Raw genomic sequence first — 72,089 nt, 5'->3', positions numbered from 1 at the left:
CGCGTGTGTAGTCTGGAAAAATTATGCATGCGCTGTTAAAATAAAGATAAAATTAAAAGATGACGTATGCGTAGAGGAATGGGAAATATTGGGGATATTGGGGAACAAGTAAGTATGCTGCTGCAGCATTGTAATTTTTGAATTGATTATATCAAAACCTTAGGCCTCCAGAATTGATCCATAAACTCACAATGCATATCCAAAATTGTTACACAGCAAAGTTGGTCTGGAGTAAGAAATGGTTGTGTCAGTAAAAATTAAAGTATATGTAGAGTGTGCAGGATCTAAGGGTAAAAATATTAGAGATGAGCGGGTTCGGTTTCTCTGAATCCGAACCCGCCAGAACTTCATGTTTTTTTTCACGGGTCCGAGCGACTCGGATCTTCCCGCCTTGCTCGGTTAACCCGAGCGCGCCCGAACGTCATCATGACGCTGTCGGATTCTCGCGAGGCTCGGATTCTATCGCGAGACTCGGATTCTATATAAGGAGCCGCGCGTCGCCGCCATTTTCACACGTGCATTGAGATTGATAGGGAGAGGACGTGGCTGGCGTCCTCTCCATTTAGATTATAAGAGACTGAGAGAGATTTACTGGAGCTGACTAGGAGGAGTACTGTTACTGTAGAAGTGTAGAGACTGAGTGGAGAGAGTTTACTAGTGAGGACAGTGCAGTTTACTTTATAATCCGTTCTCTGCCTGAAAAAAGCGATACACAGCACACAGTGACTCAGTCACATACCATATCTGTGTGCACTGCTCAGGCTCAGGCCAGTGTGCTGCATCATCTATTATCTATATATAATATTATATATATCTGTCTGACTGCTCAGCTCACACAGCTTATAATTGTGGGGGAGACTGGGGAGCACTACTGCAGTGCCAGTTATAGGTTATAGCAGGAGCCAGGAGTACATAATATATTATATAGTGAGTGACCACCAGACACACAGTGCAGTTTATTTAATATATCCGTTCTCTGCCTGAAAAAAGCGATACACACAGTGACTCAGTCAGTCACATACCATATCTGTGTGCACTGCTCAGGCTCAGGCCAGTGTGCTGCATCATCTATTATCTATATATAATATTATATATATCTGTCTGACTGCTCAGCTCACACAGCTTATAATTGTGGGGGAGACTGGGGAGCACTACTGCAGTGCCAGTTATAGGTTATAGCAGGAGCCAGGAGTACATAATATATTATATAGTGAGTGACCACCAGACACACAGTGCAGTTTATTTAATATATCCGTTCTCTGCCTGAAAAAAGCGATACACACAGTGACTCAGTCAGTCACATACCATATCTGTGTGCACTGCTCAGGCTCAGGCCAGTGTGCTGCATCATCTATTATCTATATATAATATTATATATATCTGTCTGACTGCTCAGCTCACACAGCTTATAATTGTGGGGGAGACTGGGGAGCACTACTGCAGTGCCAGTTATAGGTTATAGCAGGAGCCAGGAGTACATAATATATTATATAGTGAGTGACCACCAGACACACAGTGCAGTTTATTTAATATATCCGTTCTCTGCCTGAAAAAAGCGATACACACAGTGACTCAGTCAGTCACATACCATATCTGTGTGCACTGCTCAGGCTCAGGCCAGTGTGCTGCATCATCTATTATCTATATATAATATTATATATATCTGTCTGACTGCTCAGCTCACACAGCTTATAATTGTGGGGGAGACTGGGGAGCACTACTGCAGTGCCAGTTATAGGTTATAGCAGGAGCCAGGAGTACATAATATATTATATAGTGAGTGACCACCAGACACACAGTGCAGTTTATTTAATATATCCGTTCTCTGCCTGAAAAAAGCGATACACACAGTGACTCAGTCAGTCACATACCATATCTGTGTGCACTGCTCAGGCTCAGGCCAGTGTGCTGCATCATCTATATATATTATATATCTGTCTGACTGCTCAGCTCACACAGCTTATAATTGTGGGGGAGACTGGGGAGCACTACTGCAGTGCCAGTTATAGGTTATAGCAGGAGCCAGGAGTACATATTATATTAAAATTAAACAGTGCACACTTTTGCTGCAGGAGTGCCACTGCCAGTGTGACTGACCAGTGACCTGACCACACTGACCACCAGTATAGTTAGTAGTATACTTATATTGTGATTGCCTGAAAAAGTTAAACACTCGTCGTGTGACTTCACTTGTGTGTTTTTTTTTTTTTTATTCTATAAAAATAAAACTCATTCTGCTGACAGACAGTGTCCAGCAGGTCCGTCATTATATAATATATAATATATACCTGTCCGGCTGCAGTAGTGATATATATATATATTTTTTATATCATTTATCATCCAGTCGCAGCAGACACAGTACGGTAGTTCACGGCTGTGGCTACCTCTGTGTCTCTGCACTCGGCAGGCAGTCCGTCCATAATTGTAATACCACCTAACCGTGGATTTTTTTCATTCTTCTTTATACATACATAGTTACATAGACATCTTCTCTTTATCAACCAGTCTATATTAGCTGCAGACACAGTACAGTACGGTAGTTCACGGCTGTGGCTACCTCTGTGTCTGCACTCGGCAGGCAGTCCGTCCATAATTGTATACCACCTAACCGTGGTTTTTTTTCATTCTTCTTTATACATACATAGTTACATAGACATCTTCTCTTTATCAACCAGTCTATATTAGCTGCAGACACAGTACAGTACGGTAGTTCACGGCTGTGGCTACCTCTGTGTCTGCACTCGGCAGGCAGTCCGTCCATAATTGTATACCACCTAACCGTGGTTTTTTTTCATTCTTCTTTATACATACATAGTTACATAGACATCTTCTCTTTATCAACCAGTCTATATTAGCTGCAGACACAGTACAGTACGGTAGTTCACGGCTGTGGCTACCTCTGTGTCTGCACTCGGCAGGCAGTCCGTCCATAATTGTATACCACCTAACCGTGGATTTTTTTCAGTCTTCTTTATACATACATAGTTACATAGACATCTTCTCTTTATCAACCAGTCTATATTAGCTGCAGACACAGTACAGTACGGTAGTTCACGGCTGTGGCTACCTCTGTGTCTGCACTCGGCAGGCAGTCCGTCCATAATTGTATACCACCTAACCGTGGATTTTTTTCAGTCTTCTTTATACATACATAGTTACATAGACATCTTCTCTTTATCAACCAGTCTATATTAGCTGCAGACACAGTACAGTACGGTAGTTCACGGCTGTGGCTACCTCTGTGTCTGCAGTCGGCAGGCAGTCCATAATTGTATACTAGTATCCATCTCCATTGTTTACCTGAGGTGCCTTTTAGTTGTGCCTATTAAAATATGGAGAACAAAAATGTTGAGGTTCCAAAATTAGGGAAAGATCAAGATCCACTTCCACCTCGTGCTGAAGCTGCTGCCACTAGTCATGGCCGAGACGATGAAATGCCAGCAACGTCGTCTGCCAAGGCCGATGCCCAATGGCATAGTACAGAGCATGTCAAATCCAAAACACCAAATATCAGAAAAAAAAGGACTCCAAAACCTAAAATAAAATTGTCGGAGGAGAAGCGTAAACTTGCCAATATGCCATTTACCACACGGAGTGGCAAGGAACGGCTGAGGCCCTGGCCTATGTTCATGGCTAGTGGTTCAGCTTCACATGAGGATGGAAGCACTCAGCCTCTCGCTAGAAAAATGAAAAGACTCAAGCTGGCAAAAGCAGCACAGCAAAGAACTGTGCATTCTTCGAAATCCCAAATCCACAAGGAGAGTCCAATTGTGTCGGTTGCGATGCCTGACCTTCCCAACACTGGACGTGAAGAGCATGCGCCTTCCACCATTTGCACGCCCCCTGCAAGTGCTGGAAGGAGCACCCGCAGTCCAGTTCCTGATAGTCAGATTGAAGATGTCAGTGTTGAAGTACACCAGGATGAGGAGGATATGGGTGTTGCTGGCGCTGGGGAGGAAATTGACCAGGAGGATTCTGATGGTGAGGTGGTTTGTTTAAGTCAGGCACCCGGGGAGACACCTGTTGTCCGTGGGAGGAATATGGCCGTTGACATGCCAGGTGAAAATACCAAAAAAATCAGCTCTTCGGTGTGGAGGTATTTCACCAGAAATGCGGACAACAGGTGTCAAGCCGTGTGTTCCCTTTGTCAAGCTGTAATAAGTAGGGGTAAGGACGTTAACCACCTCAGAACATCCTCCCTTATACGTCACCTGCAGCGCATTCATAATAAGTCAGTGACAAGTTCAAAAACTTTGGGTGACAGCGGAAGCAGTCCACTGACCAGTAAATCCCTTCCTCTTGTAACCAAGCTCACGCAAACCACCCCACCAACTCCCTCAGTGTCAATTTCCTCCTTCCCCAGGAATGCCAATAGTCCTGCAGGCCATGTCACTGGCAATTCTGACGAGTCCTCTCCTGCCTGGGATTCCTCCGATGCATCCTTGCGTGTAACGCCTACTGCTGCTGGCGCTGCTGTTGTTGCCGCTGGGAGTCGATGGTCATCCCAGAGGGGAAGTCGTAAGCCCACTTGTACTACTTCCAGTAAGCAATTGACTGTTCAACAGTCCTTTGCGAGGAAGATGAAATATCACAGCAGTCATCCTACTGCAAAGCGGATAACTGAGGCCTTGACAACTATGTTGGTGTTAGACGTGTGTCCGGTATCCGCCGTTAGTTCACAGGGAACTAGACAATTTATTGAGGCAGTGTGCCCCCGTTACCAAATACCATCTAGGTTCCACTTCTCTAGGCAGGCGATACCGAGAATGTACACGGACGTCAGAAAAAGACTCACCAGTGTCCTAAAAAATGCAGTTGTACCCAATGTCCACTTAACCACGGACATGTGGACAAGTGGAGCAGGGCAGGGTCAGGACTATATGACTGTGACAGCCCACTGGGTAGATGTATGGACTCCCGCCGCAAGAACAGCAGCGGCGGCACCAGTAGCAGCATCTCGCAAACGCCAACTCTTTCCTAGGCAGGCTACGCTTTGTATCACCGCTTTCCAGAATACGCACACAGCTGAAAACCTCTTACGGCAACTGAGGAAGATCATCGCGGAATGGCTTACCCCAATTGGACTCTCCTGTGGATTTGTGGCATCGGACAACGCCAGCAATATTGTGTGTGCATTAAATATGGGCAAATTCCAGCACGTCCCATGTTTTGCACATACCTTGAATTTGGTGGTGCAGAATTTTTTAAAAAACGACAGGGGCGTGCAAGAGATGCTGTCGGTGGCCAGAAGAATTGCGGGACACTTTCGGCGTACAGGCACCACGTACAGAAGACTGGAGCACCACCAAAAACTACTGAACCTGCCCTGCCATCATCTGAAGCAAAAAGTGGTAACGAGGTGGAATTCAACCCTCTATATGCTTCAGAGGTTGGAGGAGCAGCAAAAGGCCATTCAAGCCTATACAATTGAGCACGATATAGGAGGTGGAATGCACCTGTCTCAAGTGCAGTGGAGAATGATTTCAACGTTGTGCAAGGTTCTGATGCCCTTTGAACTTGCCACACGTGAAGTCAGTTCAGACACTGCCAGCCTGAGTCAGGTCATTCCCCTCATCAGGCTTTTGCAGAAGAAGCTGGAGGCATTGAAGAAGGAGCTAAAAGGGAGCGATTCCGCTAGGCATGTGGGACTTGTGGATGCAGCCCTTAATTCGCTTAACAAGGATTCACGGGTGGTCAATCTGTTGAAATCAGAGCACTACATTTTGGCCACCGTGCTCGATCCTAGATTTAAAGCCTACCTTGGATCTCTCTTTCCGGCAGACACAAGTCTGCTGGGGTTGAAAGACCTGCTGGTGAGAAAATTGTCAAGTCAGGCGGAACGCGACCTGTCAACATCTCCTCCTTCACATTCTCCCGCAACTGGGGGTGCGAGGAAAAGGCTCAGAATTCCGAGCCCACCCGCTGGCGGTGATGCAGGGCAGTCTGGAGCGACTGCTGATGCTGACATCTGGTCCGGACTGAAGGACCTGACAACGATTACGGACATGTCGTCTACTGTCACTGCATATGATTCTCTCAACATTGATAGAATGGTGGAGGATTATATGAGTGACCGCATCCAAGTAGGCACGTCACACAGTCCGTACTTATACTGGCAGGAAAAAGAGGCAATTTGGAGGCCCTTGCACAAACTGGCTTTATTCTACCTAAGTTGCCCTCCCACAAGTGTGTACTCCGAAAGAGTGTTTAGTGCCGCCGCTCACCTTGTCAGCAATCGGCGTACGAGGTTACATCCAGAAAATGTGGAGAAGATGATGTTCATTAAAATGAATTATAATCAATTCCTCCGCGGAGACATTGACCAGCAGCAATTGCCTCCACAAAGTACACAGGGAGCTGAGATGGTGGATTCCAGTGGGGACGAATTGATAATCTGTGAGGAGGGGGATGTACACGGTGATATATCGGAGGGTGAAGATGAGGTGGACATCTTGCCTCTGTAGAGCCAGTTTGTGCAAGGAGAGATTAATTGCTTCTTTTTTGGGGGGGGGTCCAAACCAACCCGTCATATCAGTCACAGTCGTGTGGCAGACCCTGTCACTGAAATGATGGGTTGGTTAAAGTGTGCATGTCCTGTTTTGTTTATACAACATAAGGGTGGGTGGGAGGGCCCAAGGACAATTCCATCTTGCACCTCTTTTTTCTTTTCTTTTTCTTTGCATCATGTGCTGATTGGGGAGGGTTTTTTGGAAGGGACATCCTGCGTGACACTGCAGTGCCACTCCTAGATGGGCCCGGTGTTTGTGTCGGCCACTAGGGTCGCTAATCTTACTCACACAGTCAGCTACCTCATTGCGCCTCTTTTTTTCTTTGCGTCATGTGCTGTTTGGGGAGGGTTTTTTGGAAGGGACATCCTGCGTGACACTGCAGTGCCACTCCTAGATGGGCCCGGTGTTTGTGTCGGCCACTAGGGTCGCTAATCTTACTCACACAGCTACCTCATTGCGCCTCTTTTTTTCTTTGCGTCATGTGCTGTTTGGGGAGGGTTTTTTGGAAGGGACATCCTGCGTGACACTGCAGTGCCACTCCTAGATGGGCCCGGTGTTTGTGTCGGCCACTAGGGTCGCTAATCTTACTCACACAGCTACCTCATTGCGCCTCTTTTTTTCTTTGCGTCATGTGCTGTTTGGGGAGGGTTTTTTGGAAGGGACATCCTGCGTGACACTGCAGTGCCACTCCTAGATGGGCCCGGTGTTTGTGTCGGCCACTAGGGTCGCTTATCTTACTCACACAGCGACCTCGGTGCAAATTTTAGGACTAAAAATAATATTGTGAGGTGTGAGGTATTCAGAATAGACTGAAAATGAGTGTAAATTATGGTTTTTGAGGTTAATAATACTTTGGGATCAAAATGACCCCCAAATTCTATGATTTAAGCTGTTTTTTAGTGTTTTTTGAAAAAAACACCCGAATCCAAAACACACCCGAATCCGACAAAAAAAATTCGGTGAGGTTTTGCCAAAACGCGTTCGAACCCAAAACACGGCCGCGGAACCGAACCCAAAACCAAAACACAAAACCCGAAAAATTTCAGGCGCTCATCTCTAAAAAATAAGAATTTACTTACCGATAATTCTATTTCTCATAGTCAGTAGTGGATGCTGGGACTCCGTCAGGACCATGGGGAATAGCGGGCTCCGCAGGAGACAGGGCACATCTAAAAAAGCTTTTAGGTCACATGGTGCATACTGGCTCCTCCCCCTATGACCCTCCTCCAAGCCTCAGTTAGGTACTGTGCCCGGACGAGCGTACACAATGAGGAAGGATCTTGAATCCCGGGTAAGACTCATACCAGCCACACCAATCACACCGTACAACTTGTGATCTGAACCCAGTTAACAGTATGATAACACAAACGAAGTAGCCTCTGAACAGATGGCTCACAACAACAGTAATAACCCGATTTTTGTAACAATAACTATGTACAAGCATTGCAGACAATCCGCACTTGGGATGGGCGCCCAGCATCCACTACGGACTATGAGAAATAGAATTATCGGTAAGTAAATTCTTATTTTCTCTAACGTCCTAGTGGATGCTGGGACTCCGTCAGGACCATGGGGATTATACCAAAGCTCCCAAACGGGCGGGAGAGTGCGGATGACTCTGCAGCACCGAATGAGAGAACTCCAGGTCCTCTTTAGCCAGAGTATCAAATTTGTAAAATTTTACAAACGTGTTCTCCCCTGACCACGTAGCTGCTCGGCAAAGTTGTAATGCCGAGACTCCTCGGGCAGCCGCCCAGGATGAGCCCACTTTCCTTGTGGAATGGGCCTTTACAGATTTAGGCTGTGGCAGGCCTGCCACAGAATGTGCAAGTTGGATTGTACTACATATCCAACGTGCAACCGTCTGTTTAGACGCAGGAGCACCCAACTTGTTGGGTGCATACAATGTAAACAACGAGTCAGATTTTCTGACTCCAGCTGTCCTTGAAATATATATTTTTAATGCTCTGACAACGTCCAGTAACTTGGAGTCCTCCAAGTCGCTAGTAGCCGCAGGCACCACAATAGGCTGGTTCAAGTGAAATGCCGAAACCACCTTAGGGAGAAATTGAGGACGTGTCCTCAATTCTGCCCTGTCCGAATGGAATATCAGATATGGGCTTTTGTATGACAAAGCTGCCAACTCCGAAACTCTCCTGGCTGAAGCCAGGGCCAACAGCATGGTTACCTTCCATGTAAGGTATTTTAAATCTACCGATTTTAAAGGCTCAAACCAATGAGATTTGAGAAAATTTAGAACCACGTTCAAATCCCACGGTGCCACTGGAGGCACTATTGGGGGTTGTATATGTAGTACACCTTTGACAAAAGTTTGTACTTCAGGCACTGACGCCAATTCCTTCTGGAAGAAAATTGATAAGGCCGAAATTTGAACTTTAATGGACCCCAATTTGAGGCCCATAGACAATCCTGCTTGCAGGAAATGTAAGAATCGACCCAATTGAAATTCTTCCGTTGGAGCCTTCTTGGCCTCACACCACGCAACATATTTTCTCCAAATGCGGTGATAATGTTGTGCGGTCACTTCTTTCCTGGCTTTAATTAAAGTAGGAATAACTTCCTCAGGAATGCCCTTCTCTTTTAGAATCCGGCGTTCAACCGCCATGCCGTCAAACGCAGCCGCGGTAAGTCTTGGAACATACAAGGTCCCTGCTGAAGCAGATCCCTTCTTAGAGGTAGAGGCCACGGATCCTCCGTGAGCATCTCTTGAAGTTCCGGATACCAAGTTCTTCTTGGCCAGTCCGGAGCTACCAGTATTGTTCTTACTCCTCTTTTCCGTATAATTCTCAGTACCTTTGGTATGAGAGGCAGAGGAGGGAACACATACACTGACTGGCACACCCACGGTGTTACCAGAGCGTCCACAGCTATTGCCTGAGGGTCTCTTGACCTGGCGCAATACCTGTCCAATTTTTTGTTGAGGCGAGACGCCATCATGTCCACCTTTGGTTTTTCCCAACGGTTCACAATCATGTGGAAAACTTCTGGATGAAGTCCCCACTCTCCCGGGTGAAGGTCGTGTCTGCTGAGGAAATCTGCTTCCCAGTTGTCCACTCCCGGGATGAACACTGCTGACAGTGCTACGACATGATTCTCCGCCCAGCGCAGAATCCTTGCAGCTTCTGCCATTGCACTCCTGCTTCTCGTGCCGCCTTGTCGGTTTACGTGGGCGACTGCCGTGATGTTGTCGGACTGGATCAACACCGGCTGACCCTGAAGCAGCGATTTTGCCAGGCTTAGAGCATTGTAGATCGCTCTTAGCTCCAGTATATTTATGTGAAGAGACGTCTCCAGGTTTGACCACACGCCCTGGAAGTTTCTTCCCTTTGTGACTGCTCCCCAACCTCGTAGGCTGGCATCCGTAGTCACCAGGACCCAGTCCTGTATGCCGAATCTGCGGCCCACTAACAGATGGGCAGTCTGCAACCACCACAGGAGAGACAACCTTGTTCTCGGTGACAGTGTTATCCGCTGATGCATGTGCAGATGCGATCCGGACCATTTGTCCAGCAGATCCCACTGAAATGTTCGTGCATGGAATCTGCCGAATGGAATCGCTTCGTACGAAGCCACCATCTTTCCCAGGACTCTTGTGCATTGATGTACTGACACAGTTCCTGGTTTTAGGAGGTTCTTGACAAGTTCGGATAACTCCCTTGCTTTCTCTTCCGGGAGAAATACCTTTTTCTGAACCGTGTCCAGAATCATGCCCAGGAACAGCAGATGTGTTGTCGGGGTCAATTGAGATTTTGGAAGATTTAGAATCCACCCGTGTTGCTGAAGCACTACTTGTGTTAGCGCTACACCGACTTCCAGCTGTTCTCTGGACTTTGCCCTTATCAGGAGATCGTCCAAGTAAGGGATAATTAATACGCCTTTTCTTCGTAGAAGAACCATCATTTCGGTCATTACCTTGGTAAAGACCCGAGGGGCCGTGGACAACCCAAACGGCAGCGTTTGAAACTGATAATGACAGTCTTGTATCACGAACCTGAGATACCCTTGGTGTGAGGGGTAAATCGGGACATGTAGATAAGCATCTTTTATGTCCAAGGACACCATGAAGTCTCCTTCTTCCAGATTCGCTATCACTGCTCTGAGTGACTCCATCTTGAACTTGAATTTCTTTATGTACAGGTTCAAGGATTTCAGATTTAGAATAGGCCTTACCGAACCGTCCGGTTTCGGTACCACAAATAGTGTGGAATAATACCCCTTTCCCTGTTGTAGGAGGGGTACCTTGACTATCACCTGCTGAGAATACAGCTTGTGAATGGCTTCCAAAACCGACGTCCTTTCTGAGGGAGACGTTGGTAAAGCAGACTTTAGGAACCGGCGAGGGGGAGACCTTTCGAACTCCAGCATGTAACCCTGAGATACTATCTACAGGACCCACGGGTCCACTTGTGAGTGAACCCATTGATTGCTGAAAATCTTGAGTCGACCCCCCACCGTTCCTGAGTCCGCTTGTAAAGCCCCAGCGTCATGCTGATGGCTTTGTAGAAGCCGGGGCGGGCTTCTGTTCCTGGGCAGGGGCTGCTTGCTGCCCTTTCTTACCCTTTCCTCTGCCTCGCGGCAGATAAGACTGTCCTTTTGGTCGCTTTTTATAGGAGCGAAAGGACTGCGGCTGAAAAGACGGTGTCTTTTTCTGTTGGGAGGGGGTCTGAGGTAAAAAAGTGGATTTGCCGGCAGTTGCCGTGGCCACCAGGTCCGAAAGACCGACCCCAAACAATTCCTCTCCTTTATATGGCAATACTTCCATATGCCTCTTGGAATCCGCATCACCTGACCACTGTCGCGTCCATAAACTTCTTCTGGCAGATATGGACATTGCGCTTACTCTTGATGCTAGAGTACAAACATCCCTCTGAGCATCTCGCATATAAAGGAAAGCATCCTTTAATTGCTCTAGAGTCAATAAAATACTGTCCCTATCCAGGGTATCAATATTTTCAGTCAGAGAATCCAACCACACTACCCCAGCACTGCACATCCAGGCTGAGGCTATTGCCGGTCGCAGTATAACACCAGTATGTGTGTATATACTCTTCAGTGTAGTTTTCAGCCTCCTATCTGCTGGATCCTTGAGGGCGGCCGTATCAGGAGACGGCAACGCCACTTGCTTTGATAAACGTGTGAGCGCCTTATCCACCCTAGGGGGTGTTTCCCAGCGCGCCCTAACCTCTGGTGGGAAAGGGTATAATGCCAATAACTTCTTGGAAATTAGCAGTTTTCTATCGGGGTTAACCCACGCTTCATCACACACGTCATTCAATTCCTCTGATTCTGGAAAAAATACAGGTAGTTTTTTCACCCCCCACATAATACCCCTTTTTGAGGTACCAGCAGTATCAGAGATCTGCAAAGCCTCCTTCATTGCCGTGATCATATAACGTGTGGCCCTATTGGAAAATACGTTTGTTTCTTCACCGTCGACACTAGATTCATCTGTGTCGGTACCCGTGTCGACTGACTGAGGTAAAGGACGTTTTACAGCCCCTGACGGTGTCTGAGACGCCTGAACCGGTACTAACTGGTTTGCCGGGCGTCTTATTTCGTCAACTGACTTTTGTAATGTGCTGACATTATCACGTAATTCCATAACTAAAGCCATCCATTCCGGTGTCGACTCCCTAGGGGGTGACATTACCATCATCGGCAATTGCTCTGCCTCCACACCAACATCGTCCTCATACATGTCGACACACACGTACCGACACACAGCAGCCACACAGGGAATGCTCTAATCGAAGACAGGACCCCCTAGCCCTTTGGGGAGACAGAGGGAGAGTTTGCCAGCACACACCAAAAGCGCTATAAATGTATATAAACAACCCTAGAAGGTGTTGTTTACTATATATGCGCTCTTAATATATAAATATCGCCAATTTATGCCCCCCTTCTCTTTGTTACCCTGTTTCTGTAGTGCAGTGCAGGGGAGAGACCTGGGAGCCTTCCTCACCAGCGGAGCTGAGCAGGAAAATGGCGCTGAGTGCTGAGGAGAATAAGCTCCGCACCTTTTTCGGCGGGCTTTTCCCCGGTTTTTAAGAAACTGGCCTGGGTTAAAATACATACATATAGCCTTAATGGCTATATGTGATGTATTTATTTTGCCACTAAAGGTAATTATATTGCTGCCCAGGGCGCCCCCAGCAGCGCCCTGCACCCTCCGTGACTGAGTCAGTGAGCCGTGTGACAACAATGGCGCACAGCTGCCGTGCTGTGCGCTACCTTCAAGAAGACTGAGGAGTCTTCTGCCGCCTGCTTTCCGGACCTCCGTTCTGCCGTCTCTTCAGCGTCTGTAAGGGGGATCGGCGGCGCGGCTCCGGGACGAACCCCAGGCTGACCTGTGTTCCGACTCCCTCTGGAGCTAAGTGTCCAGTAGCCTAAGACTCCAATCCATCCTGCACGCAGGTGAGTTGGAAATCTCTCCCCTAAGTCCCTCGATGCAGTGATCCTGTTGCCAGCAGGAATCACTGAGATTGAAACCTAAAAAAAAACTTTTCTAAACAGCTCTTTAGGAGAGCCACCTAGATTGCACCCTCTCGGACGGGCACAAAAACCTAACTGAGGCTTGGAGGAGGGTCATAGGGGGAGGAGCCAGTACGCACCATGTGACCTAAAAGCTTTTTTAGATGTGCCCTGTCTCCTGCGGAGCCCGCTATTCCCCATGGTCCTGACGGAGTCCCAGCATCCACTAGGACGTTAGAGAAAATATGTGATTAGAGCGGAGGTTCTCACACTCGGTCCTCAAGACAGATATAATAGATCTACAATGACTAGGTAGACAGTCAGTAGGTCGACAACATATGGTCGGCATGCATTAGGTTGACAGGTCAACATGACAATGGCATATCTCCCAACATGACCCTCTCCAGGAGGGACAGAATGCTCTGCTCCTGGACTTCCTATTAATTTATCATTCACATCCAGAGTCGGACTGGGGCATGTAGGGCCCACCGGGGGAATACAGTGGTAGAGGTCCATGTTTAGGGGTGTGGCCAGTGTCTCGAGGGGGTGTGCCCTGCCGCCACATTGGTTTGCTTAACCATTGTGCAAGTGTTTGTCCCCTAGATAAATATATACAGTAAATACTGTAGTGCATGCATGATTAGTAACAGCACAGTCTGGAACCTGATCCCTAGAGGAGGGGTTAGGCCCCCAGGCATTAGGGCCCACCAGTGGTTTCCCCTGTACCCCTGTGGGCCAGTCCAACCCTGTTCACATCACCTGTGCGAACACAGCTTTCTTATCCAGTAACCTGTTCAAAACAGGTGCTGGCACTCATACACTAAGAGGAAAGTCCAGGAGCAGAGCATTATGTCCCTCCTGGAGAGATTCATGTTGGGAGTTATGCAATGGTCGACACAAAAATGGTGAACACAAGTTTTTTTTTTTTTTTTAGGCCACATCTATGTTATGTGACCGCCATCATTTCAAACGTGTACCCTCGCAGGCCCGCTTCACCTGCCAAGCTACGGACAAGGTGACTCGCTCTGCTCGCCACAGGTTACTATTCCCAATAGATGTCCACGTGGATAGTAAATCAAGCCAATGTTGGTAAAACATGTGAAAAACCCCAAAACATGTGTTGCCCATTATCATGTTGACCTCTTGTACCTGTCGACCTTATGCATGTCAACCATATGTGGTCAACCTATTACTTGTCTATATAGACATTGTAGGTCTATCATCCAGCCACCCCTCAGGACCATAAACAGTTCACGTTTTCCAGGTCACGCAGCAGGTGCACAGATGTATTCATTAGTCACTGACAAGTGGAGTTAATTATTTCACTTGTAATTATGTGAAACTGGATGAACTAGATCAGAGGTTCTCAAACTCGTTCCTCAGGACCCCACACAGTGCATGTTTTGCAGGTCTCCTCACAGAATCGCAAGTGAAATAATTAGCTCCACCTGTGGACCTTTTAAAATGTGTCAGTGAGTAATTAATACACCTGTGCACCTGCTGGGTTACCTGCAAAACATGCACTGTGTGAGGTCCCGAGGACCGAGTTTGAGAACCTCTGAACTAGATCACAGGTTCTCAAACTCGGTCCTCAGGACCCCACACGGTGCATGTTTTGCAGGTCTCCTCACAGAATCTCAAATGAAATAATTAACTCCACCTGTGGACCTTTTAAAATGTGTCTGTGAGTAATTAATACAGCTGTGCACCTGCTGGGTTACCTGCAAAACATGCACTGTGTGGGGTCCTGACGACCGAGTTTGAGAACCTGTGGATTAGAGCATAGGTTCTCAAACTCGGTCCTCAGGACCCCACACAGTGCATGTTTTGCAGGTAACCCAGCAGGTGCACAGGTGTATTAATTACTCACTGACACATTTTAAAAGGTACACAGGTGGAGCTAATTATTTTACTTGCGATTCTGTGAGGAGACCTGGAAAACATGCACTGTGTGGGGTCCTGAGGACAGAGTTTGAGAACCTGTGGATTAGAGCATTGTGAATTTCTTCTTTTGAGCATACCTCCCAACATGACCCTCTCCAGGAGGGACAGAATGCTCTGCTTCTGGACTTTTCTCTTAATGTATGATTGCTGGCACCTGTGTTGAACAGGTAAATGGATAAGAAAGGTGTTTCAGCACAGGTGAGGGCAATGATAAATTAATTGTAAAGTCCAGGAGCAGAACATTCTGTCCCTCCTGGAGGGGGTCATGTTGGGAGGAATGTTTTGAGAACAAATACTTTGAGAAGAAACAAACTCTCAGGTGGCTGAAGTTAGCGCCTCGTCAAACTCTCCACCTTCTGTCCTGCAAACACAAGAGTTTCTGCACTACTAGACATGAAACAATGGACAATATAACTGCTGACACTGCCACAGCTTCACTCCAGTCAGCTCCATGCTGCACAGTCACCTACTGCCAGTGGACACGTTGTCAGGCTCAGGTATTTTAATTAAGCTCTTGATAAAACGAGTCTCGCTTCCCGGATACTGGGCGGGTCTGCAGTGCAGTGAGAGCAGGGAATACACATCTCTGGTTGGCTCTAATCCTGTTACTTCACCGTAGACGTTGATGTCACCCTACACTAGTGTTAGCGCTGTGAGCCAGAGAACGCTACACGGTGTGCGAGGCTGCGAGCGTCTTCCCCCTGTGCCGGCGTCTGTGAGCTACTTACTGTGTAAGTATACACAGGGCAGAGTCCTCTCAGCACTGCTATGACTTGTATAAAATGGCATTACAGTATATCCTCCCGCACTGCTCATTACTGGACTGGTGTATAACACAGGGCATTGTACAGTATATTCCCGTGTATGTATCGTGTCTTATTCTCGTGCTTTTTCTACAGCACTTTCCAGATCTGTCATCCTCACCTATCTGTGTGTCTATCTTCGAGTCTCACTATCAAGCTCTCCGAGACTGACGTTAGTTTTTTTTGCTCATTTACTACAAAATTATTGAGAGGTTGAACTACGGGATTTTTATTATTTCCACTGCAACTGAATGAATAAGGTAAGCAGAATTATTATTCAGACAGAGCTTGTACAATAGTTTTACTGTATTTCCTCTAAATACATGATTCTTTTATTACGCCTGGAGATAATTCGAGCCCAAAACTTATCAGAATCAGTGGACTACCCTTATGATACATAGTTATCCTAAGTAAAGCAACATGCACTGCTGGGTATAGCTAGCCTACAGAATTGTGATTTTTGAGTTAGGGGTGTAAACCATCGATTGCTTTGGAGCAAGTTAGTAGTTGTTGGCCTTTATTTATTTGCATTGAATGGCTAAAATCAGATATTTCATTATGTACTTTTTTTTTTGTTTCAAATATGCTGGGCATACAGTGTTTAATTGTTGGCCCGATCCATCGATAATCGGCTGGTTGTGCCAATAATTGCAGTGTATTGTGTGACTATTCAGTATTTTAAGGTCTATCTGACATGCTAAAATTGTCCAGCATGTCCAAAAGAAGATCTGATAATTGATGAGCTGCAATTTACAGTATATGCACTGCTGCAGATGATCACTCCTACTTTTCCCCTGTTCCTTCACTAGGAAGGAATGGGGAAATATCTGCATACCTCCCCTGGGGAAGAGACATCTTAGGCCATAATCCTAGGCAAATGTGCAAGGGTGTTCTGGTTGCCTGGAAACCCCCATCCTCTTGTCCAGCAGCTCAAATTATGAGATGTATGTATCAGCATAACTCTGGAATGCCTGGAGCAATTTACACCAAACTTGATACACCTATCACTTACAATCTGCAAACAAATACTGTGGGGTTAAGACACTCCTAGCATCTCTCGGGTGGGAAGGGGGTGCCTTGTAAAAATCCATAGTTTTCAGTGTAACACGAATATTATTTATTATTGATAGTTTAGCATTAAATTAATATTTATTGATAATATAAAAAAATGTTTGGTTCATTTACAATTCAATGCTTGATGTTCATATAAGTATATCTTGTTAGGAGAAATTTCACAATAAATATAATAGGTGTAAAAATATATACGTGTAATAAAATGTTATATATATGTGTGTGTGTATGTATATGTGTATGTATATGTGTATATATATATATATATATATATATATATATATATATATATATATATTTGGAGGGGATAAATATCTGTACTTTATTTATTAAATTATATGTATAGTTTGTTTATGGGTGCATGTGTTTGACATTTCAGCCTGTGGTAATGTAGCACAAAAGAGACAGAGAGGGAGAGGCTATATGGGCTCAGTAATTGCTGTCAGCGATCATTCTGTCGGGCAATAACAGCTCTGACAGAAAACTCTAGAATGCCATGAGCGCCCCACGAGCGCTACTGCACCATTGACCTGGGGGGTATAGCTCGAGGCTTAGGCGGGAAGAAGGGGGGCACGAGCCATAGCCTAGAGCAGTATAAATAAAGCTCCCCACCAGCATTAGTCAGACGGCGGTTCCCCCTGCGAGAGTGCACACCTGGATCTCCTGTGCAGCTGACAGAGCTGTATATTGTCACAGCTGCCAGCGGAGTCCAGGTGATGTGACCGGAGCAGGGCAGACGGAGAGGCGCTGACGGGCGGCAGTGTGAGTGTTATTTAAAGTACTCACCGTATTGCCGGAATTGCTGAGGACGCCAGCGGGTTCCGGGTGCTGTGAGGTTCGGAGCTGACGAGCGGGGGAGGTCCGGCGCTGGTGCCAGCGGAGGAGTGCAGAGGATCGCTGCAGCGATGCCAGTGGGACCCGGGATGCGGCAAGTGTAGCAGTGTCCCTGCGGCTGACTAGGGAAGAGGAGGGCATGCGGACGTGACGGCTCATAGCAACCTGGGAAGCTACTCTGGTTGCTGGGGATTGAGCAGAGTCGGTGTCTGTGTAATGAAGAGAGTGATCTCCGGCCACCGTATGCTGTTCCATTGAAAAGGAGGAGTCGGGGGAGCGCTCGGCACAGCTGAAGCGTGAGTGACCCACAAATCATTTTACACCCATTTACACTTAAGCCAAAGCACCTCCTTCACAGTTAAACTTAGCACAGGAATGCCAGCCATAGACAGTCTTAGCATCACTTTAAGCTGATTATATATATATATATATATATATATATATATATATATATATATATATATATATATATATATATTATACACACACACACACACACACAGTGCCTGGAGTGAACTATATCTTGCATTACTAAAAGTGAGAGACATATTATTGCTAAAGGTGTGGAAAGGAATCAAGTAGCCTCCTGCAGTTGTAAATCTTAACTCAAAGGGCAGAGAGGTCAGCATGACCCAAAGAAATAACATCATATACTATAGCTTGGGAACATCAAGTGTATAACAGACACTATTTATAGCATATTATTTGGGACCAAGCATTAACTTACAGCATTTCAATCTAATGGTGCCATCTATCCTATCTATCCTATCTATCCTATCTATCCTATCTATCCTATCTATCCTATCTATCCTATCTATCCTATCTATCCTATCTATCCTATCTATCCTATCTATCCTATCTATCCTATCTATCCTATCTATCCTATCTATCCTATCTATCCTATCTATCCTATCTATCCTATCTATCCTATCTATCCTATCTATCCTATCTATCCTATCTATCCTATCTATCCTATCTATCCTATCTATCCTATCTATCCTATCTATCCTATCTATCCTATCTATCCTATCTATCCTATCTATCCGCACTTCCAGATGTCGACAATAATGCAGTACAGAATGTAGTGTATTAAAGGATCACAGCCTCCAATTATAATAAATTCCAATACTTTTATTGTGTATAGTAATGGAAAGCTGATGTAAGATACATCTGAGGAAAACACACTTTTCTCCAATAGTAAAAAGAGAAACATAGGTGGCAATACCTTGCAACATATTTGTCCGTAATTGCTACAGTATCATTCTGCCTTCAGACAAGCACATAACTCACAGACTGAGAAAGGAGAGGAGATTCTTATATTGCTAAATATGTAATGTGGAATGTTTAGTATCCATTACTGCTTCACTTTTATTAGGTTTTTTTTTTTTTACCATTGTAGTGCACTACTATATTAGGAGTACCCGGGTCACTCTCATATTAACATTACTGTAAAGTTTTGTGTATTGCATGCAAACAAACTGTATAGGTTCCAGATTGGGAAATAGTTGGAAGGGGTATTAAATTTGATTTATCGTACTAGGTTGGTAAGAAATGTTTACATTCACTCTTTAAATGCTTTTTGTGATAAATAAATACACATATTTATACTTACAATATGCAAATATGAATTTGGCATTCCATCCGGAGACCATGGAAGTGAGAACATAAGAACAGGTATAATATTATACTGTGATAAATGGGCACCTTTATATACATTTATGATACATATAGACTTACAATTAGGGGACATTATTAGAAAGGGTGGGGCTTACCCAGGCGAGCCTAAATATTAGCTTGGGTGGAGGCACAAATACCTAGTAACCATCCCTTAGTGAGACAACTAAGAATTGGAGTATTAGGGGAGGGGTTACATCAGCATAACGGTGGAATTCCTTAAGCAATTTACACAGAGGCACCCACGAGTGGGGGCAGAGGCATACTTTAGTTTCAAAGCTAAGCAAGGAGACCTAGGGCCCTGTGACTAACAGCCTGCAAGCCTAACATTTTTAACATACAGCGGGTGAAGCTTGGCCTGTCGTCCCAGCATGTACAGCACTGAGCAGGGCAGCATCAGAGACTGGATGGGGCAGAGAAGGAGGCGGATTATTCTCCTCAGCACCAGCATTTTGACAGCATCAATCAGGGGAAGCCCAGATAAAGATTGGCATTATTCTTTACATACCGTAGTGAAGCATGGGTATTCTGCCAGTATTATATAATACGATTACTACAGCTGCATCAACATACATTTTAAGGGACAGAGCGGAGCTGCTGCACATGCCCAGTGGTAGCAGCTTTTTCTACCAAGTGTGTGTGTGTGTGTGTGGGGGGGGGGGACTCGGAGTCCTCCTTCAGTGCTATGGACCAGAGAGGAGCTTCCAGGAAGATATTTTATTTACATTAGTTAAATATGTTTGGTACAGCCTATACTATGGACAGGGGCGTTTTAACAGAGGAGGGGGCCAGTTTGCACCCCTTGGTGGGCCCCCTTCTCTGTACATCACAGTAGTCTCTGGTATTGTGCCAGAGTCTACTGCGCATGCCTCCAGAAACATGGCGCGCGCTTTGTTATGCAGGCCAATTTGGCTACTGCGCATGCGTGGTGGCCATTTTAGCATCAATTTTTTTCGCAACTGCAGCGCCCGACGCTGGACCCTGGAAAATTAGGTATTTAAAATGGGTGCAATGCACATTGCCCCCATTACAGACACGCCTATGACTATAGACCATCTATAGTGTTAAATATTAATACTGTCTTCCAAATAGTATCCAGTGTGTAAAAACACCAATGTGTACATTAATGTCGAGGGTCAGTACTAAGTTCTTGTACTGCTCCCCCAGACTCCCGCGGGTGTGTATTATTAGATCTACACTAAAAAGGTTTATAGTCAATAGGTCTCTCTCTAATTGTACACATGCATTAGGTTGATGGGGTCAAAAGGTCAACATAGAATAGGTAGACAGTAGAAAAGATTGACATGGAAATGGTCGACACAAATAGGTAGACGCAACTTTTTTTTTTTTTTGGCTTGGGGTGTTTTGTCACTTTTCTGCCACAAACATCCCTATTAGTGTACCACGTCCCCTCGCATGGCGAGTGAACTTCAGGCAAGGTGCCTCACTGTGCTCAGCACAGGTTACTATTCCCAGTCATAGTCCACGTGGATGGTAAACTCTACAAAGTTTTTAAAAAAAAAAAAACCAACACGTTGACCCTCTGACCTTGTCAATCCCCCCCCCCCCCCCCCCTCCCACTGTCTGCCTATTCTCTGTCGACCTAATGCATGTCTACCATTAGTGATCTACCTATTGACTGTAGACCTCTGTATTGTAGATCTACATTCTGGATACAGACTCCTGCACTTGCTCCAATGTTCCAAAGAGTAGGAGACTGTGGATTGCATTTGGAAACCCCCCCCCCCCCCCCCCCCCCTCCTCTAGAAATCCTGAATTTGCCATGCACTGTGAGATATCGCACATTGTATTGCCATGATATCTGACGATATATGCCCAGCATACCGCCAGTCACATAACTACATCCCAAGTGTCGGATCCAAGCACAAATTATTACATCTGTCAGGTATGTTGTATAATTTTTGCTGCCTGACAGACTAAGTGGTCCATCCACTGTGCCGTTATCTGCCTAATTATTACTGTAAGCGAGAGACCATTTGAAGCTTGGACTGAGAGAAGTGATGACGTATGCCACAGAGAAACAGGATCTGCACCTGTTAGCATACCATCAGTGTTATTGTAATTCTGGGTACTTGGTAGGGTATTTATGTATGTAATAGGTGTAGTAAATGAATGTGCATTTTACATAGACCAGGTCAAAGGCTGAATAGTGGTCACTATCAAGCATGACTAAATAATTGGAATGAAACATACAGTATGGAGATAATTGAGACCAGGTGAAATGCTGGCTTGAAGTCAGCTAGCCACAGAATCTGTGTAATTCATGAGCATCCCGGTTTAAAGGGATAGTATGGTAAGCCTACATTTGCTTGGCTAGTGTGGTCTTTGACATTTATCTGCAGCTGTATTACAGCTTTAATGTGAAGATAAAGAGAGCGCTTTGGTAGGGGTTGGGTATGATATGCCGGTGGTCTGGATGCTGGTGAGAATCCTGACAGGGGCTAGGTAAGTATATTTACAGAGCTTAGTTTTTTACAGAAAGAAGAAGAAATTCTTGTAAGAAGATTACAGGGCTGCTGCAGGCAAAGTCTCATAGACTTCCCTGCGTGCAGCTCCATCACCCCCAGCGGCTCTGTATACTCCCGCGCCCTGGTTGCCGGGTCACTGCAGTGGAGGCGCCGGCTTCTTCTTCAAACAGCGAGTCACACACACGCCGCCATCTCCTGAATCACTGGGCCGCAGACAAGGGGAAGGTAAGGGGCTCCTGTGCCGCGATCCAGCGTGGCCGTAGGAGACGGGCCACGCGTGCGCTGGCATGGACACTGAATACTGGGCAGCTGCTCCACTAGCCACCAGGGTTGATTTATGGGCACAGGTCAGGGGGATATACTGAATACTCTTCATTTTTACACTGCCCGCACACCCGGTGGGGATGCCAGCAGGGGGAGCAGGTCGGACCGGAGGCCCCTCCCCCCCCCCCCAGCCAGAGGGCGCCATTTCAGCAATGTTCCCACCCTGGAGCTAATTCCCTCTCCCTCACTCCCGGTCAGCAGCCATGACAGACAGAGCCTTGCTGTTCCTGGGACTGCTAGGGCAAATCCTCCTCTGTGGAACCGCCTGACTGCCAGTGTTGTGCTTCCTACAGGACACTTGAGTATTCTACCTGTCACTGGGACAGTGTTAGTTAAGAGAGTGCATACACAGGGTTGTGTGGTACATCCAGTGCTTACTGTGCATTGTTATATCTATTTTCATATAGCCATACTGAGTATTACTTTGTATAGCTAGTCCAGTGCAGTTTATGGTACATAATTTCGGCATTGTACACTTGTGACTATATACGTGTGTGCGCATGTAGCTGCTGCGTGGTTGCCTTATTGCAGGGTATTTCACTCAGTGGGCTATTCCTATATTGTTATACCTATATGACTATATGGTGACTATAAATCACAAGGAAAAATGCACAATCTCTCTTGAACACCCGACCCGGTCTGTGCTATCATATGCACACTTTACTGAGAGTTCTTGCTAGGTATAGTGCTGCTACACTTTGTACCAGATTGCCCAATATTGTGCACATAGTTATGTCTGCTACACGTGGTAACTACGCTGGGGCTTCTCCCACACTGCGTGGTAGTGAGGCCGTGGACGTAACTGAGGAGAATATGGCAGCTGAGCATTCAGGTTCAGGGGGTTCCTTACCCCCCAGCGAGTCTGTAGCACCTGGGGCATCACAAGACCCACCTTGGGCTACATTTTCCACATTGTTAAACACGCTTGTGACTAAATTGACGCCCCCTGTGGGACCACCTATGCCACTGCAACAGTTTATGGTCCCTGCTGTGAAGCCGCCATGGGCGGATCATCTTTCCACTCAGTTGCAGCATTTGAACCGATCTATGACTAAATCTTAGGGTCACTCTCGCCCGCCTAAGACTAAGTCGTCTTCTAAATGGGCCATCAGCTCCTCCCAATCCACTGCTATCCCAGACACGTCCTCTGACGAGGACAGTTCATATACTGACCACACTGACACTGATGTTTCTGATGGGGAAGGGAAGTCATTGGGGGATGTCCCGGATTTGATTGAGGCAATACGGCACATTCTTCAGGTGTCTGATGATCCTGAGACTGTCTCCAAGAAACCGAATAGGTTTAAACGTAAGAAGGTGGTTAAACAAGTTTTACCCCATTCTGAACACCTGGTTGACATACGTCGGGAATCCAGGGACAAAATTCACACCGAATGAGACTGTTGGCTTGCTATCCTCTCTCTCTGCGGAGGTATGTAAAAATTGGGAAACCCCTCTGCCTGTAGATTCTCATGTGGCGCGTATGGTGGTTTCCTCTGCTCTGCCAGTAACTACCATCACCTCTTTGAAGGAACCGACGGATCGACATGTGGAGGGCTGTTTAAAAGCGATTTATACCCTAACGGGGGCTGTGTATAGGCCAACAATTGCAGCGACGTGGGCTCAGCAGCTTGAGGCGGAACTGCATCTGAGCATGCTCGACAATGTCTCTCGTATATTGCCACGGCTTCTCTGTTCCTTAAGGAGTCTGCCTCCTATGCTCGGGGGCTCACAGCCAAGGCTGCTACTACGTCCATCTTGGCCAGACGTATCCTTTGGTTGAGATCCTGGTCGGTAGATATGGATTCCAAGAAAATCCTGGAGGTGCTTCCTTTCAAGGGAGACATTCTCTTTGGATAAGACCTCAATAAGATTGTGGCTGATCTGGCTACTGCTAAAACAGCTTGCCTACCTAGTACTGCTCCTTCAACGCAGAAGGCTAAAAGTACTTTCCCTCTGCCCTTTTTTGTCCTCCAGGAAAAGCAAAAGGTCAGGCGTACCCAAAGCAAGCTCGTGCTTCCAGACCTGCCCAGACCGAAGCGTGCCTGGGCCGCCCGTCGGCCAGCTTCCAAAATGGACAAGCCTGCCGCATGACTGGGCGGGCCTCCCTCTGGGGGATCCCAATGTGGGGGGCCGACTTCTAGGTTTTGCCCAGGAATGGTTGAAGACCACTTCCGATACCTGGGCGAGGGAAGTCGTCACTCGAGGTTACGCCATGCCCTTCGAGAATCGTCCCCCGCAGCGATTTTGCCTGACAGATGTGCCTCTGGATCCGGCAAAAAGCAAACACGTTGCACTCTGTTGTACATTACCTCCTGACCACAGGAGTGGTAGTACAGGTGCCTCTGGCTCAGAGAGGCAAGGGGGGTACTATTCACCGCTGTTTCTAGTTCCGAAACAGAACGGGTCCTCGCGGGCCATTCTCCATCTGAAGTCCTTGAACCGGCATGTGCGGGTCTCCAAGTTTCGTATGGAAACTCTGCGCTCTATTGTTCAGGCCATGGAGCCTGGGGACTATATGGTCTCCCTGGACCTACAGGATGCCTACCTGCATATTCCTATTGCGGTATCTCATCAACCGTACTTGCGGTGGGCAACCTTCATTACCAGTTTCGGGCGTTACCCTTTTGGGTTGACAACGGCTCCCCGAGTTTTCACCAAAGTAATGGCGGTCATGACGGCTACACTCCGCCGTCAAGGGGTCAGGATCCTACCGTACTTGGACAATTTGTTGATCCTGGCAAATTCCCCAGAACTTCTCGTGTCATCTTGATCTAACGGTCCAGTGCATGAAAGCCCACGGGTGGCTGATCAACTGGAAGAAATTCTCCCAGGTTCCTGCTTGGAACATGTTACACCTGGGAGCGTTATTGGACACTCCCCAACCAACGGTTGTCCCTGTCTCAGGAGAAAGTCTTGAAGCTTCAGGACAGGATTCGTTGCTTCCTATCTCGTCCGCAAGTGTGGATACATTCGGCAATGCAAGTGCTGGGTCTCATGGTGTCTGCTTTCGACATGGAGGAGTATGCTCCGTTTCACTCTCGCCCTCTGCAGAAGTTAATTCTGACCAAGTGGGACGGCCTGCCTCACTGGATAAGATCTCACATGATCTAATTGTCTCCGGAGGTCCGCCTGTTACTGAGCTGGTGGCTGCAGGACCAACAATTGAGCAGGGACCATCCCTTCTGGATATCCGACTGGGTCCTTCTGACAATGGATGCCAGCCTGAGAGGTTGGGGCGCGGTGTTGGAACAACACTCTCTTCAGGGTCTGTGGACCAAGGAGGAGTCTCTACTCCCCGATTAAATATTCTGCAACTGCGGCCAGTGTTCAGTGCTTTGACAATGGCCCAGCATCTCATACAGAACAGACCTGTTCAAGTACAATCGGACACCGCCACCATGGTGGCGTACATAAATAATCAAGGTGGCACTCGAAGCCGCATGGCAATGAGGGAAGTATCACGGATTCTTCAGTGGGCAGAACGCCATCTGCCGGCCATATCCGCAGTGTTCATTCCGGGCGTCCTGAACTGGGAAGCGGACTATCTCGGTCGTCAGGACATACACGCAGGAGAGTGCCTCCATCCGGAGGTGTTTCAACTTCTCATGGACACATGGGGCCTTCCAGGTGTGGATCTGATGGCGTCTCGGCACAATCACAAGGTTCCGGTCTTCGGAGCAAGGACAAGGGATCCTCAAGCTGCATTCGTGGACACTCTGGCAATTCCGTGAAACTTTCAGCTACCATACGTGTTCCCTCCAGTGTCACTCCTGCCCAGAGTAATATGGAAGCTCAAGCAAGAAGGAGGAAACCTGCTTCTGGTCGCTCCAGCATGGCCTAGACGGCACTGGTTCTCTGATCTACTGGGTCTCTCGTGGGATCGTCCCCTTCTACTTACACAACAACCAGACCTCTTCGTTAAGGGCCCTTGTGTTTACCAGGATTTAGCCTGTCTGGCTTTGACGGCATGGCCCTTGAGGCTTCCGTCCTGAGGGCCAAGGGTTTTTCTGAGGCAATGGTTCAAACTATGTTGAAGGCCCGTAAGCCGGCTTCCTCTCGGAACTACCATAGGGTTTGGAATGCTTACTTTACTTGGTGTGCGTCTCACAATCATGACGTTTTCAAGTTTAGTACGGCCAAACTATTGGCCTTTCTGCAACAGGGCCTAGACTTAGGCTTGTGTCTGGCCTCCCTCAAGGTTCACATCTCTTCCTTGTCGGTTTGGTTTCAGAGAGAGATTGCCACCCTACCTGATGTCCATACATTCGCTCAGGGTGTGTTGAGGATTCAGCTTCCTTATGTGCCGCCTGAGGCCCCTTGGGACTTGTCGGTGGTTTTGGAGGCCTTGCAAGTGTCTCCTTTTTTGAGTCTCTTGCCTCTGCTGACCTTAAGTGGCTTTCCCTTTTAAGGTCCTATTCTTGCTGGTTATTGCTTCGGCTAGAAGGGTCTCGGACTTTGGTTCCTTATCCTGCAAGTCTCCCTATTTGATTTTTCACCGTGACCGGGCGGTTCTTAGAACGCGGCCAGGTTATTTGCCTAAGGTGGTGTCTTCTTTCCACCTTAACCAGGAGATTGTGGTTCCGGCCTTTAATTCTCCTGAGTTGTCTCCCAAAGAACGGTCTTTGGATGTGGTATCTATGTGAAGAGAACTTCCTCGGTTAGGAAATCTGATTTTTCTTTTTGTATTGTTTTTGGTTTTCACAAACGTGGCTGGCCTGCTTCCAAGCAGACTCTGGCCAGATGGATTAGAATGGTGACTGCATATGCTTATGTACAGGCTGGTCACCCAGCTCCTGCTACCATTAAGACCCATTCTACTCTGTCGGTTGGACCTTTTTGGGCGGCCCACCGTGGTGCGACCCTTGAACAATTGTGCAAGGTGGCTACGTGGTCCTCTGAGAACACGTTTTATAAGGTTCTATGCCTTTGATACCGATGCTTCCTTTGGACGCCGGGTTCTAGTGCCTGCTACAGTGCGTCACCTCCCGTAAGGTACTGCTTTGGGACATCCCCGATGTGGAGCCCAGTGTACCCTGCAGCAGAAAACAAGATTTATGGTAAGAACTTACTGTTAAATCTTTCTGTGAGGTACACTGGGCTCCACAAGGCGCCCACCCTGACGCACTTAGCTTCTTTGGGTTGGTATTGGCATAGCCACTGACACCCTCTCATGTGGTGAGTGTGTGGTGTACTTGGCTATAAGCAGTTGTTGTCTCTGGTACCTGCTACTGCATTGGGCTGGTTAACGAAACTGAGCTCCCTGTGCATGGAGGCGGGGTTATAAAGGAGGCGGCGCTGTGCATCTTGGGAACAGTCAAAAGCTTTGAGCCTGTTGGTGCCTCGGATCAAGATCCTACTCTACACCCCGATGTGGGGCCCAGTGTACCTCGCAGAAAGATTTAACAACGGTAAGTTTGTACCATAAATCTCGTTTTTTGTCATCTTTTATTCAAAACCTAACACCATCTCTGGATGGCTTTGTCTTCTCCCATCATGCATCGTTCCTTTGGAACCCATAATCATTTTATGCGGCAGTGCATGCAAACTGGGCTGCAACCTATGTTGCTGTTTTTGTTTGCATTTGTGAAGGATGACCATAAAAGCACTCTGCATGCCAGGTTTTAGCTGTATCTGCCTCAGCAGGTATGTTTAGATAAATATGTTGATGAGGTTCAAAAAGAATCCTATCTTAATAAGGGATGTAGTTAATATCCCGACGGACGTAATACCGATGTCAGGGTCCCGACCGCCAAGAACAGCTGCACCAGCGCTATTCCCACTCGTGGGTGTCCATGGCACCCATAGAGTGGTAATAGAACCTGTGGCGAGCCCGCAAGGGGCTTTGTTGCGCCTCGCCCCCCTGCCAGGTTCCCGGACACCAGCATTCTGTACCCAACCCCTTAATAAATAGATCCCATGGGGATATATTAAATTGGGTGTGGCTTACCTCTGCCAGGAACTATTTGATTAGTAGCTCTCTGCATGCCTAGCGGGTGTACGTAACGTGAATTTTTCCTCTGTGGCTTACTGTGTGGGTAACCTTTAGATTCCAGGCACTTAACCCAGAATCTTTAGGTTATTGCGCTTTAGCACAGACTTACCGCATGGGGCAGTTGGCTAGTAATCGTAGCTAAAAGGAATATGTCCCATAGTCTCTTCAGATGTTTACGCTCATCTGATTCAGTGCTGGAAATTTTGTGGATGAGGAACTTGTCAACACAAGGCACCTACTGTTACAGTACATAGGAATTGCTGTATGTCAATATAGTTGCTGATCTGTATTAAGTTGCATATTTTTCTTTACAGCAATGGCATACTTTTCTGGCAAAACTTCATTGATGGCATTCAATTTTGGCATCATAATGGGCTTTTTCAGCATATTTATCCTGGTGAAAATTATCACGGACCGTTCCGAGATAGAGCCTCCTTTAGCAATTCGCTCATGGAAATATATGGACCAGCTACATATGCTAGATGAGATCCCTCACACTCACATCACAGGTAAATTGATTAACCCAACAATAACAAATAAAAATGGATCTATTGTACTATTTAACTATACAACTGTTAAAGTAGCATATACCAACATTTAAAATGGCAGAAGTGAGTCTCCTAAGATTTGAGTAAACCTATGTAAATGTGATTGCATATCTGAGACATTCAAATGGACACGGCAAGCTTTTGGATACCAGTTAATGTAAATTGAGCTACTATACAAAGCTGTAAAACCTACTACAATACACTCATTTATGAGAGAGGAGAATGGATAGCTCATACCAACTACCTCTATTGTTTGTTAAACCATAGTTAATACGAGGGGTGTGCAATAAGTTTCCGGATGCACAAAACGCATTATATTTATAAACAAAGTAAAAACGGTACCCTATATTGAAATACTATTTTTGTTTCATGTGCATATATCCCACTTTTTATATATCCCAGGATTGAGGAGAAACTGAATTTTATGTTAGCAAGTATTCCTAAATTCTTTTCCATCCCCCCCTCCGCCAATTGTTTGATGTCCTAAATAAGAAATTTGGAATAGACACCCTTATGTACATCACTGATTACTTTGTCCATTCTTAATATGTTCCATTTATAAGTTATAACTACTTAGAGTGAATTTAGCAATCTTGCCTGTACATTTAAAATGGCAAGATTTTAATAGGCCAACAGTTGAGATTGCTGAAGTTGCGATGAATCACAGAACTCTCAACCTGTCACATGTAACATTTTTGTTTCCTAAACCTGGTACAGTCATTTAGGGCTGATTTTGAGACAGGAGCAAAAAAAGCAAGTAACTTTGGGGGAATGTAATAGGGTGTGAGAATCAGAAAGTGAGAGATTTTGTGAGTTCCCCTGTTGTTGGGGTTGTTTTTTTGTGTTTGTTTGTTTGTTTTTTAAAGTGGCAATCATTTACATGGCAAAATCAACCTAGTTTCGCCATGCAAGTGATTGCCACTTTAAAAAAATAGGAGGACTCTCACAAAATCTCTCACTATCTGATTCTCACACCTCATCACATTGTCCCTGTTGCACCAGGAACAAACCAAGTTGCGATGCAATGGGTGCAGATATCATTATTTTTGCGTGCAGGGTAAATACAGGTTGAGTATCCCATATCCAAATATTCCAAAATACAGATTTTTTTTTTTTTTTTTTTTGTGAGAGATAGTGAAACCTTTGTTTTCTGATGATTCAATGTACACAAACTTTGTTTAATACACAGTTATTAAAAAATATTGTATTAAATGACCTTCAGGCTGTGTGGCTAAGGTGTATATAAAACATAAATTAATTGTGTTAATGTACACACATTGTTTAATGCACAAAGTTCTACTCTTGTTTTGTTTTTTGGCTAAAATGACCTTCAGGCTGTGTGTAAGGTGTATATGAAACATAAATGCATTCTGTGCTTAGACCTGGGTCCCATCGTCATGATATCTCATTATGGTATGCGATTATTCCAAAATACAGAAAAATCTGATATCCAAAATACTTCTGGCCCCAAGCATTTTGGATAAGGGATACTCAACCTGTACTGGCTGCTTCTGCATGTGGCCCACAAATACTGTAAAGCTTTAATTTACACTGCAATTTATATTCGATTCTGAACATGCCCCTCTCAAATCTAAATCTGACTTCACACTATCCAGTTATCGAGCTTATAAGCCGATATATTGCCTGTTCGTCCCGATAATTGAATAGTGTGTATTCAGGAGCATTGGAGTGTTTGAAGCCAAAAAACTGTTTCCGCTCCTGCAACATTCATACCGTGTGAACGATATCGCGTGTGCTGCACATGCAATGTCGTTCCTGATCCCATTCAAGAGGTGAAAGGTGAAGTACACACTGCTCAAGAAAAAAAAAAATGCTCGGTGCATACAGGTATGCACCAATTCAATAACCAATCCATCAGGAGCGTTTATCGAATTGGCAGAACCCATTTCAAATTGCTTTAGGCTCTGCACATTTTACGTCAGCCCCATCTGTAGTGCAGCATTGCTTTACCAAGACACAAATTTACTGGCTTTTTTTTTTTTTTTTTTTTTTTTTTTTTGTGTGCATTGCTTCCAGTTCAGTCTTCTACATAAAGGGGCTGATTCTCTTATGTGGAATTTGTGAAGTCCTAAAATACCATAACAATTACACTACTATGATCCAGTTTGAAACTTACCACTTTTAAAAATGAATAATTTGTTGGGCATGACTGGTTCTTCATGAAACCTTGCTGACGCCATATTACCAATTGTATTTTTACAGTTTGTTTTTCATAATCCTCTCCAGCGCACTTCTGTAATCCAGTAAAAAAAAAAAAAAAAAATAGAAACCCTAGTTACACACACTAACAAATGTCTGAGAAGTCACTCATCACTTCATGGCGCTTCTGCAAAGAGGTCCATTCATGCATTTTTCTCTAACGTCATAGTGGATACTGGGGTGACAGTACCATGGGGTATAGATCGGGTCCATTGGAGCCTGGCACTTTAAGAAATCAGTCAGTGTGTGCTGGCTCCTCCCCTCTATGCCCCTCCTGCAGACTGTTTAGAAAAATGTGCCCAAGAAGCCGGGAGCATTAGCTGGAGCTTCAGAGTTTTCTTCTTCAGAATTTGTTAGTTTATTTTTTTTCAGGCAGCACTGGTTGGCAACCAGTCTGCCTGCGTCATGGGACTTAGGGGGGGGACCGAACCAAGTTAATATAGAGGTAATGTTTCGTATCCCCACTGACTGAACACTGAGCTCCTGAGGCGCTGTTTCTCGTGCCCCAGGGTGTGAGCCCATGCCGGCAGCATGCTGCCACCCCTAACAGATGCCGAATAGACGCGGTGAGTTCTACACCAGGGTCCTGGTTTGCGGGTCCCCGGTGACAATGGTGGCATTAGGGCGCGGCGGTCACTGAGCATCGAGCTGCGGTGCCTGCTGGGAACCCACACTGGTGCCAAGTAAAAGAGGGATCCTAATCCTATTTTATTTATTTATTTTTACACACTCTGACATTAAAAAGCCAGTATAATCTTTATAGGGACTGCGTGCCATTGAAGGGGCAGGGCTTCCTGGAGAGCAGGACCAGAGGCTGATAGGCGGCATTTCCTGCTGCTGACTACAGGCTGCACGCTGAGACTGCTCTTCCACAGAGGCCACTGAACCACCAATTATACTAATACCAGGGGGTCTTATAGAAAGCGGGGGAGCATATATACAGCGGTTACACTGCTGTACTCATAACAAACCTATAAATATACCCAGCGGAGCGCTGCTCTGGACTGAGGTATCGTGTGCTGGTCCCAATCCTCTGTCTCACTCCATTCAAGGCTGTCTGGGCTTATTGTGCTGTTTCACTAACGTGTTGTCACTGCATTGTTTTAACGCTGTTTTCTGCTAGAAGCATGTCTGGGAAAAAGTCTATGTCCTTCTTGCAACACCAAGTTTACACACTCTTCACAAGGGTCTTTACTATGTACCCAGTGTTCTCTGCCTTCACAAGGTAGTGGCTTGCAGGAACCTGAATGGTTAGAATTATTTAAAACAATGATTACTAATATAAATTGAGTTAGCTGCTGCAAAGCAGGAAAGGCAGACTTTGAAACAGTCTGTAGATGATTTCTTGGTCAAGACCGCTGACTACAGAAGGCTACTCAGCCCTCTCTGGTGGTCTCTCATAAACGCACACTCCCACAGGTGCTCCAGTCTGACTCTGATACTAAAATACCAGCGTTAGATGAGTGAAAACTGGAGGTGGAAGAGGACAATACTGTCTCCATGGGTTGAGGCCCTGATTTATGCTATTAGGGAAGTCCTCAACATACATGATAAGGAGACAGAACCAGAAGAGAAATTGCTTTTTAATGTGAAACCAGAATCCTCTGTCCCCTTCCCTATCTCAAAAGAATTTTAAACTCCGTTTCCAAAGAGGCATGATTGAATCCTGTACAGAGGGAAAAAGAGGCAGGTGCACTATCTCACACTAGCGAAACCTGTAATAACCAGAGGCATTTAGCATAATCCTGACCAGGGCTATGAGCTTACCAAATGAGAGGCTACCTTGGTGCGGTGGGTAAGTCCTTAACGCTAACTGCAGGGGTTCAGGTCCGGGGGGCAGGACACCCCAAAGCCACCAAGCCAGACAACCCCAGGGCACCGCAAGAGTTATATGACAAGAAATGCATTACTCCTAAGCGGTTACTAAATTCCTTTCCCTTTCCTGCTGAGGATAGGAAAGTTTGAAGTATCCACTGACTGTGGGTTTTCCCAATGTCCAGGCTGTCGCGTAAAATCATACTTCCTGTACCTGGGGCTATCTCCCTCAAAGACCCAGCTGACCGCAAAATTGAGACTACACTCAAATCAATCTCTACTGCAGTGGGCGGGGCCCAACGCCACACTATTGCTTGCGGATGGATCTCTAGGCTTAAATGATCCAATAATATAACCAATGGGTTTGACCCCCTGCCTCAGGATGAGATCCGTAAACTGCTGCAACATATCCCAGATGCTGCAAACTTTGAGCGAAGCGGTTAATGTATTATGTCTCCTTAATGGCTGTACCACGGCTATGGCGGTCTTGGCTCGCAGAGCCCTGTGGCTGCGACAATGGTCAGCAGATGCTGATTCTAAAAGGGGTGTTGAGAACCTTCCTTTTACAGGGGATGTCTTGTTTGGAGAAGAACTAAACAAGTGGAAACCTCAGACGACGGCAGGTAAGTCTACCTATCTGCCGTCTGCTGCACATCCTGCTAAACGTCCCTACCCTGGGCCCTCTCTGCAGTAATTTCGTGTGGCAAAATTCAGAGGCAGTGCCAGAGGCGCGTCCAATGCTGCTAAAGGAACTCGCAGTAAGTCCCATAAACCAGCAGCTGTTGGAGCTTTGGACCAGGCCTACAGATCCTCATCCACAAAGCCCTCCGTGTGACGGTTGGCCCCAGCAGCAAGGCGACTTCCAGGTAGGTGCTCGCCTTCAGCACTTTACCCATATGTGGGCAAAGTCCTGCCGGGATCCTTGGGTGAGGGAGCTCATATCCAAAGGATACCGGCTGAAATTTCAGGAACTACCTCCTCTCAGATTCTTCAAGTCAGCCTTACCAGGTTCACCAGTAGCAAGAGTTTCCTTGCAAAAAGCCCTTCAAAAACTGCTTTCCCAGGAATTATTGTTCCATTACCTCTTCCGCTGCAAACAGATCGGTACGGCCGATCTTGAACCTCAAATCCATGAATCCGTATCATCGCATGTTCAAATTCAAGAGGGAATCCCTAAGGGCAGTGATCTCCGGACTGGAGCAGGGGGAGTTCCTCATATCTCTGGATATCTAGGATGCATACCTTCATATCCCAATATGGCCGCCTCATCAGGCTTATCTTCGGTTTGCGTTACTAGATCACCATTTCCACTTCCAGGCCTTACCCTTTGGTCTCTCCACAGCTCCAAGGGTATTCACAAAAGTCATGGCGTAGACTATGCTGCAATTGCGCAAGATGGGAGTCACCATAGTCCCATAGTTGGACTATCTCCTGATAAAAGCGGTGTCCAGGGAACAGCTGCTACACAGCATTACTTGACAACTCGACTGCTTACGGACCACGGATGGATCCTAGATTTCCAGAAGTCTCACCTGAAACCATCTCGGAGAATTCAGTTCCTGGGAATGATCCTGTACACTGTATCTCAGAAGGTATCCCTTCCGATGGACAAGGCCTTGACTATCCAGCCTATGATCCGCTCAGACACTGCAAAATCTCGATTCATCTTTGCATTCGATTGCTGGGCAAGATGGTAGCCTCCTATGAGGCAATACAGTACGGCAGGTTTCATGCATGTCCGTTCTAGCTGGATCTGCTGGACAAGTGGTCAGGATCTCACCTGCACATGCACCTGAGTATAACTCTATCGCCAAAAGCACGGATCTCCCTGTTGTGGTGGCTACAAGTTTCTCGCCTTGTGAAGGGTTGGTCTTTCAGCACCCAGTCTTGGACCCTACTGACAACGGATGCCAGTCTCAGGGGTTGAGGTGCTGTGACCCAGGGGGCCCAGTACCAGGGCAAGTGGTCAAGTTGGGAATCTGCCTTTCCCATAAAATGTCCTGGAACTCGATGCTTTTTATAATGCTCTTATGCAGGCCTCCTATCTGCTTCGGAATCATGCTGTCCAGGTGCAGTTGGACAACACCACGGCGGTGGAGTACATGAAACGACGGATGAACAAGAAGCAGGGCCGCAATGCGAGAGGTGTCAAGGATACTCCTCAGGGCGGAAGCCAACGCAAGCGCCATCTCAGCCATATTCATTCCAGGAGTGGACAACTGGGAAGCGGACTTCCTCAGCAGGCAATACCTCCATCTGGGGGAATGGAGCCTTCACCCTCCGGTGTTTCAGCAACTGGTTCACCAATGGGGCTGTCCACAGATAGACCTGATGGCTTCTCATTTCATCAAGAAGCTCCGTTGTTACTGTTCCAGAACGAGTGTTCCGCACGCTGCAGCAGAGGACACTCTGACGGCGCCGTGGAACTACCAGTTTGTATACCTGTTCCCTCCAATCCCTCTCATTCCAAGAGTTCTAAAAAAGACTCAAAAGGGAAAGAGTTCAGGCAATTCTAATTTCCTCGACAGGCCTTGTACGCGGACCTCCTAACCATGTCTCTGGAGGAACCCTGGCCGCTGCCGCTACTCAAGAACCTTCTTCAACAAGGACCGTTCGTCTATCCAGACTTACTGCGGCTATGTTTGACGGCTTGGAAGTTGAGCGGGAGATCTTAACTAGAAAAGTTCTCCCATCCAAGGTTATTTCCACTATGGTTCAGGCCCGTAAGGTGGTCACGTCCAAACATTACCACCGCACCTGGAAGAAGTAGGTCTCATGGTGCGAGGGTAGAAAATATCATCCTCTTGTGAAATTTCGACTTGGCCGTTTTCTGCTCTTCCTGCAAGCAGGTGTGGATAAGGGCCTACGGTTAGTCTCTATCAAAGTTCAGATTTCGGCTTTCTATGTTCTTCCAAAAACTAGCGGCACTCCCAGAAGTACAGACTTTCCGAAATGGTGTTCTTCACATTCAGCCACCCTTTGTCCCTCTCACAGCTCCATTGGATCTCAATGTGGTCTTGACTTTTCTCCAGTTAGACTGGTTTACACAGTGTAGACTTGAAGTATCTAATGTGGAAGACCGTCACGTTGCTAGCTTTAGCCTCTGCAAGACATGTATCAGAATCGGGGGGGCGTTATCCTGTAAGAGCCCATATTTTGATATTTCATAAGGATAGGGCGGAGCTCAGGACTCGCCCGCAGTTTCCGCCGAAAGTGGTATCGGCTTTTCACATTAATCAACAGATAGTGGTTCTGGTATTGTCTGACACATCGGTTGCTCCAAAGTCCTTGGATGTTGTGAGGGCTTTGAGGATTTGTCAAGAGGACAGCTCGTCACAGGAAGTCTGACTCCCTTTTTGTCCTTTATGACGCTACCACAATTGGTCATCTTGCCATTTGCCAAATTCTATCCAGGCCTACTCCACAAGCTCGGTGTGTTCTTTCTGGGTGGCTGCCCAGGGTGTCTCGGCCTTACAGTTGTGCCGGGCAGCTACTTGCTCTGGTTCGAACAGGTTCGTTAAGTTCTATAGGTTTGGCACCTTGGCCAGTGATGACCTTCAGTTTGGTCAGGTGGTTTTACATGGCTCTCGGCACTCTCTCCCATCCATTCTGGGAGCTTTGGGACTTCCCCATGGTACTAATGTCACCCCAGTATCCACTAGGACGTTAGAGAAAATAGGAATTTTAATACCTACCGGTAATTCCTTTTCTCGTAGTCCATAGTGGATACTGGGTGCCTGCCTCAGTGCTTCGAGTTCCTGCTTGTAAGTGTCTTGTTTGGGTCTGCTGTTGCTGTTCCATGTTTGGTTAGCGTTGCTATCCTTTTATTCTAGTTAGCGTTGCTTTCCTCTGTTCTGGTTAGCTCTGCTATCTTCGTTATTGTTGTGTGTTGATTTGTTACCTCACCGCTATTTGTGTATATATCCTTCTCTCAAAGTATGTCCATCTCCTCGGGCACAGTTTTCCTAGACTGCGTCTGTTAGGAGGGGCATAGAGGGGAGGAGCCAGCTCCCACTGACTGATTTCTTACAGTGCCAGGCTCCAATGGACTTGATCTATACCCCATGGTACTAATGTCACCCCAGTATCCACTACGGACTACGAGAAAAGGAATTACTGGTAGGTATTAAATTCCTTTTTTTTTTAAATTCATAACTTATCAAGAGGCTCTAGTTTGGCACCAACAATCATTGGCAGTTACTAATCTTACGTATGCCCCATGGACAATAATTATACACAAAATGGAAGTTGCTCAAATCCAATTCATAAGCTACAGTAAGGCAGGGGCATGAAAGTAATACCCTGTTCATATTGCCAAAATAACCCAGGTTATTGCCAGGTCAAACCGGGTTGAGATGCAGTGTGAAAGCGCCAAAGTGAAATAACCCAGGTTGAGCAACTTGCCCTTTCAACCCGGGATTAAAGCAGGGTTAAACACTGCATGGACCCGGGTCGTTGTGCAGTGTGGAAGGGTCTGACCCCGGTTCTTCAACCCAGGACACACAAAAAGGCACTGATTGTATGTCCCTGTGTCTTGATGTCAACAGCCACAGCCCTGGACACACAGGTAGCATGCTGCAGACATCAAGATAAGTTCAGCAGTCTGAGGGGTAATTGCCTTGGCCAGTTGGAGTGATGAGGAGGTGAGGGAGCTGTTAAAGGTGAAGGGGGGCAGCTGATATATGCAGGCAAATTACAGGCACTGTCAAAGATGCCATAGTGTACAAAAACATCACCAAGGTGCTTGAATCCTGTGGCTTCCACAGGACACCGCAGCAGATCATAAATACATTACAGGCCTTAAAGGAAAATTACACCAAGGTCCATGACCATAATAAATATAAAAGTGATGCAGCCAGGCTTGAAAAGGTCCATTTTAAATGACATCCATAGTATTTACGTGGGTGACCCGGGTTCAGTGTGAAAGGGTCGGACCCGGGTTTGCAATATGAAAGCGGTATAAGGGGATTACCTTTTTAAGAAGAAAGAAGAAAAAAAAAAAAAGCAATACACAAGATTTCCACAGCACACTACTGTTGTGCAAGCCAGTATACAAGATGACCTTCATGTAATCTACCATACACAGATAAGTTACAGTAGTCTGGATGTAAATGAGTTCTTTGAGATCTTTCACGTGTTGGCAATGTGAAGACATCCAGTACTTGGGCACTAATGAGTTCTGTTTTTCTAACCGGCGTACTATTGCTGTTCCGCATCTTATGGTTATTAGTAGACTACTAAGGTACTGTAATTCATGTCACTGATTATTTTACATTTGGGTCTTGTAGGTAACAGCACAGTGAGTGATGAGCTAGCGCACAAAGTCAGAATACTTTGCTGGATTATGACTGGACCAGACAACTTGGACACAAAAGCTATACATGTAAAGTACTCCTGGACCCGTCATTGCAATGTGGTCCTATTCATGAGTTCCACCACCAATGACAGCTTCCCCACAGTTGGTTTGGATACCAAGGAAGGGAGGGACCAGCTTTACTGGAAGACTATTAAAGCCTTTCAGTATGTGCATAAGTACTACCTCGAGCATGCGGACTGGTTTTTTAAAGCGGATGATGACACCTATGTTGTGGTGGATAATTTGCGCTGGATGCTCTCTAATTATACACCTGACCAGCCTATCTACTTTGGGAAACGCTTCAAACCATTCACGAAGCAGGGCTACATGAGTGGTGGAGCTGGTTATGTACTTAGCAAGGAGGCGTTGAGTCGCTTTGTGGAAGGATTCCGCACTGGAGTTTGCCAACATACCACATCTGTGGAGGACTTAGCACTTGGTCAGTGTATGGAAAAAATGGGGGTTATAGCTGGGGACTCCAGAGACTCTGAAAAAAGGGAAACTTTCCATCCATTTACACCGGGTTACCATCTTGAAGGATATTTTCCGAAGAGCTTTTGGTATTGGAGCTACTGTTTTTATCCCATTGTGGAAGTAAGTGCACAAAAGCATTGTTGCTGGAACCTGAGGGGAAAATTAAAAAAAATAAATAAATAAAAAATAAAAAAAAATTATATATATATATAACAAATGAGGGGCGCGGAGTATCAGTGTAATGCTTCAACAGTTACTTTTAATTGTAGTACATAGATACATACATATCGGTTTAGATAAAACGGCTCAGTCAGTCCCCCTCGGTGTCTCCGGATCACATCCGATAAGAAGACCTCCCGCTGGCACTTCACCGCTCTCCGGTTAATGCGTTTTAAAATCAGGACAGCATGCAGAACGTCAGCACGTCCATTCAGTCGTTGTCACGCCAACGCGTTTCAACCATCAAGGTCTTCGTCAGGGGGTGTGGCTACTGAAGATCTAATCCCGTATTTATAGACACAATGTTAATTAACCAGTAATCATACATCTGGTGAATAGTAAAACAATTTACACTAAAAAGTTTTAAAAAAATTCAAAAAATCCACAGTATATCATTACAAAATATTGCACCAATTGTATATTGATACATTAAAAATAATAAACAACACTTTCTTATTTATGTTTAAATGCAATATAAACGTATTAAGCCGTTAATTAGGCACAGGTGGCATATATATTACAATGAGACACAATAACCCCTAAATACAGGGGGAAAAAAGAATTTACTACATTTGTTTAAAAATATATACATAAAAAAGAAAAAAGAAAAAATATATAAATATACATAAATTTCTCCACAGTGGCACGGATCATAAAACATAATAAATATATTCCTAAAAGAGAAATAATTAAATAAAAGGGGAGACACAAGCGAACAAGAGTCAGACTCCAATATAATATATTGGAGTCTGACTCTTGTTCGCTTGTGTCTCCCCTTTTATTTAATTATTTCTCTTTTAGGAATATATTTATTATGTGTTATGATCCGTGCCACTGTGGAGAAATTTATGTATATTTATATATATATATATTTTTTTCTTGTATATATTTTTAAACAAATGTAGTAAATTCTTTTTTCCCCCTGTATGTAGGGGTTATTGTGTCTAATTGTAATATATGCCACCTGTGCCTAATTAATGGCTTAATACGTTTATTGCATTTAAACATAAATTATAAGAAAGTGTTTATTATTTTTAATGTATCAATATACAATTGGTGCAATATTTTGTAATGATATACTGTGGATTTTTTGAATTTGTAAAACTTTTTAGTGTAAATTGTTTTACTATTCACCAGATGTATGATTACTGGTTAATTAGCATTGTGTGTATAAATACGGGATTAGATCTTCAGTAGCCACACCCCCTGACGAAGACCTTGATGGTTGAAACGCGTTGGCGTGACAACGACTGAATGGACGTGCTGACGTTCTGCATGCTGTCCTGATTTTAAACGCATTAACCGGAGAACGGTGAGCGGTGAAGTGCCGGCGGGAGGTCTTCTTATCGGATGTGATCCGGAGACACCGAGGGGGACTGACTGAGCCGTTTTATCTAAACTGATATGTATGTATCTATGTACTACAATTAAAGAAACTGTTGAAGCATTACACTGATACTCCGCGCCCCTAATTTGTTTTTTCTGCATGTAAACCATTGAGCCCGTGGTACGGCTCACATCTTGAGGAGGCTGCAGAGGATTTGTTGTGTCCAAAGGTGATTTCTTCAGGAGCATCCAATTAACTCTGATATGGACTTGGTGGATCAGTATATGTATGTATGTACGCCGGCACTCGGATATAGATACGTTTAAGGCAGAATGTACAACGTTTCGGAGAACTTTATTTAAACTCCGTCACCTGATGACGGAGTGTAAATAAAGTTCTCCGAAACGTTGTACGTTCTGCCTTAAACGTATCTATATCCGAGTGCCGCCGTACCTGGAAATATGCTGTGGGCCTATTTGGGCACCTAGGAGGGCACCGGAGCTGTTGTATTTGTTACTAGGAGTGCTGCCCTAATTGTGGATATAGACGTATTGTATGTATGTATGTATGTATGTATGTATGTGTATGTATATATATAATATATATATATATATATATATATATATATATCACACACACACACACACACACACACACACACACACACACACACACACACACACACGTAGTCTTCCACCTCTTTCCTCTGTATTAACTCACATATACGTTCATAGGAAATAATTTCTGATGTGCAAAACATCTGCAGTCTAGTAAGAAGTAGTGTTGAACATACTAGGCTGAGGTTACCTTGCAACAATGCAGAAATCAGAGGAGCATGAGACTGCACCTGGTGAAGGCAGAGAAGATTTTTTTTTTTTTTTTTTTTTTTTGTGAAGTAGGGAGTAGATCTGTCCCTATTGCAAATCAATGCTGAATGACAGACAAATTATTGAAATTTGACAAAGGGGTAGAGAGAATGTATTTTTAGGAGTGTTACTTGCTGTACGGAGTGGCAAACAGACATTCTCATACAACAAATAGACTCGGACCTGGCAGAGACTTTATTATTATTATTTATTATTATTATTATTATTATTATTATTATTATTCTTTGTTGCACAGCAGCATCTGCATGCATTAGAGTAAAACACTTCCCACACACCAACTTGACACACACACATACTAAATATTATCCCTGCACTGTCATGATTGATTTAATCCTTACACAAAGTTTAGCAAACCAATGTTTTAGGACAAACCTGAAAATGTATTATATTGGAAAGGGCAATACTAGAGTGGTAGGTGCACTTCTCAGTCGGTGGGTCCTCTCCTGAGAGCAGTGGGTATGTATGCACCTTGATGTACGTTGGGCAGAACATCCAGGAACACCGGCAGAGCATCGAAGCATTGAGCACTATCTACAGTTAGTGTGCTTCATAAATGATCTCTTTTCACCACCCTGAAAATTCTGAACGCTTGCAGTTTTGGCTGTTAAGAGGGAGCACAAAAGTTAAAAACTAGATGTACCTGGTATTTATGAACTGAACACAGGGTAAACTTTACATTTCTCTGGCTGGGTCCACAGGATTATCCACAGGATAACATTGGGATATTGTCGAGCGACAGCGAAAATGGCACTAACACGGTCACAAGCTTTCTGGTTTCCCAGGATGCATTGAGGCCTCCACTATATAGTCCCGCCCACTGACTCAGTCAGATCAGTTTTTTGCTTGGTGCGGCAGGAAGCCGCATGGTCACAGGGCTGCTGTGAATAAAGCAGCCTAAAGCTTTTATTTTATTTTTATAGACTTACTATATTTTTAGAGCAACTTATCTTAACAGCGTCTTAAACGCATATTAGAAAGAGTCGCTCCAACAACTCCCCACCAGGTCGCAACAACGCTTGCCTTCGGGTATCAGTGCTGTCTCGACGGGAGTCTGTGTCGGATGTTCTAGCAGGTCCAGCAGACGTAACCAGGCTGTGGCCGGAGCATGGGGAGACGGTGAGTCTATGGACTTCCTCTTACTAGAGGGGTCAGGACACAGCTACACTGATTTGGTGGAGACTACAGTGTGTTGATGCGCCGAACATCTCGAGTGTAACAGCGCTATGCTCTGGGGATCATAGGCGCCAGGACTAGGTAGAGGCCGCGATCCTGGGCGTTTAAGTCAACGGGGGGTTTCAGACGCTCTCCTGGCCATCCCTCCTCCGAGTTCATAGCCAGTTCCCGTGTGTCTCTCGTTTCATGAACTAAATGACCTCACTTCCGGCTCAGACGCTACCACGAGGGTACTCGGTCGCAGCTTAGACGCTGCGGTTGTGTACACTGGAGATAAACCCGCCCAGACTGAGTCGCAGGCTTTAGCGTCTGCATACACGTGTAAGTCGCTCAGCGTCCGTGTCCGTTATCAGTTACCAAGAGCGGCAGTGTACACCAGTAGCGTCTGAATCCACTCCGCATCTTACGAGCGTATTTGCTTGGATATGGAAGTGTGGTGAGTCTCCCTGTATCCCGCTCTCTGGAGGCAGGGTATACTGTACTAGAAATTCTCTCTACTTCTTAGTATGCGTTGTTAATTTTTAGTACCTATTGCATATGAGACCTGTATATTACTGTGTTTTCTGCATGTTATGTTGAAAATAGAACCAGTAAAAACATAAGTACAATTTTCCTACTTATGTATAAGTTATTATGGAGGTTGTATTCTCATATGACAATGTCTAATGCTTTAACATGTGACTGACTGCTAGTATGTGTGCTGACTTTTCTGTGTAATGTCAGTCCTGTTCTGACCCTCAAATCAGGTGCACTGTGGTCAGATTGATCTCACCTCTATATACTGACATATAGGGTGTTCTTCAGTCACAAATTGTGTAGTCGATAACAGGTTAATACCATGTCTGTGAGTGGCAAAAGTGATGAGGAGAATTTTATCAAGCACTCCTATAGCCCTAACATGCTTATCTTGTAAGTCAGGGGTAATTGATATGAATCAATTAGTCACTTATGAGGGTTTGTGTGCAAACTGTTTTGCTTTTCAGCGAAGTAAAAAACAGGAGTTGGTTCAACCACCAACAGAGCCACCATGGAATATGTTCGCAAAGACTCTGTCTTCAATAGCGGACAGGTTAGCTCCGGTAGCACCACCTCAAGGGTTAGGTTACACTGTGAACCCATACATGCAGCTCCCCTCCTATGGTTTGGTTCCAGTAGCCTCTACAAGCAACCAAGGGGCAGGTAAGACTAAGATAGATACGTCTGTGTGGCAGACTACACAAGATGAACATCGGATGATGATGAGGAAACAATAGAATCAACTCCGTATGATGATCAGTCGCAGAGCTTTAGTTCAGAAGATGTAGCTGAACTTATTAATGCCATGAAGGCTGTGTTTTCTTTGGAAGAGCCAGCCAAGACAGCGTTAAAAGCAAAAGCACCTGTATTTAAACGAACAAAATCGGTTAAAGCTGAATTTCCAGCGTCTGATGAGTTGACGGAAATGATGGATGAGTCTTGGGCAGCGCCCAGTAAAAAGTATAAGATTCCTAAGAGATGGGATTCTTATTATCCATTTCCTGCTGGGGATTGTTCGAAGAGAGAAGTTCCTCCACAAGTAGATGCACATGTTCTGCGACTCGTGCATAAATCTGCTTTACCACTGTCATCTACCTCTTTGAATGATGTCACAGACAGAAGGGTAGAGAGCCTTTTGAAAAAAAAAAATTCTCTAGTAGCAGTGGTAAGACCTGCTATGGCTTCGGCCTGGGTAGCAAAGGCTATGGGCGAATTGATAGAGGAACTAGAGAACAGCATCCCTTCTCCTACTGGGGAGCAAGAGGATCGTTTTTGCTGTTTAAGACAATCTGCCCAGTATTTGGAAGAAGCAGCAATTGATGTAGGTACAGTTGCTTCTAAAGCTTCAGCCTTGACAGTAGTCGCTCGTCGAGCAATTTGGCTACGTACCTGGAAGGCAGATGCGGAATCCAAGAAAGAATTGGAAGCATTGCCTTTTGTGGGTAATATATTATTTGGAAAACCTTTATCGGATATCCTAGAATCGGAGGCTGAATCGAAAAAGGTCAGATTTCCGGCTACCTATAACCCTAAGTCCAAGGGTTTAAAATTTTGCTCATTTCGCTGGCAAAGCAAAAGCTAAAGAGGAGCCTAAACAACCCTAGTTTAAATCCAGGGGTAGGAAGCAGTGGGCTAGCAAAAAGCCAGCTTCCAAACCTGAACAGAAACCCTCAGCCTGAAGAGACGGGCCTCGAGGGTTGGGGGCCGACTCCTTCAGTTGGCACACATATGGCAACAGTCAACAGCAGATGCCTGGGTGCAGAAGGTAGTATCTCAGGGGTATGGGTTCCCATTCAGGAGGCAGCCTCCTCAAAGATTTTTTTGCACCAGCCCGTCTCGTATAGAGTCGAAGGCCAATGCCCTGCATGAAGCAGTCCAAAAATTACTGCAGTTGGGTGTGATTGTCCCAGTACCTCCATCACAAAAGGGACATCCCAAATGGGTCATATCGACCAATTCTAAATCTGAAAATGTTGAACAAATACATATGGATCCCGAAGTTCCACATGGAGACGTTACGCTCCATAATGTTGGCTATGGAACCGGGAGACTACCTGGTATCTCTGGATGTACGGGATGCTTACCTACATGTGCCTATAGCACTGTCACATCAGTGTTACCTCAGGTTTGCCATCCTCCAGGAACATTTCCAGTTCCAAGCTCTGCCTTTCGGGCTAGCTACAGCACCCAGGGTGTTTACCAAAATCATGGTGGTTATGGCAGCTTGTCTGCGCAAGCAGGGGATAAGAATATTCCCATACCTCGACGACCTGTTAATCTTAGCACAATCGCAAGATTTACTGTTGAGCCATCTTCAACAGACGATAGTTTGTTTACAGAGACACGGGTGGCTCATAAATTGGGAGAAGTCGTCCCTGAATCCGTCACAGCGGATGGTTCATTTGGGGGCCATATTGGATTCAGACCTACAGAAAGTTCTCTTACCAGAGAAAAAGATAGTCCAGGTGCAGGTCATGGCTCAGGAAGCGTTGCAAGCCCAGACAATGTCAGTCCATGCAGCAATGCGACTGTTGGGTCTGATGGTATCAACCTTCGACATGGTGGAATATGCGCAATTCTACTCCAGACCATTGCAGCACCTTATTCTGACCGAATGGAATGGAAATCATCAGACGATAAAGAAACAGATGATAAAGATTCCAGTAAAGGTAAAAAGGTCTCTAGCGTGGTGGATACAGACAGACCATTTAAACAAGGGGACACCCTTTTGGATAAAAGAGTGGCAAGTCCTGACAACAGATGCCAGCCTGCAAGGCTGGGGGGCGGTACTCGGAAGCCTATGGTTCCAGGGAAAATGGACCACAAGGGAAAGTCGCCTGCCAATAAATCTGTTGGAGATAAGGGCCGTTTACTTGGCTCTAGTTCAGGCAAAGGACAATCTACAAGGAAGACCAGTCCAGATCCGCTCAGACAATGTGACGGCAGTAGCATACCTCAATCATCAAGGAGGAACTCACAGCAAGAGTCTGATGGAGGAAGTAACTCCCATTCTAAAATGGGCAGAACTCCATCTCCCGGCATTGTCAGCAGTATTTGTCCCGGGTGTACTAAATTGGGAAGCGGATTTTCTCAGTCGGCACACCATTCATGAAACCGAATGGGCACTACACCCAGAAGTGTTTCAGACACTGGTGAACAGATGGGGTCTACCGGAGATGGACCTTATGGCGTCCCGTCTAAACAACAAAGTTCCGAGGTACGGATCAAGAACAAGGTACCCAGGAGCGGTCCTGGTAGACGCACTGTCAGTGAATGGAGGTTTCAGCTGGCATATCTGTTCCCTCCAATATCTGTTACCCAGAGTAGTGAGAAAGATAAAACAGGCAAAAGGAGCAATCATTCTAATAGCTCCAGCTTGGCCAAGAAGGCATTGGTACACAGATCTGTTGAGAATGTCCGTGGAAGCACCGGTACTGCTCCCTCAACGCCCAGATCTGTTAATGCAGGGTCCTTGTTATCACAGTCATCTGGATCGCCTATCTTTGACTGCGTGGCTGTTGAAACCTCTATCTTAGAGGCTAAAGGATTTTCGAAACAAGTAATCCAAACCATGCTTAGAGCAAGGAAGCCTTCTACGGCCCGTTTGTATCATAGAATATGGCAAGCCTATATTCACTGGTGTACTGGAAAAAATTACAATCCGAGATCTTTTAAAGTAGCTAGGATTTTGGATTTCCTTCAGGCAGGATTGGATAAAGGGTTGAAAGCTGCTTCCTTGAGGGTTCAAGTCTCAGCGTTAACTGTATGGTTTCAGCAGAAGATTGCTGATTTACAGGATGTACGTACATTTTTCCAAGGAGTAGTACATATTCAACCTCCATTTGTTCCTCCTGCAGCTCCCTGGGATTTGAATTTAGTTCATAAATTTCTCCAGGGTCCTTTGTTTGAACCACTTGAGAGAGCAGATCTTAAGTGGTTAACGGTTAAAGTTCTTTTTTTACTGGAAATGGCGTCAGCCAGAAGAGTGTCAGATTTAGGAGCATTATCGTGTAAGTCTCCTTTCCTAAGTTTTTTTCCAGACAGAGCAGTTCTCAGAACAAGATCTAGCTATCTTCCAAAGGTGGTATCAAAGTTTCACCTGAATGAAGAAATTGTAGTCCCAGCTTTTCAGATATCTGGACTATCTGCGGGAGAAGCGTCGCTGGATGTAGTCCGGGCTTTAAGAATCTACATAGATCGTACTAGTGCCATCAGGAAAACAGATTCTCTCTTCATCCTCTACGGATTCCATAGGAGAGGTTGGCCTGCTAGTAAACAGACGCTGGCGAGATGGCTCTGAATGGTAATATCAGAAGCTTTATTCTCATGCAGATATCCCTATTCCGGCTAATGTCTCTGCGCACTCTACACGTAAGGTAGGTCCTTCTTGGGCAGCACAGCAGGGTGCTTCAGCAGAACAGATATGTAGGGCAGCCACATGGTCTTCCATAAACACATTCATCAGACATTATGCCTTGGATACTTTAGCTTCTCATGACGCAGACTTTGGGCGAAAGGTCCTCCTGTGCAATCGGGAGCATCCCCACCACTAAAATGGCTTTGGGAATCCCAATGTTATCCTGTGGATAATCCTGTGGACCCAGCCAGAGAAATATACGTTATGGTAAGAACTTACCGTTGATAACGTGATTTCTCTTATGTCCACAGGGATCCCACCCTGACGCATCTGATTTGAGGATCTAGACCAGTGTTTCCCAACCGCGGTCCTCAAGGCACACTAACAGTCCTGGTTTTAGTGATATCCAGGCTTGAACACAGGTGACTTAATTAGTACCTCAGTTATTTTGATTTAACCATCTATGCTGAAGCCTGGATATCACTAAAACCTGCACTGTTGGTGTGCCTTGAGGACCGCGGTTGGGAATGCCTGATCTAGACAATCAGTCAACCTCTTCCTTCTTGTATGTAAGGGTGTGCATGTGTGTTCTTATCGCCTGTACAGGTCTCTACCTAATGTTCCTGCCTAAAATCGCTGTGGAAAGAACTGATCTGACTGAGTCAGTGGGCGGGACTATATAGTGGAGGCCCCAATGCATCCTGGGAGACCAGAAAGCTCGTGAACGTGTTGGTGCCATTTTCGCTGTCGCTCGACAATATCCCAATGTTATCCTGTGGATACCTGTGGACATAAGAGAAATCACGTTATCAACGGTAAGTTCTTACTATAACGTATATTTTATGGTATTCTGTTCATTACATTCTAGAAATATAGAATTTCATGGCAGATTACCATTTGGCCCATCAAGTCTGCCTTTTTATTGTTAGTTGGTTAGGGGTTTGGTTTGGGTACTGGTGTTACGGTATTGGGTTAGGATTTAGGATGAGAGTTGGGGTATTGGTGTTAATATTAGGGTAATAGGCTTAATGAGGGTATTAGTGTTAGGGATTATGATTTAAGGGTGAGGATTTGAGTAATACTGTTAGGATTAAGGGTTGGGGCAGTGGTTCTGAAACTGTGTGCCTAGACATCCTGGGGTGACTTGGGGCACTTGCAGGGGTGCCTTGGATTGGTGGTACAGGACTAATTCAAATAATTTATGGTCATTTTGAAAGGCAAAAGCAGTGCTGGTGGCTTCCAATCAAAACCTATGTGGAGAAACAGAAGTGAATCCAGTCCCTCACCACATAATTGAACCGAAGGATGACATGTAAATACAAAGTTAATTAAATTTTTTTGGTCCAAGGGTGCCGTCAAAAAAATTCTGATACTCTAGGGCTGCGTGACTCATAAAAGTTTGGGAACCAGCGGGTCAGGGTATTTGGGTAAGGATGAGGGTTAGGGTAGGGGAAAGACTTAAAACAGAGGTGTAGCAAGCATGAGTTAACTCCTTGCAGGGTGCCCAGGAAGTAGTGTCCCGGTCTCGGAGAAAGCAGGTGTTTGACTTTGATTGAGGCCAAAGTGCAGTTTCTTCAAAGTAGTTTTGCAGTAGTAAAGATTTCTGGTTGACTGTTATCCTACTGTTTAGCTCCTTTCTAACGCTAATAATGCTTTACATGTAAAAACATTTATACAATGGAAAAAAAACACTGCTACAGCCCATACATTAATTCTCAATAGTGGTACAAATGTGTGTTGAATGATTGGATTCCACCCCCAATACAATACAAACAATGGCTGGACATCACCCCATTTTTCTAGGAATTGCTAAAATGACAAATCTAAAATCAGACTACAGTTTTCAGTTTGCAGATGGTAAGTAATGTCAATCTACCAAAAAAAAAAGAAATCTTCAAGAAAGAAGTTCTACTCTAATAACATGGGCCTGGTGCAATATTTTCTTACCTGTTAGCTGAGAAGGATTGTTGTGGGGGTTTTTTTTTTTGTCATTTTTATTAAAGTTCTACTTTTTTGCCCAATATTGAGGCTCATTCAGGTGTGGTCACAAAGCGGCTATTGTACATCTGTCAATGTTTTCTTACTGCGCATGTGTCTGAGCCGCAGTGTGCATTTTCACCAAGTGAATTGCAATGGTGTCGCAAAGTGAGTGACAGGCAGACAGAGTTTGGGGGAGGTAACAAAGTGGTCGGGCAAACGTAGGCGTGTCATGGCCGATCAGACGCAGTCTTGTGGGCATGTATAAATTAGTAGTTGGGATTGTACTAGCTACTGGAGAGCCCTCCGTGTCCCGGGAGAGCAGCTCATCTGTCCTCAGAGGCAAAAGATAGCAACGGCAGTAGCAAATACATCCGCACCCGAATGAGCCTCATTATGCAGGTGGAGTGAGCAATGCTACAATGAGTTTTAGCCTCCTTTTTAATACATGTTTTATCGGTGCACGCAACAATCTGAAAACTTGCTCGACCACCTGAGAGGGAAAAATGTATTTACATTTTTTTTTTTTTGAAAGTATGTAGGTATAGTTATAGCTAATAAATACTTATATTTATAATATAATACTTATATACTATATAATAAATATAGTTACCAAAATAAAATAATTGTATTGACCAATGAGTGTATAGGTGAATAAATACATTCACTGCATGCTGAGCTGTATATACAATGTTGCTACCTAATGATTCTCAATCTATGTTTTAAAGTAGCAGCTGCGCTCCCATTGTATACAAGTGCCAGGTAAATTTCCCCAGTATATGGTATGCAGGTCAGCTATTCATTCAGTGCTGGGCTATATCTTACATAATGGAATGAACTTGACTGATAAAGCTAGTTAGAGAGCCTGTCCCGCCTTGACAAAGGCAAGTGAGGTCCCTCATATAACTAGGTCCGCACATGAAAATTTTAAAGTTCTGACAAACACATCTAAATGTGACATGCACAATTTGTTGGACACATGGACGGAGTGTGAATCGCCGACGCGCGTTTCACAGTTTCGTCAGGGCTTGCAGTGAATGTATTTATTCTCAAGACATACATAGTATGGTTACACCTGATAAGGCTTTAGCAGTGCAGAGGCATCAATAATTACTATATAAAGGCTTGCAGAAACGGCTGCTTGACTGTGAATCACATATGCAACATTCCAAAGTAAATGCAACATTGTATAGATACATTGGAATTTAAATTTATTTTGAAATATACTATGTTGCAAAGACAGGTTTAACTACTGATATAAGCCTGGTGCATCACACATCTATTAACTATTATTGTGAATACTATTCTCTGCTATAAAAAGAATATAGGCTCATTCTCTTTGACTTGAAAGCACTTATACTGATGGGTGGTCTTCTGGTTACCGGCGGTCGGGCTCCCGGCGCTCAGTATACCGGCGCCGGGAGCCCGACAGCCGGCATACCGACACTTATTTTCCCTCGTGGGGGTCCACGACCCCCATAGAGGGAGAATAAAATAGTGTGGCGCGCGTAGCGAGCCCGCAAGGGGCTCATTTGCCATCGCCACACTGTCGGTAAGCCGGCGGTCGGGCTCCCGGCGCCGGTATGCTGGTCGCCGGGAGCCCGACCGCCGGCCAGCCGTAGTGAACCCATACTGATAGTGTATTACTTTCCCCAGTTTATAAGTACTTTAATTAAGGTGAAACAATAAATCCTATAATTGATTGAATAGACACACATATAGAAATGACATCCGTTGTTAGTGGATATATTTAATATAGGTGAAATCGTGAACGCTGACAGCATGACTGAGAGCGCTATCTAATACTACATTCAGATTAACCTATTTTACCACATTAATACATGTTGTGTGTAGACTATAATAGAAAGGCGCTGACAGCAGTGACTGAGAACGCCAGTTAACCAGCTCTACACATACAGTTGGTCATTGCCTAAAAGGGTGGTTCTGCATACGTTGACAGCATAGACTGAGAACGTTGAGCATTACTATATGCAAAATAGCCTACCAATACCCTAATGTATATTATGGTCTGAATATTGCCATTAACCAGCTAATCTCACACGTACATGTTATCAATATATGCTCTTTTATAGGCGCTGACAGCAGAGACTGAGAGCGCCAATTAGCTGGGCATATAAAGGCACCATCTATACTATACCCACTAATGCATGTGATGTCTGGAAATCCCTTAATTGTTTCATAACTGGGGAATATCTTTCATAAAGGAATATAGAGCATTTATATTAAAAACTCACATGTGGCAACACTAGCTGTCCACTAATTTTTCCCATTGGGGATCATTTAATGTATCAGAGGATAGTTGCCTGAGATCTTAAAAACCTCAGACAACACATATGTGATTACTATACTAGTGTTCGCACTTAATAAACCCAATTGATTATTGGAATTATAGTGTGACAGCACTGACTTAATTTGTGTATAAGGTCATAGAACCTGAAAATATTTCATTGATTACATTGGACATTGCACAGCACAGTGGACTAAGGGAGTGTGGTTTTTAACAATACATGTTACACTGTGTCCTGCACCTGTCTTTAGCAATTTTAATATTTCACAGTTATTGGCTCTTTTAATTTAATGAAATAAAAGTTATATTTTATTGTATGATTATTCATTCCTTGTGCGCCACCCAAAAGCCCAATCTCTTTCCTTCCCTCTAAAACTTATATATATATATAATAAGAATTTACTTACCGATAATTCTATTTCTCGTAGTCCGTAGTGGATGCTGGGAACTCCGTAAGGACCATGGGGAATAGCAGCTCCGCAGGAGACTGGGCACAAAAGTAAAGCTTTAGGACAACCTGGTGTGCACTGGCTCCTCCCCCTATGACCCTCCTCCAAGCCTCAGTTAGGATACTGTGCCCGGACGAGCGTACACAATAAGGAAGGATTTTGAATCCTGGGTAAGACTCATACCAGCCACACCAATCACACCGTACAACCTGTGATCTGAACCCAGTTAACAGCATAACAGAGGAGCCTCTGAAAAGATGGCTCACAACAATAATAACCCGATTTTTGTAACAATAACTATGTACAAGTATTGCAGACAATCCGCACTTGGGATGGGCGCCCAGCATCCACTACAGACTACGAGAAATAGAATTATCGGTAAGTAAATTCTTATTTTCTCTGACGTCCTAGTGGATGCTGGGAACTCCGTAAGGACCATGGGGATTATACCAAAGCTCCCAAACGGGCGGGAGAGTGCGGATGACTCTGCAGCACCGAATGAGAGAACTCCAGGTCCTCCTCAGCCAGGGTATCAAATTTGTAGAATTTAGCAAACGTGTTTGCCCCTGACCAAATAGCTGCTCGGCAAAGTTGTAAAGCCGAGACCCCTCGGGCAGCCGCCCAAGATGAGCCCACCTTCCTTGTGGAATGGGCTTTTACAGATTTTGGCTGTGGCAGGCCTGCCACAGAATGTGCAAGCTGAATTGTACTACAAATCCAACGAGCAATAGTCTGCTTAGAAGCAGGAGCACCCAGCTTGTTGGGTGCATACAAGATAAACAGCGAGTCAGATTTTCTGACTCCAGCCGTCCGGGAAACATATTTTCCGGGCCCTGACAACGTCCAGCAACTTGGAGTCCTCCAAGTCCCTAGTAGCCGCAGGCACCACAATAGGCTGGTTCAGGTGAAACGCTGACACCACCTTAGGAAGAAACTGAGGACGAGTCCTCAATTCCGCCCTGTCCGAATGGAAAATCAGATAAGGGCTTTTACAGGATAAAGCCGTCAATTCTGACACGCGCCTGGCCGAAGCCAGGGCCAACAGCATGACCACTTTCCATGTGAGATGTTTTAAATCCACAGATTTAAGTGGTTCAAACCAATGTGATTTGAGGAACCCCAAAACTACATTGAGATCCCAAGGTGCCACTGGAGGCACAAAAGGAGGCTGTATATGCAGTACTCCCTTGACAAATGTCTGGACTTCAGTAACTGAAGCCAGATCTTTCTGGAAGAAAATAGACAGGGCCGAAATTTGAACCTTAATGGACCCCAATTTGAGGCCCATAGACACTCCTGTTTGCAGGAAATGCAGGAATCGACCCAGTTGAAATTCCTCCGTTGGGGCCTTCCTGGCCTCGCACCACGCAACATATTTTCGCCAAATGCGGTGATAATGTTTTGCGGTCACATTTCTCCTGGCTTTGATCAGGGTAGGGATGACTTCCTCCGGAATGCCTTTTTTCTTTAGGATCCGGCGTTCAACCGCCATGCCGTCAAACGCAGCCGCGGTAAGTCTTGAAACAGACAGGGTCCTTGCTGGAGCAGGTCCCTTCTTAGAGGCAGAGGCCACGGGTCCTCTGTGAGCATCTCTTGAAGTTCCGGGTTCCAAGTCCTTCTTGGCCCAACCCGGAGCCACGAGTATAGTTCTTACTCCTCTCCGTCTTATAATTCTCAGTACCTTGGGTATGAGAGGCAGAGGAGGGAACACATACACCGACTGGTACACCCACGGTGTTACCAGAGCGTCCACAGCTATTGCCTGAGGGTCCCTTGACCTGGCGCAATACCTGTCCAGTTTTTTGTTGAGGCGGGACGCCATCATGTCCACCATTGGTTTTTCCCAACGGTTCACAATCATGTGGAAGACTTCTGGATGAAGTCCACACTCTCCCGGGTGGAGGTCGCGTCCACTCCCGGAATGAACACTGCTGACAGTGCTATTACATGATTTTCCGCCCAGCGAAGAATCCTTGCAGCTTCTGCCATTGCCCTCCTGCTTCTTGTGCCGCCCTGTCTGTTGACGTGGGCGACTGCCGTGATGTTGTCCGACTGGAACAGCACCGGCTGACCTTGAAGCAGAGGTCTTGCTTGGCTTAGAGCATTGTAAATGGCCCTTAACTCCAGAATATTTATGTGAAGTGATGTCTCCAGGCTTGACCTCAAGCCCTGGAATTTTCTTCCCTGTGTGACTGCTCCCCAGCCTCGCAGGCTGGCATCTGTGGTCACCAGGACCCAGTCCTGAATGCCGAATCTGCGGCCCTCTAGAAGATGAGCACTCTGCAACCACCACAGGAGAGACACCCTTGTCCTTGGGGACAGGGTTATCCGCTGATGCATCTGAAGATGCGATCCGGACCATTTGTCCCGCAGATCCCACTGGAATGTTCTTGCGTGGAATCTGCCAAATGGGATTGCTTCGTAGGAAGCCACCATTTTTCCTAGGACCCTTGTGCATTGATGCACTGAGACTTGGCCTGGTGTTAGGAGGTTTCTGACTAGCTCGGATAACTCCCCGGCTTTCTCTTTCTGGACTGTGTCCAGGATCATCCCTAGGAATAGAAGACGTGTCGTCGGGATCAGCTGCGATTTTGGGATATTGAGAATCCAACCGTGCTGCCGCAGCACTACTTGCGATAGTGCTAACCCGACTACCAACTGTTCACTGGATCTCGCCCTTATCAAGAGATCGTCCAAGTAAGGGATAATTAAAAACTCCTTTCCTTCGGAGGAGTATCAACACTTCGGCCATTACATTAGTAAAGACCAGGGGTGCCGTGGACAATCCAAACGGCAGCGTCTGAAACTGATGGTGGCAGTTCTGTACCACAAACCTGAGGTACCCTTGATGAGAAGGGTAAATTGGGACATGAAGGTAAGCATCCTTGATGTCCAGAGACACCATATAATCCCCTTCTTCCAGGTTCGCGATCACTGCTCTGAGTGACTCCATCTTGAATTTGAACCTCTGTATGTAAGTGTTCAAAGATTTTAGATTTACAATAGGTCTCACCGAGCCGTCCGGCTTCGGTATCACCTGAGCGCTTTATCCACCCTAGGGGGTGTTTCCCAACGTGCCCTAACCTCTGGCGGGAAAGGGTATGATGCCAATAACTTTTCAGGAATTATCAGTTTTTTATCGGGGGAAACCCACGCTTCATCACACACTTCATTTAATTCATCAGATTCAGGAAAAACTACGGGTAGTTTTTTCTCACCAAACATAATACCCTTTTTAGTGGTACTTGTAATATCAGAAATGTGTAAAACATCTTTCATTGCCTCAATCATGTAACGTGTGGCCCTACTGGAAGTCACATTCGTCTCTTCACCGTCGACACTGGAGTCAGTATCCGTGTCGGCATCTGTATCTGCCATCTGAGGTAACGGGCGGTTTAGAGCCCCTGATGGCCTTTGAGACGCCCCGACAGGCCCAAGCTGAGTAGCCGGCTGTCTCATGTCATCAACTGTCTTTTGTAAAGAGCTGACACTGTCTAATTCCTTCCATAAGCTCATCCACTCAGGTGTCGACCCCCCTATGGGGTGACATCACCATTACAGGCAATTGCTCCGCCTCCACATCAGTTTCCTCCTCATACATGTCGACACAAACGTACCGACACACAGCACACACACAGGGAATGCTCCGATAGAGGACAGGACCCCACTCGCCCTTTGGGGAGACAGAGGGAGAGTATGCCAGCACACACCAGAGCGCTATATATATATATATATATATATATATATATATATATATATATATATATATATATCCACTATAAAATGTGCTTTTCCCTTATAGCTGCTGTTATTAGAAACTGCGCCAAATTAGTGCCCCCCTCTCTTTTTTTACCCTTTTCTGTAGTGCAGGACTGCAGGGGAGAGTCAGGGAGACGTCCTTCCAGCGGAGCTGTGATGGAAAATGGCGCCCGTGTGCTGAGGAGATAGGCTCCGCCCCCTTCTCGGCGGCCTTTTCTCCCGCTTTTTGGTGAGTTCTGGCAGGGGTTAAAATACATCCATATAGCCCTGGGGGTTATATGTGGTGTATTTTTGCCAGCCAAGGTGTTTACATTGCTGCTCAGGGCGCCCCCCCCTAGCGCCCTGCACCCTCAGTGACCGAAGTGTGAAGTGTGCCTGAGTAACAATGGCGCACAGCTGCAGTGCTGTGCGCTACCTTGTTGAAGACTGATGTCTTCTGCCGCCGATTTTTCCGGACCTCTTCTGGCTCTGTAAGGGGGCCGGCGGCGCGGCTCTGGGACCGAGCTCCGAGGCTGGGCCTGTGTTCGGTCCCTCTGGAGCTAATGGTGTCCAGTAGCCTAAGAAGCCCAAGCTGGCTGCAAGCAGGCAGGTTCGCTTTTTCTCCCCTTAGTCCCTCGATGCAGTGAGCCTGTTGCCAGCAGGTCTCGCTGAAAATAAAAAACCTAAAACTAAACTTTCACTAAGAAGCTCAGGAGAGCCCCTAGTGTGCACCCTTCTCGGCCGGGCACAAAAATCTAACTGAGGCTTGGAGGAGGGTCATAGGGGGAGGAGCCAGTGCACACCAGGTAGTCCTAAAGCTTTACTTTTGTGCCCAGTCTCCTGCGGAGCTGCTATTCCCCATGGTCCTTACGGAGTTCCCAGCATCCACTAGGATGGCAGAAAAAAAAAATATATATATATATATATATATATATATACAAAGTAGATGTTCCTGGTGACCGGTGCCACAAGACAATGACCCCCTCACAACAGAAACAGGCGGCACTCCACGGATTTGAAAGTGAAAAAAATTCTTTATGCAACAAGCATCATGTAAAATCCAACGTTTCAACACCACGCTGGGTGTTTTTCTCAAGGATACATGGGTGAAAAACAAACATATGTGAGGAGGGCACCCCGGTCCATACAACAGCAACTGTTCCTGAGTGCCAACTACGTCCACTATATATATATATATATATATATATATATATATATATATATATATATATATATATATATATATACATCCACCAGATCCGGCACTCCTATTGTCCCAGTGTAGAAACTTGCCAGGTGCCCTCCGTGACGGCCGTGTTGCAACGGCCCACAATATCCACACACACAAATCGACGTTTCAGTGCTCGGCGGCACTTTTATCAAGATGCTGTCTGATAATCTTGATAAAAGTGCCGCCGAGCACTGAAACGTCGATTTAATCCAAGATGACTTTGTAGTCTTCATTTTATTTGTCCGGAGTGCCGCCGAGTGGTGTGTGGATATATATATATATATATATAATTAGAATTTTTTTTTTTTTTGAAAGTAAAAAATTTACATATTTCATTATTTGCAATGTGGCCTCATTATGCAAATAGCGATATTAAGGCTGCACCACCCTCACATAAAAGCAGCTGACTTGCACCATGCTGGAGTCTTCCTGGGAGAGTATACATCACTGGGTGTGATGACACCCGGTGCGCACCCTTGATATGACAGCGCGTCTGAGGCGTGCTTACGGCAAAAAGGGGGGCATGGCTGTAAATAAAGGGGTGTGGTCTCACGTGATCGTCACTTCGGGGGCGTGCCCAGCATCTCCGCAGATGCTGGGCTGTACTGAGCTGCCCCCGGAGACTGTCTGCAACATGTCTGCTCCTCTTCTATGACAGGAGCCAGGTGCTGTAGCAGACATTCACACTGCAGCTCCTGTCACTGCGGAGGAGCCCACAGACTGGTGTCGCCCCTTCCAGGCATCACACCCTGGTGCGCCTTTGGCTGGCTATCCTAAATGTCTGTAAGGTTTTACTAAGGCTTATTAAGCAAACAAGCCAGCAAGGTATTGTAGCAGTAATATAGTCTGGTGTCTGTAATCCTGAAAAGACTTTGAACTTACACTAACAGGATAAATAGTTCCCCAAAAATTAATGTTTTACATGTGTAAAGAGTTTATTCTACAGTACTTGAGGCACTCTGCACATAAGCAATGCACACTGGAAGTATGAGATTTAAGAAGGGTAAAGAGAGACACAATGCATGGAAATGGAAGGTTGAGAGAGACACGGCAGAGAAATTGGGGGACAGAGAGAGACCGAGCAGAGACATGAGGGGGGGGGGGGGGGGGGTTGGGGCACAGACATGGAGTAGAGAAATGGAGGAAGCAAAGACATGGAGAAACAAAGAGAGAAATGGGGAAAATACATGGGGGGGGCCCGAGTCATGGGTGGAGAGAGAAATGGGGTACAGACATGGAGGGAAGAGAGATAAAGCAAAGACATGGGGGGGATAGAGAAAAAGTGACAGAACAAAGAAGTGCGGAAATAATGGGAGGCAAAAAGAAAGATGAGAGAGATGGGGAAGAGACATGGGACAGATATGTGGAGTCAGAAAGAGATGGAGTGGGCGGGGGGGCAGGGGGAGTGACAGAACAAAGAAATGGGTTGCAGAAATACTGAATGGCAAAAAGAAAGATGGGGGATGAGAGAGAGATGGGACAGATATGGAGGGGGGAAGTTAGTGCAGAGAAGATATATGAATAAAGAGAGATAAGGAAGAGACATGGTGCAGGGGCAGAGACAAGTGGTGCAGAGAGAGAGGTGGGTAGAGACATTGGGGGGGGGGGGGGGTGGAAGAGACTGAGCAGAGACATGGGAGACTGAGAAATATGGGGCAGAGACATGACGGGAGGGGGAGAGAGATGGGGATGGGAAGAGCGTGACTGGGAGAATGAGAGGGAGTCAGAGGAAAATAAGTCTCCAGCAACACTGACCCAAACAGCTAGTGGAAATGACTGGTCAAAATACTAATTATACAGGACCGTCTTAACAGCAGTGTAGGCCCCTGGGCAAAGCAATGCACTGGGCCCCTACCCATCCTCCAGCAGTAGGGGTGCCGGGTGCGATCAGTGGCAGCTTTGATGTTTGCGGACTGTAGTGGGTTTTGTATCTTCTGCTCAGCATGTAGGACCTAGAGCAGTAATTTCTGCTATTTACTCTTTTACTGCACAGATGGTGTGAGATGGGGCAGCAGCGAGAACACTAAACTGTAGAAGGAGGCATTGGCCTGAATGAAGGGGCCCCGGTACATGACTACCAGGGTAGTAGGGGGTGCTTAATATGCAATGGATGGAGTGGGCTTAATATTCATAACTTGATGGGAGGGCAGCTTGCTTCACTGCAGATACTGTATCTCAGTTCATGGAAATAGAATTCTTAGCTTTCAATGGGATAAAACACTAGAGATTCCCTCCTTTCAGGAGATATGCGGGACTTGGATCAGAGTTCAGGAACCAGAGCAATCCACCAATGAAAATATAAAACTGCTTACAAGGCGTGTGGAGCTGGAGCAGGGATTAGCTGCTGGGAGGCTGATATCTCTGGTTCTGAGCATAGTAGAGACAAGCTGCCAGTATCAACTGAAAGGGGAGAGTCCCAGCTTTTGGAGTATACTGCTTTCTAGTTGTACATCTGCAGTTCCCCTGGGCCGATTTTAAAAAATCTGGTACCCCTTGAAAAAGGGGACCCTCAGCTGTCAGCCTAGGACCCTTAAACTCTTAACCCCCCGGCATCCGTACGATAGAAAATTGTCACACCGGCACTCAGATGGGTCAAAATTACCCTGAAATACTTAACCCCACATTTTTATTTTTTTATTTTTGTTTCTTCAAAGATTTGTAAATCCATCTGTATATTTTAGTTAAAAGACCTTAGAAGTCATCTTAGGAACTTTATTTTACTATTATGAAAATTAACAAAAATAGACATCCTTAGTCTCACTGTTATTAAACTAGATAAAAGGAAACTTTTTGACATAAATTTTTACGTTTTGGTGTAAGTGAATAGGAGATCTTTGGGAAAAAATTGCAAAGTCTTATACTAATCACTTTCTTGCAGCAAATCAGCACACTTGCAGTACGGAACAATATGTTCGGGGCAAATAAACTTGTTACTCCCTGCGCAGTCGCATGTCAACTAAGCTGTGGTGAAAAACAAGAAGTGAGGAGTCTTAACTCCAGCTTTTGAGAAGTTTGGCAACGTCACATTACATTACAAAAACAATACACAAGTGAAAACTGGTCAGGTCATAATGACCCAACCTGACTGACGCCGGGTTAAGGGACTTGGGCAACTGTCCATTGAGCCCATACGAAAACACCGCCCTGTAGTTACATCCACTTTACCTTAAGTATTTCTGATTTTGCACCTTATTCCATGTAGCACCTAGTGTCATACATATTGTGGTGTGTAAGTGAAAATATATGCAACTAAATTAAAACTGTTGATCTATATTAGACCTTTCTGGTGCACAGATGCTCCATGCAGTGCGCTTTAATAGAAGTCTTCTGTACACTGAAAAAACATTTCTTTTTCATCCACTAGGGGTCACTGGAGTACTCTTGGGATATGGACGGCTTCCACCGGAAGAAGGCACTGAATAAATTAATTTTTGAGACTACTCCTCCCCTCCATATCCTCGAGCACTTCAGTGTTTTTTTCTGTGCTCGACACAGTTAGAAGGCATAGTGGAGCTCGTCCACAAAGTATTGGAATTTTTTCTAAGTTTTTTTTTTTTTTTTTCCTTTCAAGGATTTCCACGTCCTTTCCCCCCTTCTAACAGGCGTGGGTCAGGGACAGTGGAAGCGGCTGAGAACAGCCGTGAGTGTCGGACCTCTCTGTAAAGAGCTCCCTCACTCCACCTGCAGGCTGCCTGCAAAAAGCTGGACGGAGCTTGGATGAGAAGCCCCGTCATAGACTTTTGTTACGGTCCAGGTATGTTGGGTAGGGGCGGTCAGCTTATGCTGCCGCCCCACTATTGGGGATTGTATTGGGCATGTTTTACTCACTAACGACCGCTGCCCGGAGCGCGTGTGCATAGGCCGCTTCACGGCTCTATGCAGCGCGCTCTCACTCTTTGCCGCTCCCAGCATCTTAAGTTACCTAGCAGACCGCTGCTCCCTGCGCCGCAGCAGCCGATATGTTCCCCGCTGCCTGGCTACACAGGAGGCCACTCCACTCTATGCTGTGTGTGGCGGGCCGGGAGCGCGTGTGCATAGGCCGCTCCACGGCTCTATGCAGTACGCTCTCTGCTCCCGCTGACCGCCCGCATCAGCCGAGGAGTTCCCCGCTGCCTTGGCATACAGGTACAGGCCGCTCACACGGCCCTATGCAAAGTTCCACAGGCCCCGACCCGGTGCTGTACACGGAGGTTGTGGGGGTGGGGGGAGACATTAGCAGTATTGGCAGTGTTAAGCTTTGTAGAAAAACTTGGTACTTAACATGTTTAATGTTCTCCTGTCTGTTCCAGGATTCCTATATTACATCTCGGCTTAAGAGTGGTACTAGGGGAATTTGGGGGTCAGTTTTCTTATTGCTGGCAGGCACTGCACTTGCCTGATATATACAAGGAACTTTGGTGTTATTACTGAGTCGTGCAGACTGTCTGTGTGTAGTTTGTATTGTCTGTCTTTATAATAAGTAAGACACCAGCAAAATCTAAGAAACATTTTTCATGTCATGTCTGTAAGAGTGTGTTGCCTGATGAATCCACCACATGTACAGCATGTGTTGTTAATACAGCCACAAATACGATTTCCACAGAAGTAAAGCCAGCATCTCTGGACCCTCCATGGGCTTTACTTGCAGATGTATTAGTTGGTTTACAATCAGAGCTGGCCGCCTCTCGTGAAGAAAGAGAGGCGGCAAGATCTGAGTTTAAAATGAGACCATTTGAGTTACCAGGGGAGTCTCAATCTGGTCAGAGGTCCACCTTGAGTGGAAAAGATAAGTTTCCTTTTCCTAATAATTTTCCAGTCTCTGGGATACTAGACCTCACTGAACATGAGTATGAGGAGGGCGAAATAGACCAACAGTCAGATAGTGACGATTTTGACAGCCCAGGTATTGATAATCTCATCAGAGCAGTACGTCAGTCGCTGGAGTTTACGGAAACTGAGGAGCCCCTGACGAATGATGAGGTAGTCTTTACTAAACGACAGAGATCTCCGATGTGTTTCCCTATTTCGGAATCTCTTAATAAAATGTTACTGGAAACACGGAAGAATCCGGATAAACGGTTTTCTATACCTCCGTAGATTTAAATCGAGTTACCCGTTTCCAGAGTCCATGACAGCTACATGGGAGAACCCACCATCGGTGGATTCATCCGTATCTAAACTTACAAGGAAGTTAACCATACCAGTACCAACTGCTACTACGCTTAAAGACCCTGCAGATCGTAAAATAGAGGCTATGCTAAGGTCCATGTATACAGCAGCTGGAGTGCTGCTGAGACCTGGGTTGGTTGGCATTTGGGTTACTAAAGCATTAATGGTATGGATAAAAGAGCTCAAGTCGGCTCTGCAAGATGACCATCTTATACTTCTCGCGGATCAAATCTGGGAAGCTGCTGAATATCTATGTACAGCTTCTACTGACGTCTGTCAGCTTACTTCTCGCCTGTCCTCATCGCTAGTCATAGTACGACGAGCACTTTGGCTGCGTTCTTGGCAGGCGGAGACGGAGGTTAAAAAAGGTATAGAGGCATTGCCTTATGATGGCGAGAAGCTTTTCGGTCCTGAATTGGACAAATGGATTTCTGAGGCTACTGGAGGAAAGTCTGTGTTTCTTCCATCGCCTACAACTATACCTAAACGGAAATATTCTGGTCCGGCGTTCAAATCCTTTAGAACTCAGCCCTTTCGTGGGCAGGGCACAGGAGCAGTCACGCCTGGTAGAAGAGGTCGGGGACGTAGTGCCCGACAATCCAATGCACGTCGTCAAGACACTAAGACCACTAACAAACCAGTGGCATGACGGGCTCCCAGCCCATCTCGGATCTCCAATTGTGGGAGCACGCCTTCAGAGCTTTCAGGGGGCGTGGCTGCAGACGTCCACAGATGGGTGGATCCGCAATTTAGTATTAGAGGGTTACAAAATAGAGTTCGATTATCTTCCGACAGGAAGATTTTTCACGACAGGACTGCCTGTGTCGGACGACAAGAAAGCAGTTCTGCAGGTTGCCATTCAGTCTCTGCTGAATGCTGCAGTTGTAATTCCGGTCCCCGTGCAGGAACAGGGGCAGGGTTATTATTCCAGTCTGTTTCTGGTACCAAAACCAGATGGCTCAGTCAGGCCAATATTGAACCTAAAAGGTCTCAATCATTACGTCACTTAACACAGATTCAAGATGGAATCTCTCAGGTCAGTAATTGCAGGGTTAGAGCCACAGGAATTCATGATTGCACTGGATCTCAAAGATGCGTACTTACACATTCCGATTTGGCCACCTCACCAGAGTTTCTTAAGGTTTGCAATAAGGCGAGACCATTACCAGTTTCAGGCTCTGCCGTTTGGCCTCTCATCAGCGCCTCGGGTATTCACCAAGGTAATGTCCGTGATGATAGCTCATCTCAGGTCCCTAGGAGTAATAATTGTTCCGTATTTGGACGATCTACTCATAAAGGCTCCGTCTCAACAATTGCTTCTCCAGCATGCTTTGCTAACGTACAATGTACTAGTTCAGCACGGTTGGATAGTCAGTTTAAAGAAATCACATCTAATTCCGTGTCAACGACTTCAATTCCTAGGGATGATTCTCGATACAGTAAATCAAAAGGTTTACCTGCCACAACAGAAAGTACAGGTCATTCGTCATCTGGTGCAATTAGTGCTCAAGCCACGCACAGTCTCAGTACATTTGTGCATTCGCCTTTTAGGCACAATGGTGGCGGCTTTCGAAGCACTTCAGTTCGGAAGATTTCACTCACGTCCGTTTCAACTGGAGGTGTTAGCGCAATGGTCGGGATCACATCTGCAGATGCACCACAGGGTGAGATTGTCGCCACAAGTCAGGGTGTTTCTTCTCTGGTGGTTAAAAATACACAATCTATCTGCAGGGAGACGATTCGGCGTCATGAATTGGATAATTCTGTCAACAGACGCAAGTCTCAGAGGTTGGGGAGCTGTAGTTCAGAGTTATCGGCTCCAGGGCCTCTGGGCAGATCACGAAAGATCGCTATCCATAAATGTTCTGGAACTCAGGGCGATTTGCAATGCTCTAAGACAAGCAGTGTACATGTTTCGTTTTCAGACTGTTCAGGTGCAGTCCGACAATGCGACGGCAGTCGCATACATAAACAAACAAGGAGGAACGAGAAGCCGCATGGCAATGCGGGAAGTAGCTCGGATCCTCAGATGGGCCGAATATCACCAGGTGATATTGTCGGCAGTGTTCATTCCGGGAGTGGACAACTGGGAGGCAGATTTTCTCAGTCGTCGGGATTTTCATCCAGGAGAGTGGGCATTAAATCCAGAAGTGTTTCAGATGTTGATCCAGAGGTGGGGTTACCCTCAGGTGGATCTGATGGCATCCCGCCACAATCATCAGGTGTCACGATATGTGTCCAGAACAAGAGATCCAGGGGCAGTGGCGGTGGATGCTCTCACAGCCGCGTGGCCGTACAGCCTCGTGTATCTGTTTCCACCGTTTCCGCTGCTCCCGCTGTTGCTAAAACGGATCAAGAGAGGGTCCGTCACAGTCATACTAATAGCGCCTCATTGGCCTCGGAGAACTTGGTTCTCGGATCTCCTCGGTTTACTCGCAGACGATCCGTGGCCACTCCCACTACGTCCGGACCTGTTACAACAGGGTCCGTTCCTTTACCCCGATTTAGCGCGGCTGCGTTTGACGGGGTGGCTGTTGAAAAGGCCATCTTGAGAAGAGAGGGCATTCCGGAGTCTGTTATACCAACCATGGTACGAGCTAGGAAGCCGGTTACGGCAGCTCATTATTACAGAATCTGGCGTACTTATATAGGTTGGTGTGAAGCTCGAAGTTTCCGACATCATCTTTTAATTTATCCCGTCTTTTGTTATTTTTACAGATGGGGTTAGATGGAGGACTACGTCTTTCCACACTAAAGGGGCAGGTATCTGCGTTGTCAATTTACTTTCAAAGGAAATTGGCCTCGTTGCCGTCAATACATACGTTTCTACAGGGTGTAATGAGGATACAGCCTCCTTTCATTCCACCTACAGCACCATGGGACTTGAATCTGGTTTTAGATTTCTTACAGTCCGATTACTTTGAACCCTTACAACAAGTGGATATTAAATTTCTCACTTGGAAAACGATTTTTCTTTTAGCCTTAGCTTCGGCTAGGCGAGTTTCAGATCTGGGTGCCTTGTCGTGCAAGTCACCGTATTTAGTTTTTCATGATGACAGAGCGGAACTTCGGACGAATCCCGCTTTTCTACCAAAGGTAGTGTCGTCTTTTCACATCAATCAACCAATAGTAGTTCCGGTATTAACAGAGAATGCTGAAACGTTGGATGTGGTTCGCGCATTACGCGTCTATGTATCCCGAACGTCTACGGTTCGTAAGACGGATACGTTGTTTGTTCTCTATGATGCGGCTAAGAGGGGTTGGCCAGCCTCTAAGCAGACCTTATCCAGATGGATCAAACTGATACGTCCACGTCAGGCTTACCTTCATGCTAGGTTACAGCCACCTACATCAGTAACAGCTCATTCCACACGTTCTGTGGGAACGTCATGGGCAGCGAGTCGTGGGGCTTCTACGACACAGCTTTGCCGTGCGGCTACTTGGTCTTCAGTGCACACGTTTGTGCGCTTTTACAAGTTTGATACGTTCGCGGCATCAGCATCTAGCTTTGGCCGTTTAGTGTTACAAGTGCCAAACAGCTCTCCCGCCACGGTGGAAACTTTGGTACATCCCAAGAGTACTCCAGTGACCCCTAGTGGATGAAAAAGAAAGTAGGATTTTGGTACTTACCAGGTAAATCCTTTTCTTTGAATCCATAGGGGGCACTGGACGCCCACCCAGAGCAGTTTATCTGTTTTAGGAAGTTCAGTGGTTCTTATGGTAACACACTTTCACGACTGGTTTAAATTTAACAAAGGTTAATCAGTTAGGGTGTCAACTGTTTAGTTGTCTGTTACGTTTTGTGTCAACTTTATTGTTGTCCGTGAGATTATAGGTAATTCTCCTTTTGTCAATCTCTCTATCGATCCTGTTCGGCTCAGTAAAAAACACTGAAGTGCTCGAGGATATGGAGGGGAGGAGTAGTCTCAAAAATTAATTTATTCAGTGCCTTCTTCCGGTGGAAGCCGTCCATATCCCAAGAGTACTCCAGTGCCCCCTTTGGATTCAAAGAAAAGGATTTACCTGGTAAGTACCAAAATCCTACTTTCCCCCTATTACAACTTTGGGGTCTATTCACTTCTAATCGGAAAGACGGCAGTTTCTGACTTCTCTTTTTTTATTTTTTTTTTATTTTAGGTCGAAACATGATTTGACCTATTCAATGGGACTGCCGTTTTTCCAACTTGACGGCAGTTCCGGCTTGTCAGAAAACACGTGGATTGGTGGATTAGCTGTCGATTCAAGTGTTTTGTCGGATTTTGCGGCCAAATCAGACAGGTTTTTGGTCCGTTTTCAACAAATGGCCAAAACCTGTCGGATTTGGGCTAAAATTGAATATTGAACGGTCTGATCCTTTCCGTCAAAGGATGCAACCTCAATTGAATAGACCCCTTTATCTCTTATATCAGTTATGATATTTGTAAGAAATATTAGTAGTAACTCTTTAATATGTGCGTGATTGATTTTAGGATTGGTGTTTCTTTAGATTGTTTGTTTGTTTGTTTGTTTTTTTATAACTGGAGTTATAGAAATTGTCTCTACATTATTCTTCTGCAGGGTCCCCAGTGCTGTTCAGACCTGGCTGTATCCTTTCATTACGTTGATCCGGAACTCATGCACGTTTTAGAATACCTTGTCTACCACTTGAGAGCATATGGATACAAGTACCGTTACCAGCCTCCATTGCCAGAAGCTGCTGACAGGCTGCCAGTACATTATGAAAATGCTACAATTAAAGTAAAAATTTCAAATGAAACCATCTCTTAATGGATTCTACATGTCTCCTGTGTAAGGTCCAACTTGCAAGTTCGTGAAGGAACATGAATGCCATTCTTCTCTGTGCTAAAAAGTATTGTTTAACATGTTTAGAACTTTTATATGAGCCAAATACTGTAGAATGTGAACGATACTTTCAGAACAATTCTTATTGGAAGTTTTGTTGCTCTTATTATAAAGAGATCACAGCCTCATGGGTAGACTAAATTTTCTGCAATGACTGCGAAGTGGGTCAAGGAATAGTCAACCGAAAGCACCTGGGGCCTGATTCAGATGTGGTTGGAGTTGCTATTGCTGCTGCTTACATGGAGGCAGCAGCAATAGCAACAATATGTTAATGCAGCAGAAGGCTTCACACCTTCTGCTTGCATTTGTCGTCCGAGCTGCGTCGCAGCATTGGGTCATCTACCACACCATTGGCTGGTTGTGTGACCCATGGGGTCACACCAGACAGCTGACACAGATCCAACAAAAAGGCCAGGAAATCGGTCATCCGATGAAGGAGAGCCTAGCCTCGTCGCCCCTCCCGAATGATGGTGACATGCCTCCGTTTTCGGAAATGGATGCTGCTGCCGCTCCCTTCCTGTCAACAAACAGCAGCAGAAGTCACAGACCGTTGCTATAGAGAGAGTACATTGAAGCCCTAACATCAATGCTATCAATAACACATGGCCATTGATGGAGGGAAACCATTGAGCTCTCCCCAATGATGGGTGGAAAAAAAAAAAAAAGAATATTGGCTGGTAAATATTTTGTCACTGTCTTCACCATATGGCCAGCCAACCAGAATGCATCATGACCCAGGAAGTAGGATATAAACAATCACTGGTACAAAACCATAGATGGTGGGAAAACATCTACCTCGCCCCATTGTGAACAAAAACATCAGACCGTGTCCTCAAAACATTGATGTGTACATGTGTGATGTAGATGTCCCAACCCTACTGTATTTTGAATTGTAAATATACTATAACTTAGTGAATGCTATCAGCAGTTGCATAATTATGTCTATATATGACATAACGTTACTGCAAAAGGACAGATGGAATAAAATAACAAGAAGAAAACTCTTTACATATTTCCATTGAAAACGACGCTCGTTAGAGCATAAACCATTTTACCTATGTGCCTTGTGATAGATTTATTAACAAATCTGAAATCTAAACTGCGATATACTGTAGGTGTTCAATTTACTTTTATAGTGTTTTGATGGGCATTTCTAAAGTACTGCCATGTAGTTTTTTTTTTTTTTTTAAACCTTCACCTTGTAACGAATGTGTGTACAAAGCCACTTGTTTACTTTGTGTTTTGTCCCTGGTGTCTGAGAGTATTTACTAGGTTTGGTTGATGCACTGTAATTGTGCTTTTAGCACCTTGATTTTTAATGGCATTGTATGAAGCATTGGCTTTCTTTGTACTAAACCTTGGAGAGAGAGAAAGTGGACGGAGATAAAGTACCAGCCAATCAGCTCCTAATTGTAATTGGATGCAGTTGCATTGCCGGCAGTCTGTATCCCGGCGGTCAGGATACGGACACCGGAATCCCAACTGCTGACAATGCTGCCAGCGCAGCGAACCACTGAGCCCGCAAGGGGACTCTCTGCACTCTCCCCGCTGCGGTCATAATGACGGCCGGGATGCCGTTGTCTGTATATTGTATACCGTTGGTTTTTTATACTGATCCCTGTAACATGTGTTGGCTGGTACTTTATCTCCGTCCACTTTATCGCTCTCCCAGGCTTAGTACATAGATCCCTTAGTATCAGAATATTTATTTATTATAGTATAATGATTTTAAACCATTAAATGAAGTGATTAACAGATTTACAAAACAGACTTCACGAATGTCTAAAAATTGTGAAAATGTGTTTTCCCTTGGATTCTAAAAATGTATAAGAAAATTGTAAGTGGAGAAATAGCAATTTGTAAATTGTTTAGCTAATTTAATTGTTACTTCTTGCTTGATGTAGTCTGGGCAAGTTTTTATACAGCCTCTTCTATACCTGCATGGAATTCATGGCTGGTGGGCTGTAACAATGAGTTTAACTGTGAGTAGCTATTTGATATCCGGGGTATTTATTAAACTGTTTCACTTTATGAAATTTGTTTTAGTTTTTTATTTTTCCAAAAACTTTATTGGACAACTGCACAGAGACAATCAACGTAAAAATAGTACACATATGACTGACAATGTTATAACAAGACATACAGTAGTTGAACTGCAAGGAGTAGTTTTGCAAATGGAGGTCATAGACTAACTCTAGAGAGAGTACAGGAGAGGTCCACCATGGAAACATATACACTTCCAAAATGTAAAAGGGCAGATGGCCCAAAGAAATCACTTCAAGGTTATACCATGTGGTAAGTGCCACAGCCCGTCTAAGGGAATCCTTAATATGGACAGGGAGTGTAATAACATATTGGAGCCAAATCTCAAAAAAAAACTCTGTATCCTCTTTTATTTGTCTATTGCCATCTCCAGCCACTCCATATGAAAGAGGTAGGATAAACGAGGCAATAACAAAGCCAAAGAAAGAGGATATCCACTGTGAGAGAATGGACTTTTTACCAGCGGCAACTACTTTAGCTAGCAAGGCATGTTGTCCTGGCGGTATTCTGGGGGTGTGGAGTGGTGAATAAATATCCCAATAAACCCACTCTGGAAATATTAACACTTATTCCCAGTTTCTCTTTGATAAAGTATTGAACAGAGGTCCAAAATTTAAAAACCTCCGGAAAACTCCACAAACAGTGGTAGATATCAGCGTCTACCATACTACATTTGAAACCTTTAGAATCCGATGAGATACCCATTTGGAAGCATTGTTTTGGGATGATGTATGAGCGATGCAATATTAAGTAATTCATCTCTGCATTTGAAGCTGAAAGGAGGCATTTGTTCAATCGATTAAAAGCAGTACGTGTAGTCTGAATCGTCATGGATGGGAAATTTAAGGACCATTTAGCTAATCCCGTTTGAGTGGTTTCCCAATCAATGGTCCTTTTAAAATACATGTATAGTGAAGATGTGGAGTGAGTTCTACCTGGAGATAGCCGCTATAACCTATCTAAATCCTTTGGTCTATCTTTATCCATTAAATCAGTCAGTAACCTGTTAATATACAGTAGCTGCGTAATTGAAAACATACAAATAATGGAATTTTGATCTGTGGAAATGCTTCAAGGCTGGAGTGTAAAAGACCAACGCATACTCCAAATTCTGCAACAGGAAAGGAGAAAAGAAGACTCTTTTGTGGGCGCACTCGTGTGTGTATGTATGTATGTATGTATATATATATATATATATATATATATATATATATATATATATATATATATATATATATATATATTAGTCTCAGAAGAAACAAATATATTAAAAATGTATAATTTTTATTAGCAAAATCAATAAAATAGAATAGTAGTAGGATATATTGTCAAAATGGAAACAGAAAAAAGGGGGTAGGGGAACACAGAACAAATGTTAACAGTGTAAATACTAAATAACAGTTCTGGACTGCCTGGGTTAGGAAATACAGAATAATCACAACTGAATGCCTGAAAAAAACTATATAAGTCCTGAATAGGTAATCAGTGGCGTAACTACTGCCCCCGCAGTCCTCGCGGTGGCTTGGGGGCGAGGGGCTGCGGGGGCGCCACTGATTACAGCAGACTGACATGCGGACGAGCGCCCGCATGTCAGTCTGCTTTCTCCTTCCCGCCGCCGCTTGTTGGAGGGAAACGGACGGCACAGCGTGTGCCTCTCCTGTGTCCCTCCTGCTGCATCATCTCCGGCGGCCGCGGGTCTAATAGGGGGAAGTGCCGTCCGTGAGCTCTAATTGGCTCACGGACGGCACTTCCCCCTATTAGACCCGCGGCCGCCGGAGATGATGCAGCAGGAGGGACACAGGAGAGGCGATCTGTGCGCCCTCCGTGTCCCTCCAATAAGCGGCGGCGGCACTGGGGGGAATATCTGGCACTGGGGGTGTCTGGCACTGGGGCATATATGGCACTGGGGGGGAGATGTCTGGCACTAGGGGGGATATCTGGCACTGGGGCATATATGGCACTGGGGGGGGATGTCTGGCACTGGGGCATATATGGCACTGGGGGGGGAGATGTCTGGCACTAGGGGGGATATCTGGCACTGGGGCATATATGGCACTGGGGGGGGATGTCTGGCACTGGGGCATATATGGCACTGGGGGGGAGATGTCTGGCACTAGGGGGGATATCTGGCACTGGGGCATATATGGCACTGGGGGGGATGTCTGGCACTGGGGGGGATATCTGGCACTGGGGGGGGGATGTCTGGCACTAGGGGGGATATCTGGCACTGGGGCATATATGGCACTGGGGGGGGGGATGTCTGGCACTGGGGCATATATGGCACTGGGGGGGGATGTCTGGCACTGGGGCATATATGGCACTGGGGGGGGGGATGTCTGGCACTGGGGCATATATGGCACTGGGGGGGGATGTCTGGCACTGGGGCATATATGGCACTGGGGGGGGGGTGTCTGGCACTGGGGGGGATATCTGGCACTGGGGGGGGGATGTCTGGCACTGGGGCATATATGGCACTGGGGGGGAGATCTGGCACTGGGGCATATATGGCACTGGGGGGGGGATATCTGGCACTGGGGGGGGATGTCTGGCACTGGGGCATATATGGCACTGGGGGGGATGTCTGGCACTGGGGCATATAATGCACTGGGGGGAGGATGTCTGGCACTGGGGCATATATGGCACTGGGGGGGGGATGTCTGGCACTAGGGGGGATATCTGGCACTGGGGCATATATGGCACTGGGGGGGGGGATGTCTGGCACTGGGGCATATATGGCACTGGGGGGGATGTCTGGCACTGGGGGGGATATCTGGCACTGGGGGGGGGGATGTCTGGCACTGGGGCATATATGGCACTGGGGGGGAGATGTCTGGCACTGGGGGGGATATCTGGCACTGGGGCATATATGGCACTGGGGGGGGATATCTGGCACTGGGGGGGGATGTCTGGCACTGGGGCATATATGGCACTGGGGGGGGATGTCTGGCACTGGGGCATATAATGCACTGGGGGGAGGATGTCTGGCACTGGGGCATATATGGCACTGGGGGGGGGGGGATGTCTGGCACTAGGGGGGATATCTGGCACTGGGGGAATATCTGGCACTGGGGGCATATGTGGCACTGGGGGGGGAATATATGGCACTGGCGGCATATCTGGCACGGGGGGAATATCTGGCACTGGGGGCATATGTGGCACTGGGGGGGAATATCTGGCACTGGGGGCATATGTGGCACTGGGGGGGGTATATGTGTACCTGGCACATGGGGGGGCTATATTTGGCACCGGGGGCATGTGAGTACCTGGCACCGTGGGGGAATATCTGGCACTGGGGTCATATGTGGCACTGGGAGCACAGCCCTAGC

At 45.8% G+C, this 72,089-nt stretch overlaps 1 protein-coding gene across 2 annotated transcripts; it reads left to right on the top strand.

Annotated features, from left to right (window-relative positions):
- The first annotated feature begins 15,166 nt into the window (after positions 1–15,166).
- Positions 15,167–68,756, top strand: LOC135009957 (glycoprotein-N-acetylgalactosamine 3-beta-galactosyltransferase 1-like). Of its 2 annotated transcripts, none has more exons than XM_063952314.1 (5): positions 15,167–15,442; positions 15,845–16,008; positions 28,450–28,644; positions 38,007–38,668; positions 66,436–68,756. In XM_063952314.1, the coding sequence occupies exons 3-5, from the start codon at positions 28,452–28,454 to the stop codon at positions 66,643–66,645; spliced, it is 1,065 nt and encodes a 354-aa protein (XP_063808384.1). In that variant the 5' UTR covers positions 15,167–15,442; positions 15,845–16,008; positions 28,450–28,451; the 3' UTR covers positions 66,646–68,756. The 2 variants fall into 2 exon arrangements, with proteins under 2 accessions (XP_063808384.1, XP_063808383.1); XM_063952313.1 differs by lacking the exon at positions 15,167–15,442 and adding an exon at positions 15,449–15,676.
- The last annotated feature ends 3,333 nt before the right edge of the window (positions 68,757–72,089 follow it).

This window comes from Pseudophryne corroboree, chromosome 2, assembly GCF_028390025.1.
Source record: "Pseudophryne corroboree isolate aPseCor3 chromosome 2, aPseCor3.hap2, whole genome shotgun sequence".
Classification (NCBI taxonomy): domain Eukaryota; kingdom Metazoa; phylum Chordata; class Amphibia; order Anura; family Myobatrachidae; genus Pseudophryne; species Pseudophryne corroboree.
Note: the sequence above shows the minus strand (reverse complement) of the source record. Positions and strands in the feature narration are given on the sequence as shown.

Excerpts from the sequence above, each read along its gene's own strand:
- LOC135009957 (XM_063952314.1), top strand. The coding sequence starts at position 28,452 with ATGGCATACTTTTCTGGCAAAACTTCATTGATGGCATTCAATTTTGGC. Across the intron at positions 28,645-38,006 it reads CCCTCACACTCACATCACAG|GTAACAGCACAGTGAGTGAT; the intron begins GTAAATTGATTA and ends TGGGTCTTGTAG. Across the intron at positions 38,669-66,435 it reads GTTTTTATCCCATTGTGGAA|GGTCCCCAGTGCTGTTCAGA; the intron begins GTAAGTGCACAA and ends ATTCTTCTGCAG.